The sequence below is a fragment of the Rhineura floridana genome, chromosome 2 (assembly GCF_030035675.1).
Source record: "Rhineura floridana isolate rRhiFlo1 chromosome 2, rRhiFlo1.hap2, whole genome shotgun sequence".
Lineage (NCBI taxonomy): Eukaryota > Metazoa > Chordata > Lepidosauria > Squamata > Rhineuridae > Rhineura > Rhineura floridana.
Genome location: NC_084481.1, coordinates 98,016,857 through 98,069,151, shown reverse-complemented (window position 1 = coordinate 98,069,151; position 52,295 = coordinate 98,016,857). Strand labels below are relative to the sequence as shown.

Genomic DNA, 52,295 nt, shown 5'->3' with positions numbered 1-52,295 from the left:
ATGTAGATATTACTGTAAATATGGTAAGTGCAGGTTTTGTAGGGTAAATGTGGTAAGTAGAGTGAGTGAGAGGGGGTAGTACATGGGCTAGAATGCTGGAGAATGCTGTATTGTGATTGGCTGAGCGTTTGAGTGGCTGAAGGTATAAATGAGAGGACGACAGTTGAGAAAGAGTTCTGTTGGTTGAGTTGGTTGGGTTGGTTGTTGTGGGTTGGAGTTGGTTCTGGGTTGGATTGTATTAGGCTGGTATTGAGGCAGATTATATATGACTAGAAACATAAAGAGTAACACAATATATGAAACCATATGCTTGTTAAATATACTTTAAGTAATCTTGTTATTTCCTGGTGTTTATAAATAAATATTTTATTGGTTTACCAAAGACCTGATCCTTTGCTGGGGCTTTCACAGACCAGAGGGGTAGGCAGGGTATTTACCAAGGTGGAGAAACAGTATCAAATGGTGGCAGCGGTGAAGAGATAGTGTATCATTAAGTATCCAGGGCAACCCAGGGCTGTATGCTTTATAGACAAAGATACAGGGGGGTTGTGGCCTGCAAGTGCACCCAGTACTCATCCAGACGACTGCAAAATGTGTGACATGCCCGCTATGTGTGTTCTATTTTTCGGTCGTCCAAATGACGTCTCGCGCTGTTACACATTTTCACGGGTTAAATCTGCTCCTTGCAATACCGGCAAAAATGCGATTTGCTGTTTAAAATCGGGAATCATCCGCTGTGCCTTCAGGAGTTGGGATGCAATTCCGCAGACTTTACAGCTGATGGGCGGTTCTTGGGCATTTCCCCTTGCCCCTTCTCCTCATTCCAGCCAATCACGTATCTGCACTTGTGCGCATGTGCGAGAATAAGCCCAGGAAAATTGAACCAATCATCGCAATGGTGGGGTGTTGGGGGGGGTCTGCAACTACTGTGCAGATGCGTTTTATTTTTTGCCAGCCTGCAAACTGGGCAGCCACTCTGGGTGAGATCTGCAATGCACAGCAAGCGAGAAAGGGGGTGGTGGTCGGTTTCAGCGTGCCTCAAGAAAGCTTTGTCAATTTCATTCTACTTGCTGGGGTTTTTGCATCAAATCAGAAAAACATACATTTGTCTAAGTGTAATATCGCAAATACAAACAAGAAAAGGGCTGATGGTCGGTTTCACGCCTGCTCCGGAAAGCTTTGTCAATTTCATTCTCCATGCGAAGGAAGGGGAGAGGGGGGAGGGCGACACGTTTCTTGCTTTTTTGGAGAAATAAGTGCAATTGCCAGCGTGTGTATCTCCTTAAATATCAATAAAGGCAGAAAAGCATACATTCATTTATCGCAAATACAAACAAGGCAGGCGTGAAACCAACCAGCAGCCTTTCCTTCTGAGGTGAGAACTCCTTTACAGCCATATTGTGCTTCGTTGAAAAGGGGGAGAGGAGCATACGTAATTTTTTTGCAAACCAATTGGTTGATAGGGGGAGGTTTCAGAGGCAGAGCTTGGAAAAAGCAAAAAGAATGTAGGGGTCTTACCGCTGCGTGTGCGGGTGCAAAAAAGATTTTTTTTTAATTGGGAAAGAGCAAACTAAAAGGCAAAGTGAGGACTATCAGATGACAAACCGAATATGGAAACCGTGGATTATCCCGCTCCGTTTGGATAAGCCCCCATACACAATGTAACAATAAGCCAGAAGGAGACTAAGGCAAAGTCTCAAAGCAATATTGTGAAATAGGGAGTGGCTGGTGATGCTGCCTAGCAGTGGGATCTTGCGAGATCTGTGCTAGAGCCAGTGAGAGAACAAATAAAAAACAAGATCCTGACTGGAAGGACCTGACAGGAGGTGGGAGCAGGTGGGATCCTGACAAAAAGTTCCAGAGAATTGATGGTCAACAAATCCAGATGACAGTTTCAGTGACTGACAGCGCTATCCTAACCATGTCTAATCAGAAGTAAATCCTATAGAATTCAGTGGGGCTCACTCCCAGATAAGTGAGATTAGAACTGCACTCTGCAGCCTGAAAACCAATGTTGAAAAATAGAAAAATCTGAGAGGCAGAATACCAAATGCAGGTGAATGGTCTACCAAGATTATAATTACCATTTGTTTCTTATACTTCCTAATTATATTCCTCGGGGAATTTTAAAACAAATGTCTGAGCTAAATAATATAAAACAGTATATTATTATGCATATCTTCTAGCATGGATTAAAATCCCTTTTCAGCTTTTAGCTGTAGATAAATAAGAATGATTAGCTGTAAAAAAGGAGACTCTTACAAACAGTTCACTATTTATGACTTGGAAGATATAGCAGTGTGAGCTGAATGCAGAAAGTTTTGTCTTAAGTTTCAATTTTCATTTTAGTAGATTTAATTGGAGAAGTTATTTGGAGACTACTCCTTATAGAAGAGATATGGCTTTATCCGAATATTGAGCTTTCTTAGTAAAGGTGAAAGTGACATCAGAATAAGATGGAAACTCTACAAAAATTCAACAAAGCAGACCACTCAATTTTCTTTTAAAAATTTATCATGGTCTCTTGGTACACATTAGAAAGTTTTATACTGAGAAAATTGACTAAATTTGAAAGGAACAAAGAATTGCTCTCAGTACTATGTCATTAGGAAAAGTTGGTTTGTTTTAGTACAAATGGGAAATTGATATCAATGTAAACTTTTTAGGAAAAAAACTGGGAATATATCTTTATAAATTGAAGATACTCAGTATCAACATACATGAAAGATAACCATTCTAGGATTCTTTATAGGTAATCGTTGAAACCACTCCCTAGGGCAGCCTTTGCCAGCCTGGTGCCCTCCAGATGTTCTGCATTACAATTCCCATCAGACCCAGCCAGCACTGTTGAGAGTTGTAGTCCATAATATCTGGTGGGCACTAGGTTGGCAAAGGCTGGCCAATGGGTAAAATAAATATAGCAAAAATAAATAAGTGTTGGAAATATCTGTTTGACATCCCTCTGCCTAGAACAGGTGATCAGCACATATGGTGGATGTTCCAAACTAATGGAATGTTGACACATTACAGTCAGTATGAAAAATGAAATTACAGGCTGCTTAACGACTTTGACTTTTAGCCTGTAGAAAACCATATAAAGAGAATGGAGCAAGGATGGGAGAATCTAGGAAGTGACATACAGCTTATTAATTAGTAGAGGAGAAAGAACAAAGACGCATATTGCTAACTGAGCTCGTTGGCTAAGGAGGGATTAATGTGCAATACGTCTTCAGATCTGCCTAGCTACAACAGCCAAATAAATTAAATTCAAACATAGGGATCAAGTCAGACCTTTGGAATCCTAAACACACTTTCCTGGGAGTAAGCCAAATGAACACACCAGGACTTACTTCTGAGTAGGGATGGGTAAATCTGCCAATTTCAGTTTCTCATTTTTCCAGTCCTCAGTTTTCCACATTTCCACATTTCCACATCAGTTTACGATTTAAAAAAAGTCCTCATGAATATTCATCAGTATTTTAGTGCAAATTTCTCCAAATATAGACATTTGTGTATGCAATTTTGCCTTACGCATTTTTGCAAAACAATGTTTCCTAATATACTGTATTTTTGGGTGCCATTTCCATAAATATATTCATTTTATGCATTATTTACCCTAGTATATGCATTTTTGGATAAATTATTTGGCTAGAGAACTGCACTGCAAAATTCAGAGAAGTGCAAATTTCAAAGGATGGTTATGTTTCAGTGCTTCTATTGTTTCAGAAAGTGCACATCAGGTAGGTTCACCTTTAAATGAGAACTGAATTGAACTTCTCCCCCATTCCTACTTCTGCGTAAATGTTAACAGGATTGCACTGTAGGCTGTAATACTGTGGAGGCTTACCTGGAAGTAATTCCCACTGTGTTCAGTGGGGCTTAGCCTTAGTGTCATTCCCAGGACCAACTTGATCTTCATATTTGAAACTTCATATCTGAAACTTCTACTGGAAAGTAAAATTGTTCATTCATGACATTCTAAGATTTGTTAACACTGTGTTTTCTTTAATGAAAAGGGAAATAATAAGATGATTCCAGGAAACCACAGTGCAGAGACCGAATTTGTGTTCTTAGCTTTTCCCAACAACAGACAGCTGTAAATCCTAGTCTTCATAGCCATGTTTTTGGTCTACATAGCCAGCATTTTAGGGAATCTGCTCATCATGATGGCTATATGGGAAGACCCCCACTTGCATACTCCCATGAACTTCTTTCTTAGGTCTCTTTTAGTCACTGAACTCTGCTATACAACATCTGTGGTACCCCAGATGCTCGTGAATATTTTACAAGAAGAGAAAAGCATCCACATTGGAGGATGTGGTACCCAGATGTTTTTCTTCATAGCCCTGGGCAGCACTGACAGCTTTCTTCTGGTGGCAATGGCTTATGATCGCTATGTTGCCATCTGCCACCCTCTGCATTATGCTCATATGATGACTTGGAAGCAATGCGTATGGCTGGTGGCAATATCACTGGTTCTTGGTGGGCTCTTGTCCATGGAAACTGCAGTCCTGATCTTCCACCTTCCTTTTAATGGTTCCAACCAGGTTGAACATTTCTTCTGTGAAACTGGCTAGTGCTAACACCAATTTTGAGGAGGTTGCCCAGTTCATCAGCAGTGTTCTCATACTATTGGTTCCCTTCCTGCTAATTGCCATTTCATACATTTGTATCATCACAATCCTGCAGATCCCCTCAAAAAAGGGAGGCTCCAGACCTTCAACACTTGCTCCTCCCACCTCTTGGTTGTATTGTTACAGTATGGTTGTGGTTCTTTGGTGTACCTGCACCCCAAATCCAGACAGTTTGATAAGATGGGTCGCTTGTTTTCACTGGTGTATACCTTTGGCACCCCTATTCTGAACGCTGTTATGTACAGCCTGAGAAACAAATAGTTCAAAGATGCCACAAGACAACTGAGGGCCAGACTAGAACTTAGAGACACAGAGCTGCCAACTATACATGTCCCTTTGTTTTCTGTTCCATGTAATGTCTAACACAAACAATCACAGTGTACAGCTCTTTGCCCCCACCCAACACCATTGGCTGATGGATGTGGGGAAATACAAGGTGTGATGATATCATGTATGCCAGCATTCCCCAATGTGGTGCCCCCCAGATGTTTTGAACAAGCACTCTTGATCATTGGCCAGGCATGTTAGGGCTGATGGGAGTTATAGCCCATAGGCTGATGGGCACCAGGTTGGAGAAGGTTGATATATGCATTGTATTAAATGTCACAAGGAAACAAAAGTAAAGAGGTATGAAGTGTATGTCAATTTTAATGTCTGGTTTAGCCCAAGGGAGGTGACTTCACCATATCGCAACATAAACTCCCTCATAGGGTTGTTATGAGCTTAAAACAATGGTTTGTATCCAACCAGACCTATTGAAATCATTGGACTTGTTAATCGTGTCCATTAATTTCAATGGGTTTATTATGAGTAGGACAATTGGTTACCAACCAGCATCATTTACTCAGAGTGTATGGTATCGGGTACAAAAAGAAAAGAAAATAATTTTAAATTGCTCAAGATCAACATTGACTGCAGATTGCCAAAAGGCCTCTCCTAAACTGTCAAAGCAAGCCTTATGTGCCAAATTAGAATTGACTTTAAATGCATCTTTGCATTCAACATGCAGGCTTTTAAGATATGCAAACTGCAGTATCTTGGCAGGGGCTGATAATTATTGGGATTACAGCAGGTGCAGAAAGAGATTACAGACCTCTCCTGTTGTGGTCCTGAGGAAAATTCTTCCTCTGAAACTACTATTTGAATTATGAGGAAATCCCCCATTAGCACAAATGCAAAGAACACTGAGCATCATGTCTTGGTTGGCCTTCATGAAAATAACTTTAAAAACTTAAGAGAACCTAAGATCTAAAAGGCAAACAGGTCAGCAGTCTGCTGTGCAGGGGTGGTCTAAAGTCACCGGTGAAAGAAATGCGCATATACAGAATACCAGCAGCACATTTCAACCACATTTATCCCTAAGCCAGGTGAACTGACAAATCAAAGTGGGAGTTCTGGCAAAACATGTGATCCACTTTCATCACTATCAATGGCTAAAGAGAGCATCCTCTTGATTATGCCATCTATTCCTCAGCTCTGTGCCTCAGCTCCAAATGCCATCATTATCATTCCTTGCAGACTAGAAATTACAAACATCTCTGCCCTTTCTTGTAAAGAGATTGCTTCTAGGCCCCAGAGCAGGAGAAAGACCTATTCATTCAGCTGGCCTAACTAGCTTGTTCTGGAAGTCATTAGATAACTTGGAGCAATATATTGAGATATACTCTTATGAACTCCCAATTTCCTCAAATGCTGAAAGGTTCCAGGGGCTATATGCAGGGCCAGCGCCAGGCATGACTACGCCCTTGGGCACCAGCCTGCCCCGGGTGTGCGGTTCCTGCCTGTTCCACCTACCTCTCTCTTGTCTTCGTAGCTGTGCGCGCAGAGCTGCCTTCAACCAAGATGGCGGCAGAAGCTTCTCTAAGGGGCTCATGCCCCCCCATCTTGATTGATGGCACACATGTGCAGTATGCTATGTGTGCGCACATGCCTGCCATTAACCAAGATGGCAGTAAGGGTCTCAGTCCCTTAAAGAAGCCTCCTCCACTATCTTGGTTGATGGTAGCTCTGCGTGCGCAACGCGCGCAGCAGCAAAGACAGGAGAGAGGTAGGTGGAGTAAGTGAACGGGAGGGTGGCCTGGAAACTCCCTCCCTGCAATCCACGGCAGGGACCCTGCCGCAGATCGTGGAAGGTGAGCACTACTCTCCCACCCTCTGGGCCTGGCTTTGGCCAGGGCCTGGCCTGGCTGCTCTTTGGTGCCGGCCCTGGCCATATTACCTAGGATTAGCTTCATCTTCATTGTGCTCTCTCTCTCTCTCTCTCTCTCTCTCTCCACCACCATCACCTCTGCTGTGTTCTAAACTGCTGTTCTCATACATCTCAGATCAGCCCCTTCCCTTAGCTGAAGGATCACTTTCCCCAGCTAACACTGATGGCTAAGACTCAAAAAGGAACTCTAGGTATTGCACCCAGTAGCAGTCTTTGAAGACTTATCACCCAACCACCCAGGGCCATTAAGAAGCAATCACCCTAAAAAAGATGGCGATGAAGGCAACACAGGGTTCCCAAGCATATATTTTCCTCATAAGAGGAGAATCATAGGTAACCCTTTGTCATGACCCCAAACCTGGCCCCTTGCACTACCCTGAGGAGGATGCAGATGAGGGAGAAATCCAGGCTACTCTTCTTGGGAGAAGCCCTCAGCACCTTCCCTGGGCTTTCCCAGCCTGAAGTCATAGCTCTCCCACTTTCTTCAGATTTGGAGGATGAGTGTCCAATAACATTCTGATTCTCTCCATAGAGCAGAAGTCAGCACCTACAGAACTGGACAAGGACCTTTTAAGTCCGCAGAGCCAGCTCCTAAAGGAGACAGGGCCAAGTATGGCACAGGCATTGCCAGTCTACACTAGGTTTCAGATGACCACAGCTATCTGCTGAGACAACATATGTAGCTCAGCCAGCAGGGCCAACTGTGAGTTTACCTGCTTAGAGAGACCTGCCTTTGTTCGGACATGCCTTGACTTTACCTGGAGTTGACTTGACCTGCTTGGAAAAAGCTATGTTTATTGGCTCCACTTCATCTGTGAACTCTAAGCCTCAGCAGAAACAGTTGCTCTTTTCCGATACTTCTCCTACATATGTCACACACTTAACGGCACTTTAAAATCATTTCCCCCTCACCAGGACTGACAGTTCAGCTGAATTAAAAATTACAGGGGAGGATTTACAGGCAGCATACGCAGGCACAGAAGGGTTAAGCATCCCTCCCCCTGTCTGATTTTACCCTACAAGTGCCTCCTTCATCCCAGCATTCATGTTGCTTCAGCTACTGCAGCATTGAGAACCTACATTTGCCAATGGGTAGTTCTCCTGTTACTCAACAAACACAGATGGGTGACAAATTCTGAATGAGCAGGATGAAGGATCTTGCCTATGCCACTGATAGAAACTATGACAGGTCCACTGAGTTCTTGTTTTCAGGTTCAAGAGAGCATGTATATGTAAATTAAGAGGAAGAGAATGAGGACCACAAGAAATAAGAAAAAAAACATTCCTTTCTGGTGGGAGAAGAGTAGTAAGGATAATCTACCTCCCAGTCCTTTGAATCAGGCTTGATGAATGCTTGATATCCATGAGCAGAATGACTATTTGAACCTTAACACAATCTATTGTTGAGTAATCTTAACATAGGATTTTTCCCCATCAGTAAGTATATTGTTATCTATTGGCTACTTCCACAAGAAATTCCCAGGGCAGGGCAACATAATTCCTTTGGGATAAGAACACAGTTGACACTTACGGCATCTCTATTTATTTACAAATATAGATTCAAGCATGAAGGAGAAGACAGGCAACCAAGGTTCATCCTGTTTGTTTCCCATACTCTGAGCATTAGTATATAGACATGAAAAACCATGAGATTTATCATCTGGCTTCCTTCCTACATTTTAATGACTATTATTGGGCCCCATTAGAGAGTTCTCTGAGTTCCTGTTATGTGCACAAGCCTTCGTCAGTCATTACTGCCAAGTCTACATCTCCCTCCCCCTTAGGATTCACTTTACAGTCCTCGTGATGAAGTTCTCCATGCTTTGGCCAAACATATTCTTCCCAGTCCTTGTAAAGTGCAACCCATCCCTTGCCAGCAGTGCATCTTCCAGGAAGGGTAGCCCATGGTCCAAGAATCCAAATCTCTTGTGTTGGCACCACCTTAGTAGCTAGTCATTCACCTGGAGCATTTTCTTACCCTTTCTGCTCCTCTTCTTACTGGAAGGATTGATGAGAAAACTACCTGGTGATGTCATCAGACTGTGCAGCTCCATGTCCCTGGCTGATATGATTGGCTAGTGGAAGCAGGGAGAAGCACTCTGTGATGTTGTCATGTCCATGTTCTGTCTCTATGAGATATCACAAGGAAGTGAGAGTTAAAAGGTATGGAGAATTAGTACCTCTGTGTCACATTGACAAACTACTAAGAAGTTGGTAACTTCACCATATGTCTGAGCAAAGCCTCTCTCATTGGGTTAGTATTAGTTGAAAATTATATTTTATATTTGATTGACATGGAGCCCATAGGATAGGGTGGGAAAGAAATGGGAATAAATTGCTCCAGAATCAGCAATGGCTTTCTACAGTGAATACGATGAGTGAAACATCTAAGTCAAGAAAATAATATAAAAAAATTCCCAGAAGCAGCTAACATAAAAAAACAAGCCTATTTATAGACCTTAGTCATGAACTTCCTTCACTTCCTATTTAGTGCAAAGAGTATCAATTAAGTGTCAATACAGTGTAGATGTAATGTGGAACCACTGGTGAAAGGAAGGACCACATACAGAGCATCAGCAACACATTCCATTTATGTTTAAGCTTAGACAATTGGCAAACGGCAAAATGTGTGATTACTTCCACCGTGGAAGTGATATTGAACTCTGCTGGCAAAGTCAAGAGTGGAAAGGTAGAGTGCAGACTTGCACACTTTGGAAATAGCAAACAGCAAAGTACAGAAGTAATATCCTTTTTCCAGTTGTGGTCCCAGCATTTAGGAAGAAATTAGCATTGCAGTTCAACTTGTGCTTAGCAGCACTTCTAACATAACACTTCAGAGACGAGCCTCTGAAGACCCATGTTTCACAATGTGTACAACTGTTACTTAGGAATGGTTATATCTTCATCTGTCTCATTGCCCCCCCCCAAAAAAAGGAACTTTGAAAATTGTTGTGGTAGCTTTTTGAACATGCCTCAGAAGTGATACACATGTAGTTATTACTGATTTTAAGTGACACCTTCATGCATCTTGTCATTGACCTCATGATGCATATTTCAAGTAGCATAAGAAGCAGCTATGAGTGTACTTGGAAAAAAACAGAATATTTTACACTAAAAAGAAAGAATTCCCTGCCCAGGGACTTGGTGCTTCTTCCCCTAAAAAATAAGCACTGGGAGAGAGCTAGATGTGAGAATCACAGAGGATTGGGCCCAATGGGAACACAGTGAAGTGACAATAATAAGATGAGATAATAATAGCTATTCTTTTAAAATTACAATTATCTCAATGCGAAGGTTTAACTTGTTAGAAAATGGAGGAATGGAATGGTGTTACAAGCTGCACCTTATGACTTCAAGAGAAGTCAATAAAAGACATTCAGCAGGTATCATTGGCAAATGATTGGTATCACTGGGCTCCTTCTAGGACGAAGGGCAGGATATAAATTTAATAAATAAATAAATAAATAAAGCTGATATTTATAACAAGATATTCAGGGAATCTAGGTGTGACAAAAATATAGATGATTATATTGATGTAACCATCTTGATGATAGCGATGAAGATATACCAGATGTCAGTCTCCTCTGTGCCAGGCCAAAATGGTTAATCAGCTGAGCTATTCCTGATCAGCCATTGTGAAAATTTCCCCATTCTGTTGTATTTTTATGGATGCCAGCTGCAATGCGTATCTCAAGGTGGGACTTAAGAAGTTGCTTAAACTATGACCAAAGGCCTTATGTGGGAAAATGACATTGCTTAGGAAATAGGATGGCAAATAGCTTCGGCAGTTCATAGTCACCAGATCAGAAGCTCCCACCTCTGGACTGCTTAAGCATATGAAGAGCCAAATGTCGCCTTGGTTTTGGCAAAATCTAAATCTACCATTGCAGGTTTGACTGTGACCTTCCTGTTGCCTTACTCATAAGTTGATGACACATATGAATAGGGTGGTTGACTCTATTGCCACTCCAATCAAGTATGAATTGAGGAAAGCAGCTGTGAAACATATATGGTATTCCTCTCACTAACATCATATGCTCCAAGGGAAAGCTGGCCCTGGCATGAGTGATCATATTATATACCCCTTCCACATTGCTCTTCACATCTCAGATGTTACAAGAGCTGCATGGTATGTGATCACAGAAAGGTAAAAACCATGTGAGTACAATAACAATTGGTCTTCACTCTTGCTCCTGCTTACCCCAAAATGTTCCCATCATGCATATTTGGGGATTGGTATAACTTTTTAGCCCAGAAGGACTTCTTTCTGTCCCATATCACCACATCTGGCTCCTGTCCTGTAGCACTTCCAAATCCTATCCTCATATATTGCTCCTTCCTCCTCTATTCTCAAAGGCTTGGATGGAAATTTACAGTGCAATCTTAAACATGTCTACATCCCATTGTTTACTGGAGCTTACTTCCAGGTAAACAGGTATAGGATTTCAGCCTAAACTAGTTAAAATTAATGGGCACTAAGGCTGTGGGCACACTAGTTGCTTCAAAAGCAGCGAGAATGGTTTTTCTGGCTGTATTTGAAGTGACTCTTTCCCTGGCTGGACACACCTCCCTTTCCCACTGCTGACTTCAGACCTTTCAGCACCACCAACAGCAAAGTGTTCGGCCAATCACTTTCTCTGCCAGAGCCTACAGCAAAGTGTTTCCATTGGCCACATCTGGAGTGGCACTGGGTTGATCTACCAATCAGTTGTGAAATCTGTCTGAACCTGACTTTTTTTAAAAAAGCACTTGAGCTGATCCGACCAAGTTTTAGGCAGAATTTCCCAAACTTTGGGTCCCCAGATGTTGCTGGACTACAGCTCTCATCAGCCCCAGCCAGCATGGCCAATGATCAGGAGTTATGGGAACTATAGTACAACAAAATCTGGGGATCCAAAGGTTGGGAAAGGCTGTTTCAGAGTAACAAGGGGTGAAGTTTGACTAGCGTTGTGTGCTCCTGTTTTCAGAAAACAGAGGTGGCAATGCATTGGAACCAGAACAATAGTAAGTGTATCTCTGTGGCTAACTTAATTTGGATCCAATCCCATGTACCAATGCTGATTATGAAATATCATAATTTTATAAAAACCCAGAATTCTGAGAGTTAGTGGTTCTTCCTTCCTCTGCCTGAATTCTTCTACCTCGTATACTATCTCTGCAATTGTCACTTGACTTTTTGGATACACATCAACCACTCCATGTCTACAAAGAATCTATCAGATGTTCTGATGCAATTGTTAGATGCAAATATATTCAGCGCCAAAAAAGTATACTGGCCCACTCCAAGATTCAAGATACATTGCATTTGTACAACTTGACTTCTTCCTTGCCCTCTCTTTGTACACTTTACATCATGGTATTTAGGAATGATGATGAGAACCACTTCATTTTACAGTATAAATAAGTTGATTATGCCCTAACCATACCCATAATTCTAACCCTAACCCATAATTGCTACTTTCATAGTAGCATAAGCCTGCCATCACAGAAAGCCATAAAAATTAGCTCTTCTCCCCTAAATATTATCCATGATCGTTCAAGCTACAATCTGTTAACTGCTTGTCTAGAACTTTTGTGCTTAGTAACATCTCAGCTGAAATCAATGGGACCAACCTAATTTAAATGAGAGTACTCTGGCTTGTTTTTCATCCACTAAGGGAAAAAACTGTTACAAAATACTAGCAGTCCCTACAACTTAATCCCCAAACTAGTCCATTTCTACTATTCTAACACTAAAGATACATTCTAATGCTAAATATATGTTTACTTGATAAGTTTTCTAATTTGGTGTGAATAGTGTTGTTGTTTGTTTTTCTCCTTTTAAGGTATTGATGACCTTCTGTGATTATTAAAGATTATTAAAGAGCACAATCAGCTATAAATAACTAGCAGCCTTGTACCTGGGTTACCTGAGAATTCTAAGAAACCAACAATCAGTGCAGTTTTGAAACCAGAGGTTAAAATCAGGGCAGTTTTGAAAGATTCAGTCTGCCATCTTGATTAAAAATGGCACACCATTATATCCAAACATAGACAAAAACTTGTTCCTTGATCTCAGGAACCACTATGCAAAATCTGGTTATTATGCTATGTTAAGAAGTGTCCAAATACATAGTGAACAAACAACTTCCCAAAATATATAGTAGATGGGGGAGTTTGACCCAACTTATAATTAGTTGGGGAGAAGATATAATTAGTTTAATTGTAGACTTTTCATTGTTTATGCTATGTCCAAAAGGGCTAGGTTTGATGCTTTGCAAGAAGTTGCTTTCATAAATAAGAACAGAAGAAACACAATATCCTGGAGATATATATGTACCGTAAGTCATAGTTATGTTCGCTGCATGTTTTGAATACAGGAAGCGAGGGTGCTGTTGTGCCAAGAAGAAAATGCATAGCTCAGCAGCCAAGCTATGCGAGTAGATGACTGGAGCAGTTAATGCAGTTTACCATCCACAGTCTGGGCATTTCCCCTCTGTGTGTCTTCTTGTGGAAAACTAGGCTATGCTTTTCAAGGAATGCCTGTGTGCTCATCTTTAATGGAGCTTCTCAATGGACCAAGGACTGGCATCTAAGAGAGTATTTGCTTAACTTGCATAGCTTTCAAGAGCAGAGCAGGGCTGACCTCCATGCAGAACACTTTCTACCAGAACTAGCTCTATATATTCCCATTCACTGGAAAATGAATACCATAGGCTTCCCTGTATTCGCCTTTACTACCTTACTCTGGGAAGCTTCTTCAATGAACAATAAATGGCTCACAGGCCACTCCCAAATATCTGCTGCCCTGCCAGATTTCTTTGTGCCAGGAGATGTGGTAATTGGAGTAGTCTCCCCTGTACATACAAATGTGTCCCCCATAAAAACAGATTTCAAAAGTCAGCCAGAGGCAGATCGTTGCAAGGGGTAAGTCTCATTTCCAGTACGCTTCTGATGTTGGGGTAGAAAATTAATGTAGATAAAGAATAATTCATGGAAAGGAAAACTGTGGCTATTATAAAAAGTGAAGGAAACACTGTCCTGCCAGAAAGGTTAAGGTTGAAATCCAATGTAGTGTCTCACTCTTTCTGCAAGACAGGGATGGGGAACCTGTTGTTGGACTACAACTCCCATCATCCCTGACAATTGGCTATGATGACTGGGGCTGAAGGAGTCCAACAATATATGGAGGGCCAGAGGGCTCTTTACTGCTCTAAGATGGCATTTGTTGGAGCTATCCCATTTTATCTTCAAAGCAGCTCTGTTGAGGTTAGGTTGAGAGTGTGTGACTCGCCCAAGGTCACTAATTGAGCTTCACAGCTGAACTGGGATTAAAACCCAGTGCTGAAGTCCCACACTCTGTCCAATACACTAGCCACCCTTCACACAGTCATCATGTCAGCTATCACTAACATTTGAGCCCAAGAAGATCAGCTCTAGAAAACAACCTTGTGCCCTCCCTTTCTTCAGCTTGCATTGTAGTCTCAGAGCAGGAGAGTTATATCAACACGTTGCCCACATGAATAAAGGTAGAAACACACTCACTGTTCTGCCAGTTCCAGTGCATCTCTACCTCTCTTCTGAATATGGGGGCACACAATGCTAGTTAGGCCCTCCCCCTTTTTACTGTAACATCTGGTGGGAGCCATTTGAGTGCAGGTTTTTTAAAATTCAGCTTTAAAGATATTTTACAGCTGAATGGCAGATCAATCCGTTCCCCTTCCAGGTGTGGCTAATGGAAACGCTTTGCTCTGGTGACTCATGTAATCGCAGCCTCAGTTCAACCATGTTTTCCTCTCAAACTTTTTTTCATTTGAAATGGAGAAAGTCACAGGCTTACTTGATTAAGATCAAATTCATGTTAGATTTATAAGAATGAAATTGAAGGAGCTGGGTGGCTTGAACTGAGGAACAGTTCTTGTGTTTAAATGACCATTTCCTGTGTGTGTGTCCTTCAAAGGAAATATCTGCTCAGAGAAATGCAAACAGTGCTCAAATCTTTCTTTTCAGATTCCAGGTAAAGTTTTTCCATAATGTTCTGGCCATTCTCTTTGCCCTTTCAGAAGTGAATAAGGACCCCAGCGTGCTATGGAACATCACAGTGGGCCTCCAGCTTTATGACTCATGCATCTCACCAGCCAAAGCACTGAAAGGTGCCCTTTCTCTCCTGTCAGGCCCACAAGAATTGGTGCCTAACTTTGGCTGCAGCTCTCAGCCTTTGCTTCTCGGTATCATTGGTGCAATGACCTCCACAGAGTCGGAACCCATAGCACAAGTGCTCTCCCGGTACAGAGTCCCTCAGGTAGGCAGCATACCTAGGAAAAACAATCATATATCCTCCTAAATGATCTCAGCTTCAAAAAGTGATCAAATGTGTTTGTCAAGCCATTTGCATCAACTGCTGTAGAGCTATTACACACACTTATGTGCTTCCACAGCTCACATTCTTTTTCTGCAACTGGCATGTAACCCTGTGAGTTGTTATTATCATCATTTATTCATATAGCACCATCAGATGCACATGGCACTGCACATAAAATAAAACAATAAAAACAAGTCCCTGCCTAAAAAGGCGTACAATCTAAATAGTTAGCAGGAGGTTTGTTTTCTGTGATGCGTAGGGACCTTGGACTCTGAGAAGTGTATATATTGTGTTCCTTTTTCAGAATATTCTAAGGATAAATAATATGTGATTTTTATTGTTAAGAATAAGTGCTTAATAAATTGATAGACTGCTTATAACACATATTCTAAAGAGACTAGAGTTAACATAAGTAGAGAAAAGGGGCTTTTTCTTAGAATAGGACATCTGTCTGAAGTTCAAATAAAAGCAGCCAGAACAGACAGTTTGTGGTCAAGTTCCACTTCAAAATAGAAAGGGGATTTACACTTGACTAATTCAGCTGATGTTTTTAGTCCTTGATTGCTTTGCTTGATGTAAAGGGAGTTTTTATGCTTAGTTAATGAGGAGGGGAGGGGAGCAATATACCATATATGGGAAATAATAAATAAGGGTATAAGGTAGCCTAAAACTGAGGAGTGGGAGATGTAAACAGGGGAGGAGTTTCATGTGACAGGGACAGGCGGCTCTGATAGGTTGTAAACCCTGTAGTACTCTGTCCAATGAGGAGGCAGGGGAGGGAACCATAGCGTCGGGCTAGGGGATAAAAGTTTGTACCAATGTCATGTTGGGTGTGCCTACCTTCTGGTAGACACCCGCTCTTGCAAGAACGAAATAAAGCTTTGAAACTGCTTCACAATTGTCTCTGTCGTGGGTCTTCCACAGGGGACCTTTTTGGGGTCTCATAAGGGATTTTTTCCCTTAAGGAAAACCACGTTTCTTACAGACTTTCTTCCCAAAACCTTCTTCCAACATCAAAATAGAGTCTCTATCACTTATTATAGGAATGGGGAAAGTTCCCTTCCTACATAATTTCACACATCCTGGCTGCTAAATGTGAGGAACAGTTCATCATTATCAACCATGTCCTAAGGTGGAGTGTGCTGAAGTGCTCAGGGTACTCCAGCTCTTAATTCCAAAGCTCTCCAAACAACTCCGCAGTTTGGTCAATGAAAAAAAATTGATCTTGACAAATCACATAACTGGTTTAAAGACAAAATGTAAATAAGACAACTCAGTGCTGCAATCATCGCTTGACGAAATAGAAGATGGTTTTTAGCTGACCAGCCTTAACATGTGTATTGTTTTGCTTTATAGTAATGTAGGCAAGCAAATAATAATAGATACAAATATTTGTTAGGAGTACCATGTTGCAATCTATAGATCTGCCCGCCTGTTATGTATAGATTTATTTATTTATTATTTGATTTATATCTCACCCTTCCTCCCAGCAGGAGCCCAGGGCGGCAAACAAAAGAGCTAAAAACACATCAAAACATCATAAAAACAGACTCTAAAATACACCAAAACAAAACAACTTTAAAAACATTTTTTTTAAGAAAAGCTTTTAAAACATCTTTTAAAAAGGGTTAAAAAACATATTGTTTTTTTAAAAAAACATATTAAAAAGCAATTCCAACACAGACGCAGACTGGGATAGGTCTCAACTTAAAAGGTTTGTTGAAAGAGGAAGGTCTTCAAAAGGTGCCGAAAAGATAACAGAGATGGCGCTGTATGTAGCTGTAATACTGTGGTATCAGTCAGCATAAGATTCTGTTATGTAATGCTGCCCTGGTACGTTCAAGCAGGCTTATTCCTCAGCAAGCATGCATAGAAGTGTTCTGTTCTCAGTTTCTGTCCCTCTCCATCCTTTGCTTTTCTCGGCCATCATGGCTACTTCAGATTGTAAGCCTGTGAGCAAGGACTGTGTCCACTTGTTCTATGTGCCATATTTAGCTCCTGGAGTCACTTAGGAACATAGGAATCTATCTTAAACTGAATCAGTCCATCTAGCTCAGTATTGTCTACACTGACTGGCAGTGGCTCTCCAGAGTTTCAGACACAGTTCTGTCCCAGCCCTCCCTAGAGATGCTGGGGATCAAACCTTGGACCTTCTGCATGCACAGCAGATGCTCTATCACTGAGCTACGTTGAAACATGTATTTCATTACTAATTTTATCTCTTATTTATTATTATGAAGTTCAGCTACTGTGTATCTCCTTTCCTTGTGTATCCTTCAAAAATCCTGTGATGAAAGGGATGGCTTTTTCAATTATTATTCCAGTCATAATGGTGAGTGATGCTGACAATATGGTGACCAAATCAGGACAGATAACAAGCCCCAAGAGAACATGCAGTAAGGGATAAGACTCAAAATACTGACGGAGATCCTGATAATCTATGGTTCTCCGTTTTATCTCCCAGATCAGCCATGGTGCTCAACATCCCAAGTTTTCTGACCACTTCCATTTCCCATCGTTCCTTCGCACTGTGCCCTCCAGCAGTCATCAACCCGCTCTGCTCGCACAGCTTTTGCAGCACTTCAGTTGGACGTGGGTTGGCCTGATCAGTTTTGGCAGTGGCACTGCTGAAATAGAGGATGCACTGAAAAAGTATTTGACACAAACTGGGGGCTGCCTTGCCCTGTCCAGCACAATCCGCAACCCAAATTCATGGCTGGAGATCAGTGCAGTGCCAAAGGATATTGGGAACTCATCAGCAAGCATTTTCTTATGCCACTGCTACCACATCCACTTTAGGCTGCTTGCTAGGGCACTACATGCGCAAAACATTACCAGCAAGACATGGATCTTGACAACTAGTTTTACATGAACCAAGAGATGTTCACCAAGGAGATGTTACAGCTCCTGAATGGGAGCCTGGACCTGAGGATTCATTCTGATAAAATTCCAGGTTTTGATCGTTTCCTGGCCACCCTTCACCCTGCTGCTTATCCCAACAGCCATTTGGTGAAGTTGCTCTGGCAAAATATATTTGACTGTATTTGGCCAGGTTTAGAAGAAACTGATGGAAGAAATAGACCCCAATCCTGTACTGGGGTAGAGGAAATGGATGCCAGGCACTTGCTCTGTTTTGATCTAGAGAATTGGGTTGCCACATATCAAGCTTACCTTGCAACCAGAGCCTTCATCACAGCCTATCACAGCATGATATCATGCACACTAGGCAAAGGGTCTTTCATCAGTAGGACATGTGCCACAACTAAGGATTTCCAGCCATGGCAAGTGAGTCAACTATCCCTTTCCTTTTCCAGACTCGGTTGCTATTTGTGCAGAGTTAAGTAGAATTTGGTTCTGGGTTGGAATAACTTTACAAAAATTAACAGTCTTAAAAGAAGAGAAGGCTCTCTGGAGAACATTGCTTACTAGGAGCAGTGTTACTGTCAACGAGTCAGGACCAGAAGCCTCAAGGGCCTCAAACCATGCATGCTTTTTGTTACTTAGCGAGACTTGCAAAAACATGCACGTTGGGGGCAACAATGGTACTTCTGTTCCAACTGTCTCTGTCCATCCAGTCTGCACCATTTAGGTCAGCTCAGGACTGGAATTTTCTCTATGTGTGAGTACAACATATGCACAGATCTTAATTTGCTCTAGGTCAGCCTTTCCCAATGTTTGGGTCCCCAGATGTTGTTGGACTACAAATCCCATCAGTCCCAGCCAGCATGGCCAATATTCAGGGATGATGGGGATTGTAGTCCAGCAACATCTGGGGACCCAAACACTGGGAAAGGCTGCTCTAGGTTATGCCTCCTCACTTTTACATGTTGTACCAGTAAATCTCATATTGATGGATCAGGCAGCAGGAAATACAGTGGACTATCTGATCACATAATGATTCTGCCAAAGGCTGGTTCTTATTGAGCGTTTCCAGTGAAGAGGTGAATGATTAGTGGTGTCTCCTTGATATTAAGTCTGTATGCAAATGGCCTTCTGAAATTCTCCACCCTATTTGTGGGTAGAGAAATAGGGGGAAGAGCAGTCATTTCACTGAATTTCTCCAGGGGAAGGAGAACATCTCCAACAAATTCCCAGTGGAGAAGCTCACCGTTACAAGTGGCAGTGTAACACAGCTTCTTTCTTTTTTCCTAAGGAGTTTTAGGGGTGGGGGCAGAGCTTGGAAAAGTTACTTTTTTGAACTACAACTCCCATCAGCCCAATCCAGTGGCCATGCTGGCTGGGGCTGATGGGAGTTGTAGTTCAAAAAAGTAACTTTCCAAGCTCTGGGTGGGGGAAGGTTGCTACCACTGCAAATGGCAAAAGCAGCAACTGTGTTGGCAGCCTGGCCACCATTTTGTATCCTCTACAATGCTACCCCAAGTCTACCACCATTTTCAAACATGGGGGGGCATTTAAAAAAATGCTGGAGAATATTCTGCAAAGTGAGCTTATTTTTCTGGGGGAGACATGAGAAAAAAGAAAAATATCAGAAATACTTGCACCCAAATGTATTCTGTGATATTTTGGTTCAGATCTAGTTGACACATTTCAGATACTATAGAGATAAAAAGCTTTGAAAGAGCCAGAAGATGACTGGACAGATATACAGACATGTCTCCTCCTCATTACCAATGCAATTCAAATAACATATACTAGCAGACTCATATCTGATGTTGCTTAGGAATTCTAAGCAGGGCTAGTGCCAACAGGTGGCCAAGTTGGTCCCTGGCTGAGGGCCCCTGCAGCCCAGAGGAGCCCTTAAAGGGCCCCTCCTTAGAATGGGAGGGTAGTGCTCCTGTTCTGTGATCCACAGCAACTTCCACTCTCGATCCTGCTTCGGATCGCAGAAAGGGAGCTCCCATGCACCTCCACAATACAGTCAGTGTAGGCTTCAATAAGCCCGCATGCATGCGCTATCTCAGTCTTTCATCCCTGTGAATGACACGAATGCCGTGCATGTGTGCCTGACATCAACCAAGATGGCAGTGGGGGCTTCCCTAAGGGGGCTGATGTCCCTGCTGCCATCTTGGTTGATGGCATGCATGCATGCATGCAGTATGTACGTCCCTGCCATCAACCAAGATGGAGGCAGAGGTTTTCCTAAGGGGCTGATGAGCTGGCTGCCATCTTGGTTGATGGCAGGCATGCATGCGCAGTGCACACATCATTCACAGGGATGTGAGAGGTAGATGGGACCCGTGGGCAGGCTTATTAGCCCTATGCTGCTTGTATGGGGAGTTGGGATATGACATCACAGGCTCGGGGCAGGCTGGTGCCCGACGGGCCAGTAATGCCCGGCACAGGCCCTGATTCTGAGAAACAAAAAGCTGTGCAGTTTTAAAGGTACATTCCACTATCTTGATTCAAAGAGGTGTCCAATTGTATCCAAACATAGATGAAAACTTGCTTCTTGGCTTCTGGATCTCAGAAACCATCATGCAAATTTTTGTTAAAATTACTACAGTTTGTAAAGGTACAGTCCACTGTCTTGATTCAAAATGTCTTGCACCCGAACATAACCAAAAATCTGCTCCTTGATCTCAGGAAGGATAATCATCTCAGGAAGGAACACAGCATGCAAAATGTGCCTGTGATTCTTAAGAGGTGTCCAAATGCATAAAGAAGAAACAACTTTCCAAAATATATAGTAGATGAACATGCTGTGCTTTCCCTGTTCAGGAGGAAAATTAATTTCTGCTAGTTCACTGATGCCTATTCCTGTCAAGACTTTATGAATTCATCTGGTTGTATTGGCATGCAGCAAACATGCACAATCAGCTTCATACAGATATAATCACGTCTTCCTTTTCCCCTGATATTTTAGGTCCATCACTACGTAAAGAATATCAACTTCACCACTTCATCAGATGAGATTTTTTTTAAGAATGGTGAGGTTCCAGCTGCATATGATATTATGAACCTTCAGATTTTGCCCAATGGCTCCTTGCGGGTTGTGAAAGTTGGAGTTTTTCATTCCAGATCTCAGCTGAGGAAAGAGCTTGTGATTCAAGACAGTGCCATTAGGTGGGCAGGAAACCTTGCTCAGGTAACTGTCTTGCATATATTAACCCTCTCCCCCTTCTCTAATGAGACATATTTTTCCCCAAGTCCAAATTGATTGCCAGGTTCTCCAATCCCTTTTAAAACAAAAGTCTATCTTCAGCAGCCTCGAGTACAGATGCACTCAGAAGTCGCAAGTCAAGCACTGTAAACTGATTAGCAGACCATTTTTTGATGTTTTGGGAGTCCACTTGAAGCTGTGTACATACCATACATTTAAAGCACATCACTTCCCCCAATGAATCCTGGGAACTATAGATGGGTAAGGTTGCTGGGAAATGTAGGTCTGTGAGGGGTAAACTACAGTTCCCAAGATTCTTTGGGGAAAGTGATGTGGTTTAAATGTATGGTGTGTATGCCAATTGTCTCATCCCACAAAGCATCTAAAAATTTACCTTAGACAAAATGGCAGATTAAAGTCACAAACTTTAGATTTAAGAGCCCCCAACGCCATGCACACAAAAAATCATAACATCGTTTATAAGTAATATTTCTTTAAAAGATTTATAAAGTGCCTTTTTCAGGTAAACACCCTGACAAGCCTGATTCCATACAATATTAAAACACAACAAATAACAGCAATATATTATAAAAGCATCATACTATACCAACACACTAAAATAAAAACCATAAAACCAGCCATAAAAATAAATATAAATGTACTGCCTTCAAGTAGATTCTGACTTATGGCGACCCTATGAATAGGGTTTTCATGAGGCTGAGAGGCAGTGACTGGCCCAAGGTCAGCCAGTGAGTTTCATGGCTGTGTGGGGATTCAAACTGTGGTCTCCCAGGTCGTAGTCCAACACCTTACTTAACCACTACACCAGGCCTGGCAACCAAGCGGTCTTCTGTATCTTTAAAAGTTGTGCAGGGGGAAGGGAGAATTCCACCTTGTGGTTTTTCTCATTATAGTGTTTCAAGAACACCTGCACTTGGCTGACTTTCTCTTCTCCTAAAGATACAGGATCAGTCTTAGGCCCTGAACCTGGCAACCTTATCTGTAACAGTATAAAATATGACATTCTCAGGCAAAAAAAAGTTATGAGACAGTAGACATAAAAACACACACACACAAAGCCTTGACAAACAGCAACAAAAATACTCTGAGCATGAGCATTTTCACATTTTAAATTTTTACTTATTGTTTTTGCTTATTTACTGCCTTGGGCCAGTCCCTAACTCTCAGCCTAACCTACCTCACACACCTATTGTGAAGATACAGAAGACAGAATTAAAATGGCTTCAAAAGGAAACTAAGGCTGCAATCCAATACGTGTCTACTCAGAAGTAAACTTTACTGGGTTCAATGGGACTTACTCCCAGATAAGTGTGTACTCCAATACACACTTGCCTGGGAGTAAGTCCCATTAAACCGAATGGAACTTACTTCTGAGTAGACATGTATTAGATTGAAGGTTAGTCTTTGTACTCTAGGCATCAAATTTTACTTGCCTTAACTAGATTGATGCATTTTTGTACTATAAAGTGTCATATATTTCTCCCCTCCCCCCACAAATTAGTACAGCTTCAAAGCTTCAACCATAATTATCTTGCCTAATTAGTGCAATCCTATACCCTATTTGATTTACCTGGGAGTAAGCTCCATTAAACATTAAGAGACTTACTTCTTAGTAGACTTGTATATAATGTACTGTAAGTTAACTATACAATCATTTTTAACAAGTACTTGGACAAGTGCCTGTTTGGAACTCTTTGTATTTGCCATGAGGAGGGGGATTTTTTAATTTGCACAAAGGAACTTCCAGGGAATACCTTCCTCAGAAGGTGAAGATGCATCCTGGTTGTTAGGAAGAAAGGAAGGGCAAGAAAGAAAGCTGAAAGCAGCAGCTCTTTAGGACCCTGGTTACTTGCTGCTGCAACTTCTGCCTGCCCCTTACTCACCCCCAAGCCATCTCTCTGCTGGTAAGAGAGGGGAGGTGGGGAGGGAGGCAGAGGCCACTGCTCAGAGCTTTGTGCACCACCCACTCACAAGCCATCATCTCTCACCTCCGTAGTTCTTCATGTCCATTCTGCCACTGCCTCCATGCCCTCCAGCTCCTTTCTCCCTCCACTCCATTCTTCTCCACCGCTGCCCATTTTTTCTCCACTCTGCCCCTGTCACGCTCTCCAGCACCTCCCTTGTCACTTCCTAAACACTCATAGAGCATGAGGGAAGAGCGATGCTGCACAGAAGCATGTGGTTTTTATCAACAAATCAGAGGAGCAGTATGTTTCCCCTACTTGTCCCTCCCAAGTAACACCCCAAAGCAATGCTGGAAATACTACAATTACAGCTCAAAAGGAATGAAATTACTCCTCATTCTATTACAATCAAAATGTAAAGGAATTATCCACTCGTTCCTCAGAAAAGTAATAAATTACAAGTAATTAATTTTTCCTAACAAATTACTTCCAAGCTCTGATCCCCAAGCCATCAGTATTTCTGCCCAGGTGATCAGTGCACCTGTCTTGGTATCTTGAGGTTCTTCCTCACAACATGGAAGCTGCATGCAGTGTGTCTTTTGCATATTATCTTATACATATGAACATAAGAAGAGCCCTGCTGGATCTGGCCAAAGGCCCATCTAGTCCAGCATCCTGTTCTCAGTGGCCAGCCTATTGCGCGTGGGAAGCCTGCAAGCAGGGTCTGAGCACAATAGCCTCATGTGCCTTCCCAGCATTGCCTATTTTTATCCACACTTATTTAAGCCAGAGCTTGGAAGTAACTAGTTACAAGTAATGACTTGCTTGTAATTCATTACTTTTTTGAGTAACGAGTGGGTAATTCCTTTACATTTTGATTGTAATAGAACTAGGAGTAATTTTACTACTTTTGTGGAGTAATTGTAACGTTTCCAGAATTACTTTTGGGCATTACTTGGGGGGGGGAGCAGGGGAAGTCTTCTGCTCCTCTGATTTGTGGATGAAAATCATGTGCTTCTGTGCAGTGCCTCTTTTTCCTCATGCTCTGTGAATGGGTAGGAGGCGACGAGGGAGGAAGAGGAGAGTGAGACAGGGTGGAGTGGAGTGGAGAAAACAATTATTTAAAAAAACAGATAGTGGTGGTGAAGAATGGAGTGGAGGGAAAAAGGATCCGGAGGTCAAGAACATGGATAAAGGAGGAGAAGGAGGCAGCAGCAGAATGGAGATAAAGAATTGTGGAGATTATTATTATTATTATTTATTTTATTCAATTTCTATACCGCCCACAGCCAACGGCTCTCTGGGCGGTGAACAGCATAAATTTAAAATACAATATAATAAAATCACATACCAATACCACACACATAACAAAATTCCAAAGACTAAAAACATATTACATAATTGTTCTAGTATACTAAGATGTAATAAATATACTAAGAATATTAAAATATTAAAATATTAAAATGCCTGGGAAAAGAGGTATGTTTTAACCTGGCGCCGAAAAGAGAGCAAAGTTGGCGCCAGGCGCACCTCGTCAGAGAGACTATTCCATAGTTCGGGGGCCACCACTGAGAAGGCCCTAGATCTTGTCGTCATCCTCTGGGCCTCTTTATGAGTCGGTACCCGGAGGAGGGCCTTCGATGTTGCACGCAGTGTACGGGTAGTTTCATATCGGGAGAGGCGTTCCATCAGGTATTGCGGGCCCACGCCGTGTAAGGCTTTATAGGTCAAAACCAACACTTTGAATCTGGCCCGGAAACATATAGGCAGCCAGTGCAAACGGGCCAGAACAGGTGTTATATGTTCGGATCGTTTGGTCCTAGTCAACAATCGGGTCGCAGCGTTTTGCACGAGCTGCAGTTTCTGAACCATCTTCAAAGGTAGCCCCACGTAGAGCACATTGCAGTAGTCCAGTCTTGAGGTTACCAGAGCGTGGATAACTGAAGCGAGGTCGTCGCTGTCCAGATAGGGACGTAGCTGAGCTACCAACCGAAGTTGATAGAACACACTTCGTGCCACCGAGGCTACCTGGGCCTCAAGTGACAATGAAGGATCTAGAAGAACTCCCAGACTACGAACCTGCTCCTTCAGGGGGAGTGTAACCCCGTCCAGAACAGGTTGAATATCCACCATCTGATCAGAGAAACCACTCACTAACAGCATCTCAGTCTTGTCTGGATTGAGCTTCAATTTATTAGCTCTCATCCAGTCCATTATTGCGGCCAGGCAACGGTTCAGTACATTGACAGCCTCACCTGAAGAAGATGAAAAGGAGAAGTAGAGCTGCGTGCCATCAGCATACTGATGACTACACACTCCAAAACTCCTGATGACCGCCCCCAGCGGCTTCATATAGATATTAAAGAGCATGGGGGACAGAACTGATCCCTGTGGGACCCCATACTGGAGAACCCAGGGTGTCGAGCAATGCTCCCCAAGCACTACCTTCTGGAGCCAACCTACCAAGTAGGAGCGGAGCCACTGCCAAGCAGTACCTCCCACTCCCAACTCGATAAGTCGCTCCAGAAGGATACCATGGTCGATGGTATCAAAAGCAGCTGAGAGATCAAGGAGAATCAACAGGGTTACACTCCCCCCATCCCTCTCCCGACACAGGTCATCATACAGGGCGACCAAGGCTGTCTCAGTACCAAAACCGGGCCTGAAACCAGATTGAAATGGATCTAGATAATCGGTTTCATCCAAGAGTGTCTGGAGCTGGTTAGCAACCACCCGCTCTAAGACCTTGCCCAGGAATGGAACATTCGCTACCGGCCTATAGTTATTTAGGTTTTCTGGGTCCAAGGAAGACTTCTTTAGAAGTGGTCTAACAGCCGCCTCTTTCAGGCAGCTGGAGACCACTCCCTCTCGTAAAGAGGCATTTATCACTTCCCTGGCCCAGCCGGCTGTTCCATCCCTGCTAGCTTTTACTAGCCAAGAGGGGCAAGGATCCAGAGCAGAAGGGGTCGCACGCACCAGTCCAAGCACCTTGTCGACTTCCTCAAGCTGCACCAATTGAAACTCATCCAATAAATGAGTAGAAGACTGTGTTCTGGATACCTCATTAGGTTCAGCTGCTATAATATTGGAGTCTAAGTCCTGGTGGATACATAAAATCTTGTCCTGAAAGTGCCTGGCAAACTCATTACAGTGAGCTTCCGATGACTCTATAATGTCCCGAGGACCAGAATGTAATAGCCCTCGGACAACTTTAAAAAGCTCTGCTGGGCGGCAGAGAGATGACTTGATAGTAGCAGCAAAATATTGCTTCTTTGCTGCTCTCACCGCTTCTGAGTACCACTTAGTACAGGCCCTCACCAGTGCAAGATTGAATTTGCCAGGAGTTCGTCTCCATCTGCACTCAAGCCGCCTCGTCTCTTGTTTCATCACTCTCGGCTCCGGGGTATACCACGGAGCTGTATGAGCTCTACATAGGAGGGGGCACGCAGAAGCGATCGTGTCAACGGCCCGGGTCATTTCCATGTTCCACAGTTCAACCAGGGCCTCGACAGGAGCGCCAGTGTTCTCAGCCGGAAAAATCCCCAGAGCCTTTTGAAAACCCTCAGGATTCATCAGTCTCCGGGGGCAGACCAACTTAATGGGTCCCCCACCCTTGCAGAGGGGAAAGGCCACTGCGAGTCTAAACTTCAACAAGCGGTGATCTGTCCATGACAAAGGAATAGATGAAAAATTCCCCAGCTCCAGATCACCCTCAGATGAAAGATGACAACGTACGTGTGTGTGTGTGTGTGTGTGTGTGTGTGTGTGTGTGTGTGTGAGAGAGAGAGAGAGAGAGAGAGAGAGAGAGAGAGAGAAGACTGTGTTTGCACTTGGTACACAAAGTGGCCTCCCCCACCCTCTCTGGCTACTGTGTGGCATATGCAGTATTTTAACTTTTTTGCATCTCAGGGGAAAATGTTTGCTTGAGTGAGTGTCCCTTAGTTGGTGGCAGGGCAGGGTCTGGGAGGTAGTTAAGTGAGAGAGATTATGCTGGCTGGATGACGGGGGGGGTTGCACTTGGTTTGATGTGCAAAGATCTGAGTAGTGGCCTCAGCCTCCCTCCCCACCACCCTTACCAGCGGAGAGACCACCATTGCTATCGTATGGATAAAAAGAATTATTCTACTACCTCTGTATGTGTGTGTTTATTTTAATGTTGTTTTAAGCTACTTAGATGTGCAGCAGCCAAGGCCAGCACCTTGTAGGTGTTTTTTTTAAGTAACTGAAATGTAATTGTAGTGATTACTTTGGAGGAAAAGTAAAGTAATCAGTTATTTTCAGAGCAGTTGTAATTGCAACAGTAATTACTACTTTTTTGGGCCATGTAACTGTAACTGTAATTTATTACTTTTTAAAAGTAATCTTCCAAGTTCTGATTTAAGCTATTTGGATTTCACCTTGTCACTTGAGGTGGTTTACTTTATCACTATATTCCATAAATACAGTATGCTGTATACTTACTATAAATGAATGAATATATTACTACACTCATTCATTTGTTCATTTAGATTTATAACCCACCCTTCCTCCCCAAAAGGAGTCCGGGGCAACTCACAATAATAAAATTACATAAAAACACTTAGGCAAGAAACACAACCTGACGAATATCTCCCCTTTTCCTTTTCCTTTTAGGTGCCCCATTCAATCTGCACAGAAAGTTGTCTCCCGGGATACAGGAAGTTGCCTTTGCAGGGGAAGCCACACTGTTGCTATGACTGTCGACGGTGTCCCAGTGGACAATTTGCCAGTAAAACAGGTAAAGAAGCCTGGAAAATACATATTGTGCCTTTGCTAGGTGAGTGGCTATGCTCCACTTTAACTGATGTTGAGTTTTTGATGGGTAATGATTACTACTGGATGGACAGCCTCCTCATCCCCATCCCAATCCCAGCATCTGAGACAATATGAATCAATTTGAGGCCACAATCTGGACAGCAGCAATAAAAAGGACCACTTCCTGTACTACAATGTCCCACATCCGGCCCAAGTCTTACTGCAGGCTTGAGAAGGCTTCTGATCCTGATTAAAGCAGGAGTAGGGAACCTGTAGCCAGCATAGGGTTGCCAGGTCCATAGCCTGAGACTGATCCTGTATCTTTAGGAGAAGAGAAAGTCAGCCAAGTGCAGGTGTTCTTGCAATACTGCAATGGGAAAAAACACAAGGTGGAATTCTCCCTTCCCCTTGCACAACTTTTAAAGATACAGAACACCTCTTGGTTGCCAGGCCCGGCCTTCTGTATCTTTAAAAGCTGTGCAGGGGGAAGGGAGAATTCCACCTTGTGGTTTTTCCCATTACAGAGTTGCAAGAACACCTGCACTTGGCTGACTTTCTCTTCTCCTAAAGATACAGGATCAGTCTCAGGCCATGAACCTGGCAACCCTAAGCCAGCATAGTCAATTGCCAGAGATGATGGGAGTTGTAGTCCAACAATATCTGGAGGGTCACTCACAGGTTCTCAAACCCTGCTTTAAGAATTACATGGAAGGCATCATTTTGCTCACTGTGCCTTTTTTTCATATCAAAGTGCTACAGCAACAAGACCAGCAAAGCTGCACATGGTGGAAGTTCCCTTTGGGGGTGGGGGAAGCACTGTGCTTCCTTTTCCACTGGATTTCGATTGAAGCAGCATCTCCTACAGCTTATAACGCATGCAGGCAACACATGTCACACTCCTCTGTTGTTTCCAGCACCAGTTAGCTAGTGAGCTAGTTGAAATGGGAAGGCTTTAATTCCATGTAAAAGGTATGCAATGGGATCACTCATTGCATGTCTTCCCCCTTCCCTGCTGCCCAGCTGATTGTGTGTGTGGGCAAAGGTTGTGTGTGTGCATGTGTATATGCAAGTATGTATATATGTTTCGGGGAAGGAGAGTGCACGCCCCACCCATGGCTAGCTCCAGCCCCATCCACCACAGGCAAGAAACCCTGACCCACTGCTCCATGTAGCCCTTGGAGCCAAAATGGTTGCCCAGCCTATGGCTCATTGGAAATAGAAAGAGTCCCTCTGAATGATGGAGGCTTCAAATGACTGAATAATAAATGTGATCCCTCTAGCTACTATATGACTCTATCCCTAATATTATTGTATGCCCTAAAACAGGGGTGGATAATCTGTGGCGCTTCAGTTGTTACTGGGCTACGGTTTCCATCAGCCCCAGTATGGTCAATGGTTAGGGATGAAGGGAATTGTTGTCTGGAGGGCCACAGATTCCACACCCCTACCCTAAAAGGAAGCATATCCTATATGATATGCCAAGAACAGGAGTGTTCACTTCCCAGCATGCACCTCTCTTCTAGACAGTGCCACCTGCTGGGACTGCCTTCCAGGGCAATGGCCTCACGAGCAGCAAGACGGGTGCATCCCAACAATCTTTGATTTTTGTCCTACACGGAAGCCTTGGGTGCAGTGCTGGCTACCTGTGGTTCCTTGCTCTTCTTCCTCTCGCTGTCCATCTTATGGATCTTCATACAGCACCACCACACACCAATTGTCAAGACCAACAATCGTAAGCTCAGCTACCTCCTTTTGACCTCCCTAGCGCTCTGTTTCCTCTGTCCGCTGATGTTCCTTGGACGCCCATCCCAGATCACTTGCTCCCTCCGCCAGGCTGCCTTTGGCCTGGTCTTTGCTGTTTGCCTCTCTGCAACACTGGCCAAGACAGTAACTGTGGTGATGTCTTTCAGAGCTTCCAAGCCTGGCAACTTCTTCCAGCAGTGGGTGGATTACAAGATCCCTAGTGCTAGTGCTCTTTGCTGCTCCCTCGTCCAAGCCACTGTATGTGTCTTCTGGATAACTGTGTGCCCCCCATTCCCATCGCAGAATCCACTACATGGGGCATCTCATGTGACTCTGGAGTGTGACAAAGGCTCCATGGCATTTTTCTACATCATGTTGGGGTACCTGGGCTTGTTGGCCACCATCAGCTTAGGGGTGGCCTTCCCAGCCCGCCGGCTGCCAACAGCTTTTAACGAGGCCCAGCATATTGCCATTAGCATGCTGGTCTTCATTTTTGTCTGGGTCTCCTTTGTGCCATCCTATCTTAGTGCCACAGGGAAGTACACAGTAGCTGTGGAGATCTTTGCCATCCTGGTCTCTGGAGCTGGCTTGATGGTTTGCCTCTTCTTCCCCAAGTGTTACATCATTCTTCTACGGCCTGAGAGGAATAACAGGGACTACCTGATGGGGAGGCAGTTTCCACCCAAAGGAGACTGTGCTTATCCCTCATGAGTTACAAATGGACAGCATGTGTATTTGTTAAAAGCATTTATGTCCCATTTTTCTGTGTATTGACACCATGGGAGGGGTACTGGAAAGAGCCCCTTGTAAAGAGTCCCATATAGCACTCCAAAGTACCAATGATCAGCTGATCATCACCACTTCAGAAAGTCCTTTTGGCCTAGCTCAGCCTCCTTTTTACCTGCCCGACCTGACAGCAAGTGTAGAGCAGGTGGGTGTGGCTTGTCCAAAATGGCTTGTTGGGCCTAATGAGGCCTGTTGTGGGCAGAAGATTCCCCAGTGCTAGTCTACATCCAGAAGGGTACAACGTCAAAAATTAAAATACAGTTAAACAACATACATACTAAAAATGAAGCCATTAATAGAGACAGGGACAGCCCATACATTCACAAATATTTGAGGGGAAATAACTGAGTTCCCATCTTCTCCAGACCGATTTGGGGGGAGGGGGGTTCATGTGGAAAGGAGCAGAATTCCTCCCACCAATATCCAGTGTCACCAGAGAGCGTTGACAGGCCTACTGTGCCCCATGTTGAGGAAAAGGAAGAAATGCTGCCTGGTGCACAGATTCATCCTTGTGATATGAACATTATATTAATGAAGGTCATTTCATTATCAAAAAGATACAGGCAGTGGTTTACTTGTTTAGATGTCCAAACTGAAAATCAGTTTTCACCGGGGAAGTGAGATACCCAGATGAGAAAGCTGTGTTGCTGTCAAAGGTCTTACACAGACACATGCCTTTCAATGGAAATGTAGTTAGATTTCTAGGACCATCGTATCACCCTCCCGAGCAAGCAGCAATGGACCTGATTTAAGCCACCAACACTCTAGCCATTCTGGGAATTTGGAAGCTGCTTGATGCTGAGTCCGATCACTGGGCTATCTAGCTCAGTATTGTCTGTAGCAGTGGCTCTCCAGGTTTCAATCAGGGGTCTTTCTCAGGCCTACCTGGAGATGCCGGGGATTGAAACTGGGACCTTTTACACACAAAGCATGTGCTCTAGCACTGAGCGACATCCCTCCAGCTGCCTCTTCCATTATAGAGCTGTAGTGAGAAGTATGCAATATAGTTTTAATAACTACATGGCTACATTTTTAATTATTTAACTGGCTGTTATTTTGGCAACGATGGAGTTTGTTTTAGCTGTTATAGGTTTCCTTCAGGAAAAAAGGGGGTTATAAATGTGCAATGAAATATTTCCCTAACGCAACCCTAGGACAGGTTCTCATTTGGATCACCTATGATGCTGACAACAATCGTGCACAGATAGTAATCCTGCAAGATAGTTCTCGTCTACAAAAATGGTAACCAAAGTTAAAAGGTAACAACTTTCTTGTGACCCCTTGGCTAAACTGGGATTTGAACCACAAGATCCAATCCCGTACCCTATTTATAAAACCAGGAGAAAAAAGAAGCAGAGGCTGGTTTTGAGTTAGATAGGAATGGATAATTCTGCAAAATCTCCCTCCAGCACTCCAAAATCAGTTTGAAGGCTTGAGTCATGCCTTGTGTCACATTGCAACCTACTTTCTCTTGGAAATAACTCTATATAAGGCCCCCTTCACTTCTGAATTCCGAAGGCTGTAGATGAGGGGGTTGAGCACAGAGGTCACTATTGCATAAAAAACTGACACCACCTTGTTGAGGTTGACAGAAGAGGCTACCTTAGTACAGACATACATGAAGAAAAGTGTCCCATAGAAGATAGACACCACTGTCAAGTGGGCAGTACAGGTTGAAAAGGCACAGCGGCGCCCTCCTAAGGAGTGGATCTTCAGCACTGTGGTGATAATGCGAACATATGACACTACGATGACAAAGGAGGAAACCAGGAGCACAACCAGGGAGACCAGGAAGTCAACTGTCTCCTTCAGGGAAACGTCAGTGCGTGAGAGAACAAGGAGAGGGGAAACATCACAGAAGAAGTGGTCTATGACATTGGGACCACAAAAAGTCAACTGGGACATGAAGCAGATGGGCAACACAGGAGTGAGGAACCCCGTCAGCCATGAACCAGCTGCCAGAAGCAGGCAAGTATCTCGACCTACCATCTCTTGGTAACGCAGCGGCACACAGATAGCCACGTAGCGGTCATAGGCCATGGCTGCTAGCAAGAAGCACTCAGTGCTGCCCAAGAAAGTGAAGAGGTAAAGTTGGGTCAGGCAGGCAGAATAGGAGATAATCCTACTACCAGGGGATCCAAAGCCCACCAGCATGTTGGGCACAGTGAGTGAGGTGTACCAGATGTCCAAGCATGAAAGGTGGATGAGAAAGAAGTACATGGGCGTGTGCAAGCGCCTTTCCCTCGCCACCACTAGGACCAGGATGCTATTTTCTGTCAGGGTCAGCAAGTACATGACCAGGAAGAAGCCAAAAAGAGGCAAGTGTCCCTCCTTGATGCCTGTGAAGCCCATCATGACAAACTCTTGTACAAAGGTCCAGTTCTCATGTGGAGGCTGCATCTAGGAGGACCAGCACAGCATTACAGGGTTGTTGAAAGGATTAAAAGGGAAGAAAAAACAGTATACAAATAAACAAATGAACAAATGGTTATTTTATATTTTTATTGATTTATTGTATTGTACTTCTCAATTTGTGTTTTCTGTCATTTTATTATATATTTTTCTGTATTATTCTCACTGCTTTGGGAGCCTTGGCCAAAAAGCGGCATACAAATAAACCAACCAATGGATGAATGGTTAGAACAGTCAAAAGCAGAAGGCTAATTCTAAACATTCAAAATTTTGTATAAATTTAAGTTGATTTCTTTAAAATAAGGGGTGTATCATTTCATTTCTCCCAATTTTTCTAAGTCACCTTTCCACCAAAAAGCATCCAAGGCATGGCACCAAAAGAGCCAGTCTGGATGAAGTATTTAGCCTCCTCCAGGGAGGTTTGGATTCAGATCCCCACTCAACCATGAAGCACATGAAGCAACTAATGGCGACTAACTAGGGATGGGCAAATCTTGTTAATTTTGGTTTCTCTCTGTTTCCTAGTTTTCCTATCTTAAATTCAGTTCTCCACATTTCCACATTATTTTGTGAATTTTTAAAAAAAGTTCAGCAACATTTTAGTACTAATTTCTTTTCTTTTTTGCAGTTTTCCCTATGTCCCTTTTTTTTTGTAAAGCAATTCCCCCTTACATAATGCATTTTTGTATGCTATTTTCACTAATATATGGAATGTAGAGACCATCAGAACCTGCCTTATACTGAATCAGATCATTGGTCCATCTAGCTCAGCATTGTCTACACTGACTGGCAGTGGCTCTCCAGGGTTTGAGAAAGGCCCATTCCCAGCCCTAACTGATGCTAAGCATTGAACCTGAGACCTCCTGCATGCAAAGCAGATGCTCCACTGCTGGGCTGCAAGAACTTCACAACATACTGTCCTCTGAGCTGGAAATGAACCAGCACCCTAAGGATGCATTTGTTTATGCATACTTTACCCTAGTATATGCATTTTTGTACACAAGACTTGGCAGGAAAACTGCATTTTAAAACTCAGAGAAGTGCAGATTTCAAAGGATGGCTGTGTTTATGTGTTATTTCAAAAAGTGTGAATTACATAGGTTCACCTATAAATGCAAACTGAATCACATTTGACCCCCATTCTTACTACTAACCAATCAAAGGCTACTGTCCATGATGGCTTTATTGTACCTCCGGTGTTGGAGGCAGAATACCAGTTGCTGACAAACACAGGTGGAGGGAGTGCTGCTGCACTCAGGTCCTGCTTGCAGGCTTCCCATACGAATCGTGTTGGCCACTGTCAGAACAGAACGCTGGACTAGATGGGCCGCTGGCCCGATCCAGCAGGGGTCTTATGATGTTCTTTTGTTAATCTGGGCCAGTTACTATCTTTCGCCTTATAGGGTTGTTGTAAGGATTAAAAGGGGGAAATCCCATGGGTGCATGCATACTGCCCTGAAAGCTTTTCTGCATAACAATTGGGTTGTTTCCAGTTCTCACAGGGTACTGACAATTATTACTGTAGACTTCAAATAAGCACGGGATGACTTCCTGGGTGCCTCCAGACTATTTTGGAGGAGGGATTCAAACACATACTGGACATTTAGGTTTCCACAATTAAAGTCCCTGAATTTATCCACCCAAAAAGTGTCATGCATATCTATGTCTCTGTTATTCCAGAAGCCCATCATCTGAAGTTTTATTTCTTACACCTTTTGGGTAAAGTGAGATGAGTTAAGATTCATCCATTCACAGGGCAATCCTGCACCGGTCTACTCAGGATATGTCCAAATGAGGTCAATGGGGCCTACTTCCAAGAAGCTAGGTATAGGATTGAAGTCTCAATCTTATGTTTTGGTCCATGGTTTTGCTTCTGAGTTATTAAAGGTGTAAGGCAAGAATAGGCAACCAGGGGCCCTCCAGATGTGGCTGGACCAACTTCCATCATCCTTGCCCACTGGCTATTCTGGGCTGATGAGAGTTAGAGCCCAATAACATCTGGATTCACAGGTTCCTCACTCCTGGCATAAGGGAACTCTCCCTCAGCAAGTGCTCTTTGAGAACTGTTTCCAGTGACAGTAGAAAAAAATCTAAGACTAAGGACTAACTCACATGAAAATAAATTGCAGAAAGTTGTGCACTCCTCATCACATAGTCAAAACTCATCTGGATGCAAAGTGGAATAATCTGATAGCTGTATTAGCATAATTATAGCTTCCAAATAACCTGAAGTTCTAGTTCCCCTCGCTTCGGCACTGGTTAGGCCTCATCTTGAGTACTGCCTACAGTTCTGGATACAGCACGGATGCAGACAAAATGGAAGAGGTTCAGAGGAGGGCAACAAGAATGATCAGGGGAGTGGACACAAAGCCCTATAAGGAGAGATTGAAAGAACTGGGCATGTTTAGCTTTGAGAAGAGAAGACTGAGGGAGCTATACTAGCACTCTTCAAGTACTCAAAAGGTTGTCAAACAGAGAAGGGCCAGGATCTCTTCTCAATCATCCCAGAGTGCAGGACATAGAATAATGGGCTCAAGTCACAGGAAGCCAGATTTTGACTGAATATCAGGAAAAACTTCCTAACGGTTAGAACAGTATGGCAATGGAACTAATTACCTAGGGAGGTGGTGGGCTCTCCAACTCTGGAGGCATTCAAGAGGCAGCTAGACAACCACCTGTTCTGTATGCTTTAATTTGGATTCCTGCATTGAGCAGGGGATTGGACTCAATGGCCTTATAGGTCCCCTCCAACTCTACTAATTTGTGATTCTATGATTCTATGTTTGACTTTCTGGCCAGTTATAATGCATTTTTAATTCATAAATTGCTCATATAAATGCTGATCCTCCACAGCTTAAATCCGTTCTTTTGGATGAAAGCCTGTAAGAATACTTTCATTTCCAGAATGGACAATTCAGCCTGGCTCAAGCTAATATAGGCTGGCCCCAGAACACAACATGAAAAATACATGGTGTGTCAGGGTTCTGCTCTCAAAGGCAGCAGCTGATCTGGAATCAGGCAACACATCCTTAACAAGCAAGCTTAACTGAAACTGAAGGCTATGAATACACCATTTTTGCCTTGAGACAGGGGGGCTAGTTAGATATGGTTCGGTCCCTTTCAGTGCTATAGTTCTATGATATTATCTCCTTTTCTGCTTTTAATAGTGCTTGCCTTAAAGAAATTTACACCTTTTGTCAACATAACTGATGACAGACATGGGTGTTTTTTCCCCCTTACACAAAGCATCAGTAACCCATGGATTGTGAATATGATCTCATCAGGGTCAAGTACTTAGCAAAGTTTAAAGATGTTTGGGGGAATGTGTATTCTATGCATTATCATTAGCAGTAAAGGATTATGAAAAGAGTATATATGAAATGTCAGTGGGATATACAATATTCTTGTGTTTTAGATGATATTCTCATGTTTAGCTGACTTTAGAGACCAGGAAGACATGGGCCTGGTTACTTCATTACTACCTACTGCAAAGTTTCAGGTACCTTTCACTGAGAGTTTGTATGTTTCCCATATCCATACCTGGGGCCAATGTCCATACTTGTCATCACATGAAGGGTGCTATTGAATCACTGTGATATAAATAAATTGTGTGCAGCAACACATCATACAGATTAAGCAGGGTTGTTTTTTCTTGTGCCACCATACTGAGCCAACCCCGCCCCCAAACACAACCTTATAAAGGCATGGGAAAAAAGGACTGATCTGCATGGTGACAGGTGACAGTTGCCAAATGGGGTGACTTCATTGGCTTCCACTTAGTGGTAATAACACATGAACCATGTCTTAGAAACAAGAAGCAAGGTGGACCACAGACTTCATTCACTCTGGCAAATCAATTATTTTTCTAGACTAATAGTACTCACAATCCACACTTCCAAGACACGATTGCCCAGCTCTGCTTGTCTTGATAGTCTCCTTGTATAGCAAAGAGATATTGCCTGGGGTGGTTTCTCCTCTTTAGATCATATCATTGCCTTTCAGTCATGCTTGCTGGATGATTATAGACCACCCAGGCTCTCTAAAAACGGCTCACAAGGTTGTTGCACAAGCCTCCCTCCTACCCCAGCTCCAGGGAATGAAGCCTCTTATAGGTAGCAAAAACTGTCTAATGAGTAGCTGGGGAACACCAAGCCACACAGGTGAAATGTAAGGATCTGTGTGTGTGCAAGTTTCCAGTAATGGTTAAAACTACCATTACCAGATGAGTTTAAAATACAAATCAGCAGATATTTACTTAAGAGAGCACATCTTTTACATCCAGACATTAGCACCATGCAATGTTTTGCATTGTACTATAGCAAATGTGGGGAACCTTTGCACCTTCACATATTGCTGAACTACAGCTTCTACCACCCATAGCAATTGACCATGCTGGCTGGAGCTGATGGGAGTTGTACTTCAGCAGCAACAGGACAGACAAATGTTCCCTGCACTTAGGGTTCCCAACTCTGGCTGAGGAAATGTCTGGATATTTTTTCCAAACTGAGATAGAATTTTTACATGTTGCTTTACCTGTCTCACTTCACAGACCCAATTTCACCTCTTTAATTCAACTTTACTATTTAAACCCATACTTGGAAAACCAAAACTTTAGAGGCCAGACACCACACTCCCTTTTATTTATTTTACATTATTTTTGTTATTTTTATGTTCTTCTCTCAGTGTACTCTGTTTTCTTTCTGCATGTCATTTTATTGTAATCCTGTAAAAATACAAAAAACCCTTTAAAATATACATATATATATTTAAAAAACAGTAAACCCAAGAGAGAGTCTCCAAAAACAACAACTAGTGGAGGCCATTTATGTCACCCTCTTCAGCTTGTTCTCTCCTCCCTCTCTGCAGCTCAGGGGCCAGCATGATACCTTCATACTAAAATACTTTAAATGTAATGTGACGTTTTTATCTTAAAGCTGGGTTGGCTTGTCCACAGCTGTTTGTTTTTTAAATTTATATTTGAGCTAGCCTCTTGATGTTTTTAGCAGGGTTCTCTTTTAAGAAGTCTAGAAACTTTGCACAAGTTCAGTTCCACCTGCAGCTCAGTCTTTTCAATGCTATCACTCAGCTTGCTCAGAGCTTGGAAGTAACTAGTTACAAGTAACGAATTACTTGTTATTTATTACTTTTTTGAGTAACTAGTGGGTAACTTCATTACATTTTGCTGGTAATAGAACGAGTAGTAACTTCATTACTTTTGAGGAGTAATTGTAATGTTTCCAGCAGGGTAAGTCTTCTGCTCCTCTGATTTGTGAATAAAAATCATGTGCTTCAAATTGGGCTTCTGTGCAGCATTGTTCTTCCTTAATGTTCTATTGGTGCTTAGAAGGCGACGAGGGAGGAGATGGAGAGCGAGATGGTGGAGAAAACAATTGTTTAAAAATTGACAAGAGTGGAAGGAGAAAAGAGCTGGAGGCAATATATATATACAAAAATATGTGTGTTGGGGTATCTTCATTGCTGGGGATGGGGTGAGGGGATGTGAGATTCTGTTATGCCATTCTGTTAATCTTATGGATAAAAAAAATTTCTACTACCCTCTGTGTGTGTGTGCTTATTTTTAATGTTGTTTTAGGCTACTTAGATGTGCAGCAGCCAAGGCCAGCACCTTGTAGGCAATTTGTTTTTTAAAGTAACTTAAATGTAATTGTAGTGATTACTTTTGAGTAAAAGTAAAGTAATCAGTTACTTTCAGAGCAATTGTAATTGTAACAGTAATTACTACTTTTGGGGGGCCATGTAACTGTAACTGTAATTTATTACTTTTTAAAAGTAATCTTCCAAGCTCTGAGCTTGCTTCTGTCCTTGGTCCACAGTTGTGTCATTAAACTGAAATGTCTCTAACTTTTCAGTAGGCATATGACACAAGAATGCAAGGTGTGAAAGAGACTGGTTTCTTAATTTGTCTGCTCTATGTTCTGCTCCTTGGAGACAATCTCTTCCTTTATTTGTTGTAAAACACAGCACTAATCACACAATTTATCAATGTTAATCTCAATGTGGAGTGCTGTAGCAAGGGTCTGTAAATCTGACCATTTCACATCATTGTGAAGTGAGAGCACTGACATTTGTTTTTTTAAAAGTGATGTTTCAACATCAATCATTTCTCCAGCTATTCAACGCTCCATATCAATGTCTTACAGGCTTCGCCTCTGAATTTTCTGTTGTCAGCTGGAGAAACATTGTCCGGAATGACTTGGGCTAATCTTCCATACAATTTGTCCTACTCTTCAGTTTTGAATGGAGGCCTTCCACGATACCGTGGAGTTCTGTGGAACTGGCATTGTTACATTCCAGTTTCTTCCCAGCATCCAGGGGCATCACTACCGGGGTGCGGAGGGTGCGGCCCGCACCTGGGTGTCACCATGAGGGGGGTGACACCCAGAGCCGCCCCACGCCATTGCCCGGCAAGGCTGCTCCAACTCCTTGGAGGCGGGCGGGCAAGACCAGGAGCAGCATCGGTGGGGCGAGGGAGGCACGCTGGCGTTCCCAGGCCTTCTCCAGCTGGGTGCCCCTCTGGCGCACGCCCTCCCAGGGGCATGGACAAGGTGGCTGGCCTCGAGTGCGCGCGTGCATGCACAAGCCCAGCCACCTCGTTGATGCCCCTGGGAGGGCGCGCACCGGAGGTCCGCACCCCCCCGCACTCCCGCTAGTGACGCTGCTGCCAGCATCTTAAAAGATTACCATCCGATTGTGCAAAAAGTCAACATACAAAAGAGGGAGAGATTTGTGTTCTTCCTCAGCGCAGGTCAACATTGTAGTATGTGTTTAATAGTGGACAGAAGTGACAGCCACTTTGTAAACCATTTCTATAAACTAAAAAAAGGACAAAAGACTCTGCCTCCTTGGTTGAGAAGCTAAACTCACTGTATACCTTGAGGATACATGGTTCTACATCAAAATTCAAATTCATCCAGTCTTTGAGGCATTTGTGGATTATATGATATTTAACGTCCATCTGATAAAAGTGGGATGCAAAAGTAGGATGCAAACTGTTTTAATTTCAGATACACTGACTTGTGTTTTCCAAAATTTGCAGAGGCATTGTCAGCCATAAGAAGACACACTATTAATGCTGAGATCATTCTTCTCTAGAATATTGAGATCCGTTTTGCAACTGCCTCACTTGTCTCATCATTGTCATTGTAAAAATCAAGCAAGCCATGCTTAATTCCTTCTATCACAGAAAAGTAACATACAGTTAATGGGAAGAATTTCCCGTGTCCCTTGTTGGAGGAGTTAGACCCAGCTGAAAAAAAACCCGTGCATAGTCTAAGTCCTTAAGCAAATGTTGTAGTGATTTTGGTGCCAAAATATGTTCTGCTATGCTGGTTGCTTTTGCATGCCCACAAGAATTTAATTTTTTTTTGCAATTTCAGAATCGGGCAATATTCTCGGAAGCATTTTGTTTGCATAGTCATGGCTTGTGTAACTTAAATAGTGGGGAAAACTGTAGTAAACCTGCCCTACTTCAGCTATTGTCACCTGATTTCCTTGGGGTGAGTCTCTTTTGGAAAAAATTATGGGATTTGTGGCATTCTTGTCTGTTCTCTCATTCCTTGTTTTATGCTTTCAGCATAGCTTTTCACTGCTTTTCTTCCCTCATACTTAACTGAAAACCCTTGATGGCAGAGAACATCTTCTGCTGTAACTGTGTTGACTTTGTGAAGCCAATTTTTGAACGCATCTTGCTTGCACCATTCATCATTAAAACTGCACAAATACCTTCTTTTTTTTACTGTGTCACTGTCTGAAAGTCCTTCACCACCACAGTCTGTCATGATTTGAATGTTTTTGTTTAAATTTAAGAAAGAAAAATTGTATGATTAACTAGCATTGTGTAGAGAGGCCTTCTCTTGGCTTAGTCAGCAGGCCACTGCAACACACCTAGCTACAGAGAGGCACAGGGAACTGTTCTTGAATATTCAGCTTCTCTTCTCTCTATTACTCCTGGCCCTCTCTGCACATATATCAGTATCCTAACTCCATTCTGCAACATTTACCTAGGTCTGATTTCCATCGTTTTCCCCTCTCCTCCCTTTGTATCTCCTGACCTTCCTGCTTAGGCCTCTTAAGATGACAGGCCAGTGTGAAACTACAGTGGTGGCTTGTCACATCTTCAGTATTGGCCTCAAGAGTTCTTGGAGATCAAGGTCAATTGCTGGACTCCACGCCAGACCTGGAGGGTTGGCGATTCTGCTGATCAATTCCTGGTCATTCCAGGCCAAATTGGAGGGTTGGTAACCCTACCTACTGTTTCCCTATAGAAAATTTAGAGCCTTTAACTCAAGAAGATTAATACACATACACACATGAGCATAGGAAGGTACAATATGCCACTTATAATGTTTCAGACTCCATTGATGCAATTAGCCAGGATTAATGTTCTCTGAAGCAGGCGCAGGGAACCTCAGGCCCAGGGGCAAATGCAGACCTTCCAGTCTCTCTCTGGCCCTTGGGACTTTCCCCATAGCAATTCGCTCGCAGCCCCTCCTTTCCCCCAAGCCATATCACTCTCTGGTCCTACTTTGCAAGCTTCTTGAGTGCGTTTGCCTGGCTGGAATGAGTCCTTGGGCTCTGATAATGTCTTTTGCTTGCCCAGACAGAGGACAGGGAGGAGTATGTGAGTGTGTGTTGAAACTAGCCTACTGTACAAAGGTAAAATTTACGTTTGTTGCTCTGTCCACTATTGCTTCTGGCCCCACCCACCACTGAAATGTGGCCCCCATAAGGTTTCCCAAAGGGAATGTGACTCTTGAACTGAAGGGGTTTCCCCACCCCAGTTCTAAAGACACAGAAAGAAATTCACATTATTATTATTATTATTATTATTATTATTATTATTGATATTTGTTAGTCACTTTTTTCAGAATGAAACTCAAAGTGACTTACAAAAAAATCTCAAAAACAGATACAGAATAAAGATAACAGTACAAAAAGAAAAAAACAAAACAATATACCAAGCAAAACTCAGAAAATAATACAATAAATAAATAAGTCACAAGACAATATACAATACAATTCAAATACAATATAGCATACAATTAGGAGTCATCTTACAAGCATAAGTAGATGATAATAATTAGGTAGAGGGACATCCTCATGGATACTCTTACAATTACCATGGCAGAACAATACAAAATAAAAACTTAAAAGGTATAATTCCAAAGTAAAGAGAAAAAAATATAATAAAATAATCTTTAAAACCTTTTTTTTAAAAAACCAAAACCATTAGTGTGTCTGGTGCTTCATAAAGTACAGGAGGACAGGTTCCTACCGCAAAGAGCTTCCAATTGATGTGTACGTAGATCCAAGTGATTCCAGCTGCCACTCTCAGAATGCCCTACGCAAAGCACGCAAAGGGTCCTATGCTGGATGTTGACGTGGCTTTGTATCTGTCTTCCTGTTTCTTGAAGTACAGCACAATCCCAATGACCCCGGCCACTGTCACCAGGAGGATGACGCCCCCCACAATGCACTCAGTAATGATCTAATGATTAATAGGCAAAAAAACCTTGGGGTTTAAGAATGTACATAGAGCCAACAGATATTTCTATCAAACTTTTAAAAGCAGGGAAATTGGGCAGCTATAGCGAATGAAACAGGGGAGCAGGAGACCTGACCTCTTACTGAGATATTGTACTGCCCTGCAAATTTGTAAAAATGCAAACACAATTTGGGTTGGTGTTTCACAGTCCAATCCACTTCCTGTGTAGCTTAGAAGAATTTGGAAACATGTGCCTCTGAGCGTATGGCGAGTGGTGGCAACACCTGCCATCTCCAAAGATGGAGAATTACATTTTTGTATGTTTGTTGATGTTCTTACTTTGCTTCTTTCCTGTGTTACTACTGTTTCTACAGAGTATCTAACTTAGAAAATTATATTTCTCTCATTATTCATCCTAGAAATCTGAATCAAATTTATTTCTATTAATTTCAAAGCCTTTTTATTGGTCAGTGTCATATGATAGTGTAGATAGCCTTTTGTGTTTCAAACTGGAGGTTATGTTCTATTTCTATTTTGGGTGCATTAACAGTTGAATCTGAAACTGCAGTTTGATGTAAAACCATACTGATTACAACATGTTGCTACTTAAGCAATGACTCTAGCTGTTGGAAAAAACAAACTTGGACTGCCCAAGATGCATGTTTTCGGCCTGCTATGCTTAAACCACTCCACTTAAGGAAAGGTGGGAATAGTCAATTAAAAACACAGAGCATGCCTAGAATTTTGCTAGAATATATTTCACCTCCCACTGTTTTATCGTGTGCAAACTAAGACACTCCTCAGGTCCATTGGACACTATTCTGCAGAATAGTCAGTACCATTTATTCTACAGTTGTTTCTGGAGATTTTTTAGTGTTGCAAAGTCTTGGAGTACTTCACATATTCACAGTAACAGAAGCAAAAGAAAATGATTTACTAAAGAAAACTTCACTAAAATTGCAAAGTAAAACAAACATATCTAAAATGACTATCTGAACTGTCTTAATATTGTTGCTTCCTTCCTGCTAAAACAAGATCAGCACAGCATAGGTCTTCTTTCTGTTATTTGGGCTGATTGCTGATGTTGCCACTACTCACCATATGCTCAGAGGCATGTTTCCAAATTCTTCCAAGCTACAGCGGAAGTGGATTGGACTGTGAAAGACCAACCCAAATTGTGTTTGCATTTTTACCAATTTGTAGACCAGTACAATATCTCAGAGAGGAAGTCAGGTCTCCTGCTCCCTTGGTGCATTCACTATAGCTGCCCAATTTCCCTGCTTTTTAAAGTTTGATAGAAATATCTGTTGGCTATAGGTACATTCTTAAACCACAAGGATTTGTTGCCTACTAGTAAATGCTTTTTAATTTGGGAGGTAAGAAACAAGATCATGTGCAAGTTTGCTGAGAATAGATTGATCATTTGCATGCTTACTGAGTTCAGTGGGATTTACTCCCCTGCAATCGTGCTTAGGATAGGTGAAACTGACCACAGGGGATGGGGAGGAGAGGAGGAGGAAAGGCAGGAGTAGGCGAGGAGGGAGGGAGGGGAGGAGGGGCAGAGGGGAGGAGAGGGAGGGGAGCAGTCTGGAGGGGAAGGGGAGAAGGAGGGCAGGTTTGACCATTTGCATGTTAATTAAGTTCAGTGGGATTGACGTCTGTGCAATCATGCTTAGGATAGGTAAAACTGACCATGGGAGGGGAAGGAGGAGAAGAAGGAGGGAGGAAAGGCTGAAGTGGGCAGGGGAGGAGGATGAAGGAAGAGGGGAGGGGAGGAAGAAGGGAAGAGGAAGGGAAGAGGAAGGGAGAGGAGAGGCGAAGGAGCGGAAAAGCAGTTCTGATCATTTGCATGATTATTGAGTTCAGTGTGATTTACTCCCATGCAATCATTGTTAGGATAGGTAAAACTGACCATGGGGGATGAGGAGGGGGAGGGGAAAGGAGAGAGAAGGAGGAAGGGAGGGGAGAGGGGTACAGAAGGAGGGGGAGGGGAAGAAGGGGATTGGAATGGGAGGGGAGGGGCAAAATAAGGTGGAGGAAAGGGGGAAAAGGGAGGTGATGGGAGGGAGGATGAGGGGAGGGCACGTTTGATCATTTCCATGCTTATTGAGTTCAAAGGGATGTACTCCAGTGCAATCATGCTTAAGATACGTAAAACTGACCAGGGGAGGCGAGGGGAGGGAGAGGAGCAGGGGGAGGAGCAGGGGAAGGAGGGAATTGGGATAGGGGAGGGGGAGGGAGGGACAAAGGAAGGGGGAGGGAAGGGGCCAGAGGGAGGGAATAGGAGGGAGGAGGAAGGGAAGGCAGGTTTGATCATTTGCATGCTTTTTGAGTTCAGTGGGATTTACTCCTGTGCAATCATGGTTAGGATAGGTGAAACTGACTTGGGGGAGGAGCAGGGAGGGGAGGAGGGGGAGGAGTTGGGTGGGCAGGCACTGGGCAGAGAGGAAGCCCCTTTCCTTTCCTTTTTTTATCATTAATTTTTATTCAAATTTTCAAAGACAAAAAACAAAACAAAACAAAAACAATTAAACAATAAAATAAAATGTCGACTTCCGATTTGTCGCAGATCAGTTATAGGTCTACAATATATAACAATCCTATCTCTAAAATTATATTATAAAATCACTTTCCTCCAGTAGTTATCTTAATTAATCATCAAATCTCATAGACATTATCTTATTCTTTCCACAAAAAGTCAAAGAGAGGTTTCAATTCCTTGAAAGATATATCTTTCAATTTTTCTCCAAATAAACATATCGCTTAATCCATCTAATTCAAATCTGTTAGGCCCAATAATTTCAATAGCCATTCTTCCATTATCTATATTAACTCCATCTTCCATCTTCAATAATCCTGTTAAGTCCAGTAATTTCAGTAGCCATTCTTCCATTATCAATATCCCATAATAATCTTGTTGTCATAGCCATAGTCCAAGTAAACATATCAATTAATCCATCTCGTCAAATCTGTTAAGTCCAATAATTTCCATAACCATTCTTCCATTATCAATATTAATTCCATCTTCCATCTTCAATAGTCCTGTTAAATCCAGTGGTTTCAGTGTCCATTCGTCCATTATCAGTATCCCATGATGATCTTGCTGTCGTAGCCATAGTCATATAACAAGAGTCTGATGGGAATTTCCTCCATCACAAATATGTCTTTGCCATCAATTCTGAATATGTTGTTGAAATATTGTTGTAAAGTCACATCTCTGCTCTGGGTGCATCTCTGCTCTGTCACATATTTGTAGTTAATTCCATAAATTTTTTCCATGTCAAGCCCCATCACATCATTCCAGTCAAGAATTCTGAATATGTTGCTGAAGTATTGCTGCAAAGTCATATCTCTGTTCTTCTTTTTTACAAAATGCACTGGCTCATCTCTTGAGAGTTTTTCCATTGTCACATGGCTGCTGTTAATTCCATAGATTTTCTCTATATCAAGCTCCATCACGTCATTCCAGTCCAGAAGATTATCCAAGCCATTGATAACTTTACCACCAAAATCTTCATTAATTTCTTCAGAGACAACGTTGAATTCCAGTCAACTTTATTTCTAACATCCATAAAATCCATTTTTTTTCCAATTTCACATTTGTTCCAATCTCCAGGTCTTGTAGCTTCCCTATCCCATCAAACTCCTCTCTCACAGAATCCACTATTTCTTTAAGCTCCTGCGTCATTTTGTTAAGTTCAATTTTCATCTCCTGTCTACCCTGTCTCAGGGTTTGTTTCGTTATCTCAATCTCACCCATTATTTTCTGAAACATAATTTCTTTCATGGTCTCATTCACTTTCCTGGTTGTCATTCTTAAAACCACAGAGACAAAAATTATTTCAGCCACAATTGGGTTAATATTTCAGGCTTGCTTGTATCAGTGTAGACAATACAGCCTGCCTTATCTCTATGTGTTCAGGAATACAAAACAAACTTAGTTCCCAACATCAAAACAATTAGTGGCATCGTGAACAAGCAGATTCGTCAAAATGAAATAGACCAAAAAAAAAAAATTTTTTTTTCCCCCTCCTCGGAATAGAAATCCCTCTTCCGTTGATATCTTTAGAATGCACCTCCAGGACAGCTTTTTGCGATAAAAACAAAGATAAGCTTTTTCGATTTCTTTCCTCCTTAATTTCGTTAGTGAAAGAGAAAAGCCAAAACTCACCTAGAATTTCTTCACAGCTGATTCATTGACAAATCTCTTTTTTGCTGCACCAATTTAAGCCAAGTGGAAAAAGAAGATAGAAAGAAGGATGCTTATCTGCCTGTTAGAGTCTGTTTTTCTTTAAAGAAAAGATAAACGTGTCGCTGTAATCAGCTAGAGCTTGATGAAAGTCCGTCCGGCATTGCAGTTTGAACTTTCTCTCATAAATAAATGAAATCCAGTCCTCCCCACAAAAACAGGCTTTGGGGTTGATCTCTACGTTTCTCCCTGCCCGGGAGAAAATCTTTATCAGTCAAAAAGAGCGTTCTGACTAATTTTAAAGCTGAAAAAGCTTCTTCTGAGACGAGAGCTCGCTCAGAGGCAGCACAGGCGAAGCAACCCTTCCCGGAAGTCAGCCCCTTTCCTTTCCAAAAGGAAAACATTGTGAACAGTATCATTCTTTTTCAGAGTTTCACCCACCTTTTTATTCTACAGCAGGCACATGTAGTCTCCCACCAAAATTTAAACCAAAGCTGTCACTGGCCACATCCATGCCAGACCTTTATTTCACTTTCGATAGTCATGGCTTCTCCCAAAGAATCCTGAGAAGTATAGTTAGTGAAGGGTGCTGAGAGTTGCTAGGAGATGCCCTGTTCCCCTCACACAGCTTTAAACAGAGTGGCTGACTGTTAAACCACTCTGGCCATTGGAGCTCTGTCAGGGAATAGGGGTCTCCTCTCAGCACCCTTCACAAACTACACTTCCCAGAATTCTTTGGGAGAAGCCATGAGTGTCCAAAGTGAAATAAAGGTCTGGTGTGGATGTGGCCCTTTGATTAGCCAAGCCAAGCAGCTGTGAGTCTGGCTTTTAGAACACTTTGGTTCTTACTGAGCATGCCCAGGCTTAACATTGATTCCAATGCTAAATTTCTTAAATTAATTAAAAATCAGCCAGGCATTGGAATATTATATATTAAAATATTATATATTAGAGCAAGAATGGAGAGACAAGCCACAAATAAGACAAGAAATCTCACATGAAATGGATATTCCTTTATTGAGTAGCAGCAATTCCATTTCCTCATCTTCATAAAAACAACAAACAAAGAGTCTTCTGGCACCTAAAGACTAACACATTTATTGTGGCATACATTTGTGAACCACAATCCAACACCAGATCTTCATCCTTATTGCTAGGCAGTAATTCACAGAGTCAAGGATTGCAAATCTCTATTGGCTAGAAATGGGGATGGGCAAATCCGTCACTGTCAATTTCTCATTTTTACTACCTTAAGTACAATTTGCCACATTTCTGCATTAGTTTGGCAATTTTTATTTTAAAACCCCATTAAAAGTTACAAGCATTTTAGTGCACATTTCTCCTATTTAGAGATGGAGAAGATATTCAGTTCAGTTCACATTTAAAGCCGAATCGATCAAATTTGCCATCCTTCAAAATTTGCACTTATCTGAATCTTGTGATGCAGTTCTCCAGAGAGTGTTTCCAAAAATGCATACACTAGGGGAAAGTGTGCATTAAATATATATATATAATAGTGAAAATAACATACAAAAATGTATTATATTTGGAGCAAGTGCTTACAAAATGTGTACATTAATCGACACTGCATAAAAATGTTTATTGGGAGAAATTCGCACTAAAATGCTAAAGAATTTTCATGAGGATTTTTAAAAGAAAATTTCACAAATTACTGCAGAAATGTAGAGAACCAAATTTAAGATTAGAAAAATGAGAGATGGAGAGGACAAAAATTGACAGATCACACACATGCACTTTTGCATGATTTGTTTGCCTAATATAATGCATTATCTATGTTATTTCATAATATATGCATTTCATGCACACTTTCCCTGATACATGCACTTTTGTGCACATTTGGCTGAAGAACTGCATCACAAAATAGAGAGAAGTGCAAATATCAAAGGATAACTGCATTTTGGTTCATGTATTGTTTTGGTAATTGCTGATTAGGTAGGTTCAGCGTAAAATGCAAACCAAGTTGAATTTCTCACCTGTTCCTAGCTACAGGACAGCCAGTGTGGTGCAGTGGTTAAGGTGTTGGACTACGACCTGGCAGACCAGGGTTTGAATCCCCACACAGCCATGAAGTTCACTGGGTGACCTGGGGCCAGTCACTGCCTCTCAGCCTCATGAAAACCCTATTCATAGGGTCACCATAAGTCAGAATTGACTTGAAGGCAGTACATTTACATTTTCCTAGCTAGAAAGCAATGTAGCGTTCTCCACCCATCTTGTGGTGGAGGTGAAACCTATGATTTGTTACCTATGCCCAAGCATTCACTCATTCATATAAAGTGCCCATTGAACTTGATTTAATATACAAGGTGAAAATATGGGCACAAAATGGTGAGAGGATTTGAGTGCTGAAGCTGGGAATTTTTCTCCTAAGTTTGGTGGGAGGGACCATAGCTCAGGAGAAGAGCACATGCTTTGCATGGAAAAGGTCCCAATTTCAGTCCCTGGAATCTTCAGTTAAAATGATCAAGTAGAAAGTTGTGGGGAAAAGACCTCCCTTTGGCAACCATTAACTAACCAACCCCCTTGCCATGAGTTAGAAAACATCACATTTGCCTCCATTACAGGAGTTAACAAGGAAAAGGGAACTCCAGTTATTCCTATGATTTGTTCAGGACTACAGTTGACCACTAGTACACTGGGCTTAGAAATCGTCATTCTAGCTTCAATTACAATATACAGTGGGTAGGAATGACCATTTATCCTGAGTATATCATGTACACCAGTTAAGACTTTCTTCACCATGTTTGCCAGACACTGCAGGCAACTGACTTTGAGCCACAATAATCAATAACCACCTTGGAAACTAAGCTCTGTGATCAGAAAAAACAACTGCTGTTTCTTCTGGAATTTATCACTTGAGATGTGTGTGTGTGGACTGCATGGCTGAAAAAAATGAAATCCCCACTATATAGCACGTAAATAAAAAGGCTGTGCTAGAACCCTTCTCCTTGACCAATTATTGAGGGGGAAGTATGTCATACATGGGACAGCATTCAAATGTATGGTTCCATTTCGACAAACTGAAGTGCAAAAGCTACAGCGCCTGATTCTGCTGAACCTGTATTTCAATTCTGTGCCCTAATATTTTGCAGTCATTCGCCCACGCTGCTGCTGCTACTATCCCTTCCAAAAAGTTGAACAGTTATGCCCATATGGAGCACCAAGCAGATGAGGACTAAGCATTACTGTAACATAAATATATCAGAAAATGACAGTTTCACAGAAAAGGGATGTCCTATTCTTCAGAAAGATCTCCCTAACCTGGCTTCAGTACAAGGGTGGGGTTTTTTTGTATCTGTCACTGCAATAATAATGAACCTCAACAGTTAAACAGCCTTGAAGACAAGTCCTCCATGCAAATTGTGTGTTGATAATATATTGCTTAAAATTATTTTTAGATGACACTTCGGTATGTAACTGTACTTCATTACAAAGACTCAGAAATGTGGTTTTAATATCAACTAAAAACACACTTAACAGATATCTGTCCTCTATAAAATTCCGTGGTGCAAAATCACAAGAGTTTTAACAAACCATTCCTCAGTGCAAATTCATACACAGTTTCAAAAAACTACCTGTTGGCTGAGTACACTGAGGTTCATGACAATACATTAAGGGCAGTTTTCTCTCTGTGTTTCACACATCTGTTCTTTACTTGGTTTAGGACCTTTTCAAAGGCTCTTTTCACATCTTTGTTCCTCAAGGTGTAGATAATAGGATTCAGTATTGGGGTGACAACAGCATAGAACACAGATACCACTTTGTTTATGTCAGATGTCCGTTCAGAATGTGGGCAGAGATACATGAAGATGACTGTGCCGTAGAAGATGGTAAGCACCATGAGATGGCTGGCACAGGTGGAAAAGGCCTTGTACCTTCCGCAAGCAGATGGGATACGAACAATGGTAGAAACAATCAGGGAGTAAGAAGTCGAAGAAGAAAGGACATGAGCACAATCACTGCAGAGACAAGAAAGACCATTGCATCAGCCATGAAAGTGTCACCGGTTGACAAGTTGATCAAGGAGCTTGTGTCACAGAAAAAGTGGTTGATCTGGTTGCTGACATTGAAAGGGAGCTGGGAAATGAAGGCTATGGGCAAAAAGGGGGTCAGGAAGCCACCCAGCCAGCAACTGATGGCTAGGGAGACACAAGCATGGCTGTCCATCAGCATTGGATACTGCAGTGGCTGGCAGATGGCTAAGTACCTGTCATAGGCCATGGTGGCCAGGAGGAGGAAGTCTGTGGTACCAAGGAAGAAGAAGAAATACATCTGGGTGATGCAAGTCTGGAAGGAGATGGCACGAAGCCCAGTAAGGAAGTCCCCCAGCAGATGGGGAACTGTGACTGAGGTGTAGCACATCTCTAGGAATGAGAAATTGCTCAGGAAGAAGTACATGGGGACGTGCAGAACCACATCAAAGTTTGAGATGAGAATGATCAAGGCATTGCCAATGAGTATGAAGAGGTAGACTGCCAAGAAAGCAAGGAACAAGAGGAATCGGAACTCCTGGAGCCCGGGGAAGCCCAGCAGGATAAATTCAGGGTCCAAGGTGTGATTCAGGATATTCATGGTGTTGCCTGTACAGCCAACACCAAAGGCAGAAGGAGAAAGAGGGAAACAGAGGCAAATATGTTGGTGATATAGACATACTAGATGGAAGATCTCAGCATTTGCTGTTCTAACAACCACATCAAGGACATTTGAGTACACTTTCGTTCTCTTCGATTTGAATAAAGCCATAATTCTGTGTCATGATACAAGTACATTTACAGGTTTTATTCACAATCATTTGTATATAATGAAGTCAACTCAGTTTGGCTTTTCAGTCACCAAACTTGTATGTATGTCCAAAATCACAATTCACCATATTCTGGACATTTCCCCCCAAAACTGGGTTAAGCCAGGTTGTAGCGACTCATAAACTGGATCAATGTTGAATCATTCACAAGACCTATCTAGCAGCATTTTAAAAATGACTGGGTTGTAGTTGTCAGCTCTAAATCTGAGATTGGTTCAACAACCCCAAATCTTGCTGTGATGTAACTCAAGTTCCTCACAGTCAAGACTCACTCAAACCTCTATATTCAAACTCTAATCTCAGCACAGAAGCATTGGAACGGCCTTATACCAAGTTAGTCCATTTCTCCATCTAGCTCAGTATTGTTTACACCAACTAGTAGTGGCTCTCCCAGGTTTCAGACAAGGGTCTCTCCCAGCCCTATTTTGAGATGCTGGGGAAAGGAACTCCCATTGCTCATTATAGCACCCAAATTCCTTCCCCAGTCTTGATATTTAATTTCAAGTTGCAGGATTCCCTAGAAAGACAGGCAAACTTGGGGGGGGGAGGCTAAGGTCTAAGAATAATCAAAAACATTCTGAGGCCGAGGAAACTGAAATGTGATGACTTCCAGGAAGGATTGCTTAGCTTGTGCCTGTCTCTGAGGCGAGCTCTCGTCTCAGAGGAAGCTTTTTCAGTTTTAAAACCAGCCAGAAGGTTTTTTTTTGACTGGTAAAACTTTCTCCCAGGCAAGGGAGAAACTAAGAGATTATCCACAAGCTTCGTTGTGCTTGTTGGGGGACTTGAATTCATTAGGAACGAAGGACCTGCCAGCAACATCGGACGGAGCCAGGGAACTTCAAGCAAGCTCAAACTGATTAAGCAAGACTTTTTTTTTCTTTAAAGAAAAACGTAT

The 52,295-nt window shown here is 42.5% G+C and overlaps 1 protein-coding gene and 3 pseudogenes across 1 annotated transcript; 2 read left to right on the top strand and 2 right to left on the bottom strand.

Annotated features, from left to right (window-relative positions):
• Window positions 1–4,166: 4,166 nt before the first annotated feature.
• On the top strand, window positions 4,167–4,895 carry LOC133377954 (olfactory receptor 10V1-like; annotated as a pseudogene).
• A 1,665-nt stretch (window positions 4,896–6,560) lies between these two features.
• On the top strand, window positions 6,561–30,397 carry LOC133377953 (vomeronasal type-2 receptor 26-like; annotated as a pseudogene).
• Window positions 30,398–31,933: 1,536 nt separating this feature from the next.
• LOC133377952 (olfactory receptor 6Q1-like) lies at window positions 31,934–32,872 on the bottom strand. Its single transcript, XM_061612743.1, has one exon. It carries the CDS (start codon window positions 32,870–32,872, stop codon window positions 31,934–31,936), a length of 939 nt encoding a protein of 312 aa, XP_061468727.1.
• Window positions 32,873–50,197: 17,325 nt separating this feature from the next.
• LOC133377951 (olfactory receptor 11L1-like) lies at window positions 50,198–51,171 on the bottom strand (annotated as a pseudogene).
• Between the last annotated feature and the right edge of the window lie 1,124 nt (window positions 51,172–52,295).

Coding starts and splice junctions, on each gene's coding strand:
- LOC133377952 (XM_061612743.1), bottom strand. CDS start 32,872: ATGCAGCCTCCACATGAGAACTGGACCTTTGTACAAGAGTTTGTCATG.